This window comes from Arvicanthis niloticus, chromosome 22 (genome assembly GCF_011762505.2).
Source record: "Arvicanthis niloticus isolate mArvNil1 chromosome 22, mArvNil1.pat.X, whole genome shotgun sequence".
Lineage (NCBI taxonomy): Eukaryota > Metazoa > Chordata > Mammalia > Rodentia > Muridae > Arvicanthis > Arvicanthis niloticus.
The window spans coordinates 5,306,294-5,370,813 of record NC_133429.1 but is presented as its reverse complement, the minus strand read 5'-3'; the positions used below and the strand labels follow the sequence as shown (position 1 = coordinate 5,370,813).

At 44.2% G+C, this 64,520-nt stretch overlaps 4 protein-coding genes across 15 annotated transcripts in view; 1 reads left to right on the top strand and 3 right to left on the bottom strand.

Annotated features, from left to right (window-relative positions):
- Positions 1-6,598: 6,598 nt before the first annotated feature.
- On the top strand, positions 6,599-29,985 carry Hnrnpm (heterogeneous nuclear ribonucleoprotein M). 4 transcript variants are annotated; one of them, XM_076919750.1, is made up of 13 exons: positions 6,600-6,712; positions 8,902-8,940; positions 9,058-9,093; positions 9,916-10,069; positions 10,750-10,799; positions 12,059-12,119; positions 14,977-15,078; positions 16,181-16,225; positions 16,638-16,715; positions 23,711-23,764; positions 25,818-26,620; positions 27,342-27,393; positions 29,564-29,985. In XM_076919750.1, the coding sequence occupies exons 1-13, from the start codon at positions 6,635-6,637 to the stop codon at positions 29,725-29,727; spliced, it is 1,716 nt and encodes a 571-aa protein (XP_076775865.1). In that variant the 5' UTR covers positions 6,600-6,634; the 3' UTR covers positions 29,728-29,985. The 4 variants fall into 4 exon arrangements, with proteins under 4 accessions (XP_076775863.1, XP_076775866.1, XP_076775864.1 ...); XM_076919748.1 differs by having other exon boundaries at positions 6,599-6,712; positions 8,902-9,093; XM_076919751.1 differs by having other exon boundaries at positions 6,599-6,712; positions 8,902-9,093; positions 29,478-29,985.
- A 636-nt stretch (positions 29,986-30,621) lies between these two features.
- On the bottom strand, positions 30,622-38,407 carry Pram1 (PML-RARA regulated adaptor molecule 1). 6 transcript variants are annotated; one of them, XM_076919745.1, is made up of 10 exons: positions 38,300-38,407; positions 34,447-35,944; positions 34,295-34,361; positions 34,146-34,222; positions 31,553-31,610; positions 31,348-31,453; positions 31,071-31,233; positions 30,956-30,989; positions 30,842-30,876; positions 30,622-30,759 (listed from the first exon to the last, which is right to left on the bottom strand). In XM_076919745.1, exons 1-10 carry the CDS (start codon positions 38,300-38,302, stop codon positions 30,728-30,730), a joined length of 2,073 nt encoding a protein of 690 aa, XP_076775860.1. In that variant the 5' UTR covers positions 38,303-38,407; the 3' UTR covers positions 30,622-30,727. The 6 variants fall into 6 exon arrangements, 4 of the variants coding, with proteins under 4 accessions (XP_076775860.1, XP_076775858.1, XP_076775859.1 ...); XM_076919743.1 differs by having other exon boundaries at positions 31,348-31,610; XR_013106243.1 differs by having other exon boundaries at positions 30,645-30,759; positions 30,842-30,989; positions 31,348-31,610.
- A 6,596-nt stretch (positions 38,408-45,003) lies between these two features.
- Znf414 (zinc finger protein 414) lies at positions 45,004-47,531 on the bottom strand. Of its 4 annotated transcripts, none has more exons than XM_076919741.1 (6): positions 47,404-47,531; positions 46,547-46,829; positions 46,168-46,275; positions 45,951-46,056; positions 45,234-45,598; positions 45,004-45,155 (listed from the first exon to the last, which is right to left on the bottom strand). In XM_076919741.1, exons 1-6 carry the CDS (start codon positions 47,404-47,406, stop codon positions 45,091-45,093), a joined length of 930 nt encoding a protein of 309 aa, XP_076775856.1. In that variant the 5' UTR covers positions 47,407-47,531; the 3' UTR covers positions 45,004-45,090. The 4 variants fall into 4 exon arrangements, with proteins under 4 accessions (XP_076775856.1, XP_076775857.1, XP_076775854.1 ...); XM_076919742.1 differs by having other exon boundaries at positions 45,234-45,568; XM_076919739.1 differs by having other exon boundaries at positions 45,004-45,598.
- Positions 47,532-53,622: 6,091 nt separating this feature from the next.
- Myo1f (myosin IF) overlaps positions 53,623-64,520 on the bottom strand; it is a 52,184-nt gene continuing 41,286 nt past the window's right edge. Inside the window, exons 20-28 of the mRNA XM_076919737.1 lie at positions 63,547-63,661; positions 63,290-63,459; positions 60,426-60,571; positions 59,819-59,965; positions 59,292-59,440; positions 58,800-58,883; positions 57,755-57,950; positions 57,485-57,654; positions 53,623-55,255 (exon numbers count right to left, since the gene is read on the bottom strand). Of these exons, the coding sequence (XP_076775852.1) occupies positions 55,179-55,255; positions 57,485-57,654; positions 57,755-57,950; positions 58,800-58,883; positions 59,292-59,440; positions 59,819-59,965; positions 60,426-60,571; positions 63,290-63,459; positions 63,547-63,661 (1,254 nt within the window). The 3' untranslated portion in view covers positions 53,623-55,178. The remainder of the gene's footprint in view (positions 55,256-57,484; positions 57,655-57,754; positions 57,951-58,799; positions 58,884-59,291; positions 59,441-59,818; positions 59,966-60,425; positions 60,572-63,289; positions 63,460-63,546; positions 63,662-64,520) is intronic.

Sequence of the window (64,520 nt, the reverse complement as noted above, 5' to 3'; positions counted from 1 at the left end):
TTTGTCCTGTATTAAGTGTGGAGCCAGCCTGGTGATTTATTCAGATCCTTCCAAACTGGTTCTCATATTCCCCTGGCATACTGCCATGGATGTGGGTGCTTCTCCCTCTCAGTGTACTTTTTTTGGTGGTGTAACTCAGAATTACAGGTGTGCAGTAAATCTTATTTTTATTGAACATTAAAATGTTCTTGTTTACAGCTCCCCAGTACAATCTGATTATTCTGCTGTATAAAAAATTAGCAGTGTTATCTTGGGAATAAAATGATTCATGAGAGAAAGGTTAATTTTTCTACAGTAGTGTTTAGATTCAGTGAAGTTTAAAAAGACATTTACATTTCTATACTGTATGGCTTAAAATGTCCTTGTTTGATTTTTTTTTAAACGTGTCGTTTGTTTTTCCTGTCTCTCATTTCTCCCTCCCTCTCCCTCCTTCCTTCCCCCCCTCCTTCTAAGACAGGGTTTCTTGTTTCATTTTGTAGCTGGATGTTCTGGAGCTCATTATATGGACCAGGATAGCCGTAGAGATCCAGCTGAGTATGCCTCCAGATTAAAGGCATAATGTGTTGTCAGAAAGCCCTAAGTTTATGAAAAAGTTAAGTGGCAGATAGAGGTACTTAAGTCCTAAAAGGAATTGTTTCATAGTAACCACAACTAAACAGATCACAGAGATTAGACTGATGCAATCAAAGTAGTTTTCTCAATCTGCTGTCTGTCTTGATAAAACTATGTCCTCCTGGAAGAAGAGCTAGGATTCGTTAGTTGTCTTTACCTCCAGTCTCTACCATTGCAACAGTGTCTTTAGTTGCAGCCTCTTAGACAGACAAGACAGGAAGGGCAACAATGCTGGTAATAGCATCTCATGTACTCTTTTCTGACTTTTGATCTTCCCTTTCTTTGATATCAAGTGTATATTTTGTCTTTAATTTTAGCACTTTATTGGCATTTTAGGAAGTCTGTTAATGATCTGGTAAAAACCTGGTCACTTGCACTTTCTCATTGGATAATGATGCAAAATTTGTCTGGTGGTGTTGATGGTGAAATCAGAGTATTACCCATTTCTAAGACGAGATGTATGGAAAGCATTGATTTCCTCTGAGCCATGTTGCTTTTTTGTTCAACTCCTGTCAGCTGTCAGTGAAGGTTCTAGATTAAGGTACTGTTTGTGGACCTTACTGTTGGCTTGAATACCTGCTCCTTGCTCCAAGGTGTCCCAGAGGAACAAAGTAAAGGTGGTTTTGTTCTTTAATTGTTTATTTAGTTTTTTTACACTCCAGATTTTATTCCACCATCCCCCAAGGTTTTTGTTGTTTATTTTATTTATTTATTTATTTATTTATTTATTTATTTATTTTGGAGGCAGGGTCTCATCTCAGGTTTCTTTCAGACTCTTGATCTCTCCTGCCTTAGTCTAGGGTAACAGATGACTTTCACAACTTAAGCATCTTTTTAATGGAGGCAATGGTTGTGCTAGAGAGTTCCTGGATCAAAGAACAAAAAATGGGAACCACTTTTACATGCATTTAAGTTAGAGGTTCCAGAACTATGTTTGGAAGTAACTTTCATTATCCACAGCTACTCAGATGAATTACAATAGACTATGGGATACTGTCTTAAAAGTGTTTGACTGTGGGGCTTGGGTACCAAAAGTGAAGATTTCTTTTAAAATTTGTGTGTGGGGGGTTGTTTTTGTTTTGTTTTGTTTTGGGCATCTTAATGTGTTACATTAGTTACAGACCTTAAAATTCTCAGAATGAAGAAAGTTGGGTTCTGAGCTTCTTATTTCTTGGTCTACCTAGGGAGTTAGCAGTGAGGAGGTGGGGCAGCTGCCACTCAGGCAGGACTTAGCTGCACTGGTGAATAAACACTATGCCCAGTTTGAGGAAGAAAGAAAAGTCAGTGATACAGTTTACTCTCAAATCCTAGTTTAGCTGCAGTCAGTTTAATTTGTATGAACAAAGATTTCTTTAAGCCTTTAATCCTTCCATTCTTATTTAATGACCATCACTTAGAGTAAATTTCAGACTGCTACTGACAGAAAACTGAGGCCCAGAGGGCAGGTGTAGTTCAGTAGAAAACCTTTCCTGTTTCTCTGCAATAATTCGCATTGTGGGTTGAATGAGACAAAACTGCTTTCAATTTAAATGAAGTTCCTGCCCAGTCTATTCTTCATATTTTCCTGTTGGTAACTGAGCTGTTACTTTGCCAGGCCTGCTATACAAAAAAGCACTCAGCTGTTTTAAGTACTGCTGTTGAGTGCCAGCAGTACAACCTGTGAAGCTTTCTTCTGTGGTCTTTGCTGTAGTTAGTAGAAAGTTTTCTTGTCCTCTGTAAGCCTGAATTTGGCTTTTTAGTCAGTTTCTTTCTGATCTGTCCATAAGTCAGCTCATTGTTGTGTAGAGTAGTTTGCCATATTTGAAGTTGTCTTTTTTTTCTCCCCCCCCCCCCCCCTTTTTTTTTTCTTTTGAGACAGGGCTTCACTATGTTAGACCATAGAGGCCTTGGGATCCTCCTCCCTCCAAGGGGCTCCCAACTGAAGTTGTTTTTATAGAGAAACTTATTGTACTAGGCCTTTAATCTATGCAATTTTCCCTTAGATTGGCTGAGTATTGACCACTATGATAACAAAAAAGTATATTCAACAATGTGTCCTGCTTTCTTTCATGTACATATTCCCCTTTAAAAAAAAAAAAAAAAAAAAGGATCCAGGTATGGTAGCATACCCCTGCAATCTCCAGCACTTGAGAGGTGAATGCAGAAGGATTGGGTATTTAGAGGCAAGTCTGAGCTACATGAGACCTTGTCTTAAAAACACGTATTGTAGGAAAAAGTGTTTGTACATGCATAAAGACTTTAGCTTGAATTCCCCACAACAGTACAATAATCTTACTGGTCCTACAAGGAAATTGTGGCAGAATCCTTAGAGGCTCACAAACCAGCTACACTGGTGTATGCAGAGGCAAAAATAAGAGTGCCTTAATCAGTGTGGGGGGCAAGGATCTAAGGTTGTCCTCTGACCTTCACAGTGATGCCATGGAACACACACCGAATCTCACACAAGTGTGTACATGTATATACAAACACAAAGATTCCAAAAAAGATGAAAGAAAGATCCTAGGTCCAATCCCTAGCACACAAGCACACATCTCTATTCTCTTCAGAAAAGCTTTAGTTTCTTTATTCTTTTATTTCTTTTTCAGTCTCTTATTTAGATACTTTGACATTTAAAGGTACAGTGGACTTGTCTTAGAATTCTAAAGTCTACTCTGGGGATTCTGTGGATTCTATCCAGGTTGTTTGTTGATCAAGGAGCTGTAGCATGTGTCTAACTTTGAGTTCTACTTGTGTGGCTGCTGTGTCACTTAACTTCTAACTATGTACTAGTACAAAAAATGAAGCAGTCTTTTTAAAGCTTTCATGATTATCTTCCTCTTTAGATAGGAATTACAGTTAACAGATTATCCCTAAGAGTAACTAGATGACGTCTTTCAGCGTGTCGAGATTGGAATGTTCCAAACTTGTGAGGAGCATGATTATGTTGATTGTACCTCAGTATAGAAATACCTATTTCTGAGCCACAGAAAATACTTCTAACAGGGATAACATTTTTAATCAAATTTTTAGTGCACAGATGTTTGTCACTACTAGAATGTCAAATGGGAAAAGCTGTAATTTTCTTAACTTGGTATTTTGTTAAATGGTTATAACTGTGGAAAATGTTTGTTTTGGACTTTGTTGTTTTCTAGTTGCAATAACCTCTTTTTGGGTAAAGTGTCTTTGGACACAAACTAGAAATTTCAAATGCAACAGTTCTTGGATTCTGACAAACTTGAAAGTTGTCTTGAGGTTGATATAGTGGTTCTTTTAAGGTCATTGGGTAGTTGTCACAGCTGATAGGAAATAAACTTGGAATGTCTTCACTGGTTTGACACTAGGCATTTTTATCAGTGGAGATAAGAACTGTTGGTCATTGAATGGCTGCTGCTGTGGAAATAAATGGCTTTTTAAAATGGCTTTAGAAGTGGTCATGGAGTTTTGGAACTGTTAACTTTTGAAAGAGTTACATAAAGCCAACCTGTACAACTGTTACTTGGCTATGATCAGTTGTTGTTGGTTTTTTTGTTTGTTTGTTTGTTTGCCTGCATTTGTACTCAAAGTCAAATGTAATGGCCTCTCCCATTTCCTCCCCCCACCCCCTTTGCACTTTTCTCTTTGTTTTGTGCAAAGTACCAGTTTTATAACATTTCAGGAAAGGATGAGAAAGATGAGGCTATAAAGTTTAAACTTTGAATACTTGGTCTTCAACCACTGTGCAACTCCATTAATAAATACACCCTTAAAATATTCATTGTGTTTGTGAAATAATTAGATTTTGGTTTTTATTTGAATCTTACTGTATTTGAAAAATTCTAATGTCCTTTGAACAAAGGAGTTGTAAGTAGGGAGGACCAATCAAGGCCATTAATGGGTCATGTTTACCTGGACACTGCTAAACCTAAGTGAGTTGAAGACTTTCATCATCCTAAGGAAAGAGTGGTTGATTCCTAAGAAATTCTCCCTATCTTTCTTTTTTAAACTTTGGAAATTGGATTTAGATGTTGTTTTCTATACGTTAATGCTTTGAGCTATCTTCAAGTTCAGCAGCCATTTTGGTGGTTGTCTAGATGGATTCTAACATCTGGTTCTGGTGGTCATGAATTGGCAATCCAAACCTTGAGGAAAATCTGCAGAAATTTAAAAAATATGCTAATTTTTTCATTGCATATAGCTTAGACTCATTGTACTATTTAACTGTCTTGTTGCCAACTGAACCCCAAACTTGAATTTTTACCCTCTTACAGGGATTTTTAAAAATGGAAAGAAGATAGCCTGGTGCTATTCTGATTTGACAATTGTATAGCCAATATTCTTCCAAACCATGGTGTCTTGGACTGTAAACAGAATCTAGCTATAGAATTTGAGGAGCCCAGTACAAAATGGGCGGCTGCTTGTTAACATTAGAAATTTCAAGATGGTTGAAGCTAAAAATCTGAGCTGTTACACAGTTTGTACACACAAAACTGGCCCTGAAGTTGTGTCTATATGCCTTTTGGTTTATGTATAGGCACATTCTTGTATTTGTGGCATGTGAGCTCAGTTCAGTGGCATTGTGATGTGTGTGCTGTTTATCTTGACTTCACCAGTAAGAGTATACCTGCAAAAACTTCTTTTCCTTTCCTCAAAAGTGAATCTTGCAGAATTCTTTCCTGTAGATTTGGATTGCCTCTAGTCATGAGTGAGCATTACAGACAGGGAAATTGATAATGGAAATCTGTGGAAGTAGTGTGCTTGTGGTGGGAGGAAAATCAAGGACATATTGTTAATGAGTTTTCACCTATTTTACTGCACACCTGTAATGCCTAGTTTGGTGGTTTAGAGAATATGGAGTGTTTCTGGGCTTTCTTATAAGGCAGAGGCTCCATACAAGGTTGCTGATGATTGTTCTAAATTCCCATTGTTTTCTTGGCTTTTCTCCCTTGGTTTATGTGTCGTCTGGAAACTGATTTGTAGTTGGTGAGGTAACATACGTGGAGCTCTTAATGGACGCTGAAGGAAAGTCAAGGGTAAGTGTCTGAGAGAATTTCTTCTGTGGATTTACTACATGACAAATGTAACTGTATGGTGGCGTGGACTCGAATGAAATCAGGAAGGCAGTGAGTGCTCATGTTACTGTAGCCATGTTTGATTTTGCCAACATTCCAGTAGGGTGGGAGGGGGCTTGAAATCAGGAGTCCCGCTTTTCCAAATGGCTGGCCAAAGAGCTTTCTGGTATTCTGTTTGGATGCCCAATTTGGATAACTGGGGACCAATAGCAGCATTGTCTCTTTGTTTAACAGGAATCGGCTGTGTGTGAATTATGCATGGAATTTTAGTGGTGGTATAATTAATGTAAAAGTGTGTTCTTGTCTAGAAAATGTTACTCTTGGTTGTTTGCTGATTTGAAAGTTGTGTGAACCAAAGATTCTGAAAAGTAGCCTTTGTGCCAGTAAATGTAAACCACACATTACAAACCTGAATATTCAAAATTGGCCTAGTTTAATGAGAACATAAACTATTTTTCTGTCGTGTAATAGAATGGCTTAGAATAATCAAAAGGATGAGTTTAGTTTATGGAAAGGATGGATTTATTTAGTAGGAGTATGGTAAAGATTGATTGAGTACAGACGGAAGCAGATCAAAAGTTTGTGTGATTTCTTGGAGAACCTGATTTAGGTCTGCTCATTATAACTTAGTAGCTTTAGTGCAGTGCTGGTAATGTGTAGGAAAAGGAGATTAAGGAGCCCAGCTTTTTACAAGGAAGGCTAGGTCGTGCACTTCTGTCAGCTTCCCCTTAGAAGGATTAATTTAAAAAATCTTGACTTTTATTACATACATCATATCTTTAATTTGTTTGTAACCATCATTGATATTTACTGTTTTTGTTTTTTGTTTTTTTCTTTTTCCCCTTTGCTCATCTGACTGGTCTGTGGCTTCTTTCAAAGGGATGTGCGTAAGTATTACTTACTTATACTTACTAGCATTTGGATTTTCCAAGTTGTAGAACTGGTTTTCATTTGTTTTTTGACTTTTTTTTTTAAACAGTGTTGTTGAATTCAAGATGGAGGAGAGCATGAAAAAAGCTGCTGAAGTTCTAAACAAGCATAGTCTGAGTGGAAGGCCACTGAAAGTCAAAGAAGTGAGCTCTTTTTGTTTCCCTCTTCCCTGACTGAACCCAAGGCCTTGTATCTACTAGGAAAACAGTATACTACTGAATTATATTCCCACTTCAAAAAGTAAGGTATAACTGTTTGATTAGGGTAAGAATGGTCTTTGACTACAATGTACTGAGTAGACAAATCTATTGTTTTTGGTTTATTTGGTTCTTTGTTCTTTTAAGACAGGCCCTGTAGTCAAGACTGGCCTTGAACTCATGATCTTTCTGTGTCTCTTAATTGATCTGCACTTAGTCTATTTTAATAGAAGATAGTGACTTTGTAATGGCAGATCTTGAACCTAAGCTGACCACTCTTTAATCCTTGCTGTCTCAGAAATATAAAACCTGAGCCTCTACATTTTAGAATGGGAATTGTGTTCGGAAGTCTGAACACTATTCTTGGCCCATCTGTTTTTGTTTTGTTTTTTGTTTTTTTGTTTTTTGAGACAGACTCTTGCTAGTGGTTTCAGCCTCCAAAGTGTTAATGATTGCAGTGATGTGTCACAGTAAACCTGCCTCTTTATTTTTGTGTATGTGGTATGTACCTGTGTGTATATACATGTGTACAGGTGTATCATGCTAGTAGTGAATGTTTTTCTTCCTCAGTCACTCCACCTTTGAGATAGGTGCTCTTACTGAACCTGGGCTCACTGTTGAAGCTATAGACTGGCAGGCCAGTGAACTCCAGGGATCTTTGTTTTCCCATTCCTGTCAGCACTGGGATTATAAGCGTGGCTCACAACCTCAGCTTTTACATGGGTGGCTGAGGATCTGAGCTCAGGTATTAATGCTTGTTTGTTTACCCACTGAGCCATCTTCCTATCCCTCTTTGAATTTTATAAAATGAATGTATTCATCTTTATTAAATCCAACCCATGGGGTTTTTGTTTGTTTTGTTTTTGTGGTGATGGCAAAGATTGAACCTAGGGCTTTGTGCCTGTAAGATTGCCGCTATACTTTTTTTTTCTGTAGAAGGATGTTTTATTAACTGCCAAATATTATTTGCTTACTTGACTGTGTGTGTATCTGGGGAGCAGTGTTAAGATGTCCTAGATATAAGTCAAGTCATGTTAATGGTAAATTGAAGAGGCAGGCTTCAGGAATTGGGTGGCACCGAAAAGATGGCTCAGTGGTTGGGAATGCTTGTTGCTTTTCCCGAGAGGATCTGCATTTGATTTCCAGCACTCAGGTGGGAAATATCCAGGTCACAATGATCTGTGTAACTCCAGCTCCAAGGCATGTCCACTTGCTGTACACCCCATATAGACACAAGTAAGAATAAGATAGATAAATAATCATGCCAGCATCAGATTTCCATAATCCTGTTCAGGTGCTGATACATTGACTGTACTTGAGTGCCAGCACTGGTGCCCTTGAGGGCTTTGGGGAATTTGGGATTATAGAATGGTGATATCAGACTTTATGAAAAATCTTGGATGAGTTTTACAGAAATTACACTAATTAGTAAGAGTCAACTATTTCAGACCCATGAAGATCTTGTTTCAGTCTGGAATTTTTAACTCAGGTCACCCATTCCTTTTATCTCTTACTATTCATTTTAGTTAAAATTGAAGATTGTTTTTAGATTTTTAGTTTCATGCTTTTTGTTTCTGAACTGTAGAACTCTTCTGATTGCTGTGGTTCATTTTGTTATATTTTGTGGTTCATCTTGTTAATAATTTGAGAAATACCTTTCAGACTGTCTGTTGGTCTTTGTTTTTCTTTGGTGTTGGAAATGGGAGTGGCTGGTGCCTACTGTGCCATTTGATAAGATCTGCCACTACTAAGTTGTATCCAAAGACAGACTTCGAGAGTACACAGCAAGGGCTGTCAGACTGGACTGTAACAGACTGAAGCTTTTTACTTATTTTGAGACAAGGCTTCACTTAGCTTCATAGGCTGGCTTTGAAAAGTTCAAGCAGGCCTTGAACTGCTTTAGCAATCCTGAGACTTAAGGTTACAGACCTTTACCACCACTTTTTTTCCATGCTTTACTGAGAGCCATTTTATTTTATTTGTTTAATGATTGGTGCTGGAATACTAGGCAGAAACTTTGTCACTGAGCTGCACCTCAGCAGCAACCTCTGTAGTGGTTAAGGTAGTAGTTCCACTAGTTTCTGCAAGCCTACGTCTGACCTACTTCTAGCTGTAACGCTTTGTGCTTCTTTCAGGATCCTGATGGTGAACATGCAAGGAGAGCAATGCAAAAGGTGATGGCTACGACTGGTGGGATGGGTATGGGACCCGGTGGCCCAGGAATGATTAATATCCCACCCAGTATCCTAAATAATCCTAACATCCCAAATGAGATTATCCATGCATTACAGGCTGGAAGACTTGGAAGCACAGTATTTGTAGCAAATGTGAGTAAACGGGAACGTTCTCTAAAATAGAACAATAGGGAGGAGGGATGGAAATAATGTGAAAATAGAATACATTTAATTTTAAATTAAATCAAAACAAATTAGAAAAATGTACAGAACGCTTTAGATTGTTTGTATGACTGTTCACGGTAGATAGCTTGTTTTTATTTTAAAGTAGGCCTTCTACTTTGTTCTCTTGTAACCACTGCATTTGTGGCTCCAGGATTGACCTCAGCCCTATTGGGTCTTGTTTACCGAGGTTTTCAGATGTTTACAAAGACAGTAGCTGAGTATGCATCCTTATTAGGGTTTATTTAGGTATATGAAAGAATGAACAGGCAGTCAATATATTCACATTTTTTTGTATCTAGAGTAAATGGTGATATTTTTATTCTCTGCAAGGACAAATACTTCTAGAACAAAGTGGGTTCAGGAGTATTGAAAAGACTTAAAGGGGGAGTGACTTTTTGGGTTTTTCAAAACAGTTTCTCAATGGTGTAGCCTTGGTTGGCCTTGAACTCAAGATCTGCCTGCCTTTGCCTTCTGAGTGTTGAAATTAAAGGCAGGTGCCACCACCATCCTATCCTGCTTTTTAAGTATGAGGGGGAAAGTTTGTTAAATTTGAGGAGACTTAAGCTGTTCCGCTTAAGAAGAGAGACAATAAATAGCAGAGTTAAGGCCAGGTTCTGCAATCCTATTTGAACAATTCCACTTAAGTTAATTTTCTTATAAAGTCAGTCAAGCAAGTCTTAATATAGTAAAAGTGTGTCTTTTTCCCCAAAGAAGTTTACCTTGAGGTCTTTACCCCCTTCTTTCACCTAGCTGGATTATAAAGTTGGCTGGAAGAAACTGAAGGAAGTATTTAGTATGGCTGGTGTGGTGGTCCGAGCAGACATTCTGGAAGATAAAGATGGGAAAAGTCGTGGAATAGGCACTGTGACTTTTGAACAGTCCATTGAAGCTGTGCAAGCTATATGTATCCTTTTGTGGGAGTTGAGCTCATGGTAAATGGTGTCCACAGCACTGTCAGGCATTAGTATTCTTAAGTGTATTATAATAACAAGGTATAATAACTATCTTCTCTGTGACTAGAGTGAATAAATTACTATGGAATCTGAACATTTTCTGGAGTAGAATACAGATTGATAAAAGATGTGCTTGTATCATAAACATATGCTATGAATGGTCTTTTCTGGTGTTTTCTTTTCAGAAGACTTTAGGAAATAAATTATTTATGAGAACTGGGGCTTTTATTTGTTTATAATATCTTTATGGATTGTTGTAGAGTAGACATGTTTGAAGAGATACCTGTCCTTGCCGTAGGCTTGCCCTTGGTTTACATCTCTTTTAATTACAATGGAGTATGTCACACATGGCTACAGCAATTAAACTCAGGAGACTATTATGGGTTGCTTTACCCAGAAAACATGATATTTCGGAAACAGTAAGACTCTTGTCTTATTGAACACATAGAAAATTGCTTTAACTAATTACCAGAAACATTTTGTATTATAAAGTCATTACTAAAACTTTATACCTATAGAATTGAAATTGCTTATGAACTCACAGAGAGGTACTGGTAGCTATGGTGTTGTTTTAACATTTTATATGGTGTGGTTTAACAGTTTTTAGAAATAGCCTTAATTGTAATAACAGCTATGTTTAATGGCCAGTTGCTGTTTGATAGACCGATGCACGTCAAGATGGTAAGTTACTAGGATCACTTTCTTTGTAATATGTTCGAATAAGTTAGGAAAAATGTAGAATTACTAAAACTATATCTAGCCCTTAAACTAAACCTGTTGATTAGTAGGCTACAGAGTGATGAGTGCCTTTGCTCATGGAAGTTTTTTCTGTAGATTCCTGTCTGGTTAACTATTATTGTTAACCCCTATGTTCAGGAAGTCCATTGAGTATTCTACTTGAGCAGATAATCAGCCACAAAGAATCCTTAGCATAGAGCTCCAGTTTTCAAAGTATAACATACAGTGTTTGGTTAGTATTACATTTGTAATGAACAAATATTTGATTCAGACAGCTTTAAAGGTCTATTGGGAGTTCAGTCTTAATAAACAATAACCCTCCTATAGTGTTGCCAAAGTTCATAATTTATAGAAACAGTACTGGAAGATATTGAGGCCAGTCTGGCTAGGATCCAGATTCAGGAATAAAAGGAGCTTTACATTTTGTTATTTGAAGGAGTTTAAGTCTTTGAATAGCTAATGGATTCATAAGACTCAAAAAACATGAAAGGAGGGGCTAGAGAGTTGGCTCAGCAGTTAAGAGCATTAGCTATTGTTCCAGAAGACCCCTGTTCAATTCCTAGTACCCACATGACAGCTTACCACTGTCTGTAACACCAGCTCCAATAGTTCAACACCTTCTCACAGATATACCAATGGAAATAAGAGAAGCATAAATGATAGTGTGAGCCTCACTAGTACTTACTGCTCAGGTCCTGCCCTACCCACCCAATAATACAAATGCATTTTTATCTTTCCTGTTGGCACAGAAGATAAAAGCATGCTCCCTTATACCTCTTTATGTCTGATACAGTTATTCTGCTATGCCATGGCTATGTCATAGTTTATATTTAACTGGGTTTTGGTTTGTTTAGTTTAAATTTTTGCTTTTTCCCCTGTGCTAGAGATTAGACACAGGGCCTTGTACATGATAGACATTTTATCTATGGGCTACATCTCAAAACCTGTGTTTGTTATTATTGTTTGTTTGTCTTTTGTGACAGTTTTGTGTAATGTAAGCTCTCCTAGAACTTGCTATGTATCTCAAAGCTGCCCTTGAATTCTTGATCCTTTTGCATAAATCTCTCAAGTATTGGGATTACAGGTGTGCAGCACACAGTACCTAGCTCATCTGGTTCTTTGTTGTGATCATTGTTTCCCACCTTTTGCTTTTGGTGCTCCAGTAGAGATTAAGCTTTTTTTTTCTTTCTCTTTTTTTCCAGGATGAGAGGGCTTTACCAAAGGGAGATTTTTTTCCTCCTGAACGCCCACAGCAACTTCCCCGTGAGTATATGAGTTATACTAGATAGAAACTGTTACAGTTATATTTATTCTTGCAGTTGTCAAAAGGATACCCTAGGGATTCTCCTGATTTGTTTGTCCTGTCACCACCCCACCCTACACAGGTTGTACTATGTAGCTTTGGCTAGCCTGGAACTCACAGAGATCTGCTTACCTCTACTTCTTAAGTGCTGGGATCAGTGATGTACACTGTACCATACATGTCTTGATTAATTATTTTCTATAGATTTTTTACTATAAGAAATGAGTAAAGAAATTTACAACTTAAGAGTTTTGATAGTGGCACTGGCTCAGAGGGTAAAGGCATCTGATGCAAAACCTGATGACTTGAGTTTAACCCCCAACACTCACATGTTCAAGGAAGAGAATAATTTCTTTAAGTTGTCCTGTGACCTCCACTCATGTACGCATATACATACTTTTCTGTGTGTGGTGGTCTGAGTGATAATGGCCCTCATTGGCTCATTTCTTTGAATGTTTGGTTTCTACTTAATGGTACTATTTTGAAGGATTAGGTGCTGGAGATGATAAGTCACTGGGGCAGGCTTCAAGGTCTCATAGGCCCACAGTATCCCCAGTTAACTCTCTGCTTCATCTTTGTAGAGATGCTAGCTTTTAATTACTTTTCTAGCACAATATCTGCCTTCTGTTGCCATGCTCCCTGCCATGATGATCAAGGGAGTCTTAACTCCTGGAACCATGAGTCCCATATTCAACTTTTTTTTAATGTGTTGCTTTGTTCCTGGTATCTTACCACAGCATGAGGAAAGTAACACATTATGTTTCCCTGTTGCAGACACTTTTTTTTTTTTTTTTTAAGAAGGGATCTTGGATTACACCGTGACAAGGCAGGCTGCCCAGATATATAGAGGGCAGAATTCTGCAGTTTAAATGTGTCTTGGAGGAGGTGGGTGGTCAAACAAATCATAAGTGGAATAAATGACAAGTTGAGCTGGATTTTGCCATAGAGTCTATCAGTATCCCTTTCCGGTATATTCTAAGGGCTAAGACTGTATGTCTATGTGAAGAAAGGACACGAATACTTACAGCAGTATGATTTGGTAGTCAGAAAATCACATCAGACTTGTTGGTACACACTTGTTATCACAGGACTCAGAGTCTGAAGCAGGCAAATACAAATTCAAAGCTGGCCTGAGTACACAGGTTACAGAATTATTATTATTATTATTAAAATTATTATGTTGTTACAAAAGGGAAGGGAGGATATTGGAAATGATCCATTTAGTTTATATATAGATAACTAAAATCTGGCAAAATCAGTTAATCAGTCAAAAAAGGGAGGGGAGGGAATGGAGGCACAATTCAGTATAGAAAAGCCTTGTTTCTAAGCCGGGCAGTGGTGGCGCACGCCTTTAATCCCAGCACTTGGGAGGCAGAGGCAGGTGGATTTCTGAGTTCCAGACCAGCCCAGTCTACAGAGTGAGTTCCAGGACAGCCAGGACTACACAGAGAAACCCTGTCTCAAAAAACCAAAAAAAGAAAAGAAAAAAGGAAAACCTTGTTTCCAACTATGGGCAGTGCCTAGAACAGATGGATCTAAAAGGCAGCAAGTAGTATCGTGGTTACTGAGGAGTGACTGCTACTAAGGATAAAGTTTTTAGAGTGAAGAAAAAGTTAATGAAATTGTGATCATTGCTAGCCTGAAAGAGCCTGTGGCTTTAAGAATAGATCAGAAATGCAGATACAGAGATACACTTTTACCCAGTGCCAAAAAAGGGATCAGGGAGACAGGAGATGGCTTGTCTGTTGAATGGACCATATTTTCTTATTACCTGTCTGCAAGCAGGTAGTCACTTACCATGCTTGTTGTGGTTCTTGTTGCTGCTTGTGCTAGAGGTAAAGGAGCACTGTGCTCCAGGGAGCCCATTATCCCTGTGTCTTGGTCTCTTGGTATGGCTCAAAGGGTTGACCTCAGAGCTTTGAGTACATTGGAGTAATAATAACCCTTGGTGAATTCTTGGAGCCGTTTCCATGCAATTAAAATCCTACTTGATAGATTAAGTACCTAGGGCCTGTCACAGTTTTTTGTTGTTCATTATCTTGGTTTAAGTGTCAGTCCTCTGGCTCTTTCCAGATACCAGTCTGCATCCTTGTTTGTGTTTGTGGAGTGTAGCAGTGAGGATGTGCTGGATATCAATTTAATAATTCTTAAGATGGTGGCACACATTGGCAATACCAGTAGAGGGTAGAAGCAAGATGATCTCAAGTTGGAGGCCAGCCAGCCTTGGGCTGCATAGTAAGACCTTGATTTTAGAAGAATGGGGCAAAGAGGGGGAGGGGAGAGAGAAAGGTTAGATTTCTTTAGGAAAAAAAATGGGGTGGGACTCGGGCATTATACATAACTTTAATCCCAATACTCAGGCAGGGGCATGTGGATCTTTGTAAGTTTGAGGCCAGAGAGAGCTAGATAGTGGTACTATATTATTTGTTTCTGTGGTGCATTTGTGTGTGTGTGTGTGTGTGTGTGTGTGTGTGTGTGTGTGTGTGTGTGTATTAAAGGTTTTGGAGGTAGAACAGGCTTGGGAGTAAGGGCCTTAACCCTTGAGTCATCTTGCTAGCCTACGAACTGACTTTTTAGCTGCCCGTGTTGTGTAGGTACACATTACATACTCTGACTGTATGTAAACAGCTGTATCTTCATAAAAAGGGACACTCACAGGTATGTAGGTGTATAGGTGTTGAAGTCAGATCAGGCCCTGGGCTAGGTTGGTGTAGGGACAAAGCATGGCAGCTAGAATATACTAGTTGTCTTGCCTCTGAGGGTCACCATGTTTTCAGAAAAGGAAGCCACATTCTTGACTTTCTCTGCTTCTTTCAGATGGACTTGGTGGTATTGGCATGGGGTTAGGACCTGGAGGGCAGCCTATTGATGCCAACCACCTGAACAAAGGCATTGGAATGGGAAACCTAGGGCCTGCAGGTGAGAATTGTAGTGGGGATAACTGGGGAAAATAGAATTTATTTAAAGCCACTATTAGGGCAGTTGTATCTGGAGATTTTCAAGTATGATTAATGCAGTTGGGACAAAATCCCCTCTTTATCTCAGCCTCATGTGCACAAAAGCAATATTGTTTTTATTGAGTTGAAACATTGTTAAGCTACTGTGCGTCTTCATCTTAGTCATGATGACTTTTGAGCAGACATAGGTCATTCAGTAAAAGGAAGCAAGGTAGAAAATTGGTCTCACCCAAGGTCACACTGAGTAGCAGTGCAGCCCCACTGTTGCAGGACCACTCTACCACGGGTGCTTTAAGCCTGTCAAGAAGTCCATTTCACACCTGACATTGACATACCTTTTTCCATAAGTATGAGCATTGATAAAATAAAAGGAATTTGAAAAGCTTTTATGAATGTCAAAACTCATGGGTCTCAAGGAAAAATGGATAGTGTCTTTGTTCAGGAAGACAAAGAAAACAAAGAGTAAAAGCTTAGCTGTGTGTTTTTTTCTATGTACTATATTTCCTTGTCATTAAGGCATATTTCGTTCATTTGGATCTAGACTTGGACTTTTCATAGACTCATTTGAAATGGTGATGTGAATGCTTTGCCTCACCACTGCCACCCTTGCGTATCCCTGATATCAGGGCTCTACCCACCTCCGCTCACTTTATTTGCTTAGGAATGGTTGAGGGAGCATTTTTGGCTTAGAAACTGCTTTATTATTATTTAAATTTTTTGCTTTTAATAGGGGTTTTATTAAACATCTATTTCTGTTCTACAACATTTTAAAAAGTGACTTTACGTAGTTTGTGTCTGATTGTTATATTTTATATTTAATGTTGTCTGGATTGGTCATTTAATAAAATTACATGGGCTCCAATTTTAATCTACATTTAAACTTACTCTGTTAAAAGCTTTTGCTTGAATTGCAATCTTGACAGTTGAAATAGTGGCTACCCCACCTTTGAAATATAATAACATCAAAGATGGTTTTTTATTTATTGGTTTGGAATTTTGTGCTTTTAAAGTTAAGCATTACTATTTGATATAAAGTTTGTTTGCATTGACTTTCTGTTTTAAAGGAATGGGGATGGAAGGCATAGGATTTGGAATAAATAAAATTGGAGGTAAGAAATTTAAAATAAAGTACATATGTAATCAAAGTGTTTTCCTTTCATTTTTCTTGTCTTCGAAACCCTGCATCTGCATGTGCATTCTTCCTGTGGTTTCCAGAAGTCTGAGTCTAAGAATGACTTGATTTTATTTGTCTGTCATTCCAGTGGGTGTCTGTCGCCTCAATTCTGGCTTTCTCACTTACTAGCTCTGTGACCTTGGGCAAATTGCTTTCTCTCTCTCTATTTTTGCTTGTGTTGAATCAAGCCAGGTTTTTAAAAAGGGAAGTCAACCTTTTTTCTCACCCAAAAGCTCTAAAACTGTACATTTATAACATAATGCCAAAAGTGAAATATAAAAATAGTTTTCCTTGCCAGGTGAATGTGAGCAGGCTTGTGGGGATGACATTCCATGCTTTTCTTACAGGCATGGAAGGACCCTTTGGTGGGGGTATGGAAAACATGGGGCGGTTTGGATCCGGGATGAACATGGGCCGGATAAATGGTAAGAATGGCGTTCCCTCCTGTCTGTGTCTCGTCTACCCTTTGATAGCTGAGGGCTTCTTGTTGTCTTTTAATACTGTAATCTTACTGTGCATGATGTCCTACCTGTTTTTCCACTTAATAACATACTTTTGAAACTGCTAAAAATGGTAGACTTATCTAAATCTGGTTCTCTTAAGACTTTGAAGGTAGCCAGTGTATCAGACCCCCTCAGTACCTCAGTACTTGAGTAGTAAAAAATTTAAATTTACCTACTGCCTACAGCAGTCAAACACATAGATATCTGTGGTTATGCTTTATATATTCAAAAACGTTTTCCAGGGACTAGAGAGATTTCAGCCTTTAAGAGTATACACAGCCATGCAGTAGACTCGGGTTCAGTTTACCATTTACCAGCAGCACGTGATGACTCACAGCTGTCTGTAGTTCCAGTTCCAGGAACCTGACACCGCTGTTGATCTCTGCAGGTTCTGAGTATCCTTTCTCCCCTGCCCCCTCTCCCTTCCTCACACAAATAGTAATGATAGTTTTTTTTTTTTTTTTAAGAATGCTTTCCAAAATGCTCTTGGCACAGAATGCTGGATTGGTACATTTTCTTTTTTTTATTTTTTACCATACTTATTTTTTTACATACTTACCAAAGTATGGAAAAGTCATTTATAAAATCCAGTTATGTAACAAATTATAATATCCATTTCAACCTCATAAGGGAAGATAGTGTTTATTACAATAGTAACAGTACATTGATGTCAGCTTGCTAGCCTTGCTTTGGTTTACTTGGCCTTGTGTAGACACAAATTGAACAGGTGGACCTCCCCCAGGTTCATTCAATCAGAGGGCTACAGTATTTTCTAGACCTGGGCCTGAGATCAGAAAAGCAGAAGACAGAAAAGAAGTGGCTAAATATATGCCTGACTTGGCCCATGGTAAACTGTTCATCCTGTAGCTGCTAATGTGGTCTTACAGTTTCTCTGGACATGACTTCTCTCAGTCTGTATGCCCAAGGAATCACACTTGACTGTTAGAAAGAATTAAATCTCCTAATAACACTAGTTACAAGGGGGTAACACCTAGCTTCACTGCATTGGAGATGTCATCCATCCTGAGACAAAGCTTTAACAACCTGCTCTTTGGGTTTTTTTGCCTTGTTGATAAGGCTATCCGTTTGCAAGTACAGAAGAGGTTCTGAAGCCTCACATAACTTCAGAGCACCAAGCCTGTAATGCTGACCACATCAACTTGTTAGCCTTATTTTGGTTTTACTTGGCCTTATATAGACAGTGTTGACCTGTTGCTGAATTATAATGCAGGACTGGACGATCTTTTATAGAAATCATTGGTACTTTCTCTTAATCTGTGGGGTTTTGAGTCACCCAAGAGTCAGATTAGTTGTGACAAGACTTGAGATGCTATCTGCTATATATTTGACTTGAACAGCTTAGGGATGGATTGATCTTTGCCTCTGCTTGCATTAGTTAATGAGATCTCATTATTTGAGAAGGCAAAAGTTTGTCCAGAATGTATTTGGTTACCTACATATCAGATGATAAGATAAATCTCACCACAGGTGTTTGCAAATCTTGCAACAGTTGCATATATCTTCTGCACCCCCCCCCTTTCCTCTTTCTCCTCCTTCATTGCCTGTTGTTGTTACTGTCTTTTGAGACAGGGTTTCTTTGTATAACAGCCCTGGCTTTCCTAGCACTCTCTGGGTAGACTAGGCTGGCCTTGAACTCAAGAGATCCACTTGCCTCTGCCTTCCAAGTGCTGGAATTAAAGGCATGGGCTACCATGCATGGCTATGATTTATTCTTATATGCTCAGAAAGAAAATCACCTGACTTTATTGGTAAGAAAACCATAACAGCCGGGCAGTGGTGGCACAGGCATTTAATCCCAGCACTTGGGAGGCAGAGGCAGGCGGATTTCTGAGTTCCAGGACAGCCTGGTCTACAGAGTGAGATCCAGGACAGCCAGGGCTACACAGAGAAACCCTGTCTCGGAAAAAAAAAAAAAAAAAAGAAAAAGAAAAAAAAGAAAATCATAACATGTTTGATTTAGATTTCTTTAGCACATAAATTAGGATTGGATATATTAAAAGGTCTTGGTGACAGTGTGATGGTCCAAAAATGAAACAATATCCTCTTCACACTTAAGTGTTAACCAACACATATATTTTAAAAACAGAACAACCAATATAACTAAATTCAGTCCTTCTAAGAGTCACGTGAGTAGGTATTGTTACCCTCATTTTGTCAGAAACTGGGGCACAAAGAGTAATTTGCCTAAGGTCATAGTAATTAGCAGTGATTTCAGCCTTTCTTTAGAACTTGCCTCTTCATCATGCTTCCATCCTGTCTTTTAGAATTGCCTCTGGCATGGTGCTGAGAAACTGCATGTCTTTGCTTTTGAAAATCTCTTTTATGCCAAAAGAAGTTTGATTTTTTTTTTCCTTTGCTGAAAAGCTATTTCCCAAATCATTGAGATTAACTCATATGAGTCATTAAGGATTTGTGCTTTTTTGTTTTGTTTCTGGTTTTCGTTGGTTGTTTTGTTTTTGTTCTTTAGTAATGTGTCCGAGTAGTATGTGGCAAGCTAGCACCTTGTAAGGTGTTGAGGTCTGCACCATCCAGTCTCCAGAGCTATCTGTAGGTTTTGTTACCTTTTCTCTGGTTCCTAATATAGATCGATGGTGTTGAGGAGATGTAGGAAAGCTACATTGTCAGTCATGCAGAGACAGGTTTACGTTTCCAATTGAGTCCACATGGTTGAAGAGGAAAACTTGAATTCTGCAAGTTGTCCTATGGTCACTTGGCACATGCACTCACAGGCAGCACGTCTAGCCCAGCCTGCTTCCATATCTCTTAATTGTTTACTTCCTTGAAAGGATAAGTCTGTGAGCTACATGCAAGCAGACTTAACAGTTATACACTAAAGGTATATACTTACTACACAGTACCAGGTTGCCTGAGATTCCCAAGGAGTGAAATAATACTGTTTTTATTCTCCCTCAGGCTGAACTTAGAACCCAGTAGCTCATACATGCCAGGCAAACATATCATGGATTTATACTCCCCAGTCTATCTAATACTAGATTTTCCTATGACTTCTGAGTAGAGGAGGAAAGCAAGGTGATATGCATTTGAAACTTGCATGAGAAAAATGGACGTATATGTATAGGAATAAAGTAGATAGTAGTAAATAAAGTTTATTTTATGAGTGAGGGTCTGTGTATGTTTGTGCATCATAAGCATGCCTATTGCCTTTGAGGTCAGAAGAGGCCCAGAACTGGAACAGACAATTGTGAGCCTATGTGGGTGCTAGGAACCAAACCCAGCTTGTCTGTTCTTAACCACTGAGCCGTCTCTCCAGCTCCACGAAAGACCATCTTAGGCAGGTATTAAATGTGATTGGCCTTTCCCTCACAGAACTTCAATAGTTTTAAGACATTGCAAAAGTAGGATGATAAATAGCTCTCAACAGTATTACAGTGGTATAAAGAACAAATGGATAGAAGTTTATACCCAGGTATATCTCTTCAGTTTGGGCAGCCTTGACCTTGTGACCTTGACCAAGTTACTAAAGGGGTTTAGCCTCTATGAAAAGGCAGTGGTGGTTGTGAGTATTCAGTGACATAACAGCTTTTGGTAATGGATAAAACATGTTCCATGGGCTTCATGTTGGCAGGGTCCACTTTAGGGTATAACAATACCAGGTGTAGTCTGCCAGTTTTTTTGTTTCCAGTTGATAGTAGTGGCTATGTTCTCTAAATGTTTTAGGCCAAGAAGATTGTCTCCATCGTTCAGCTAAGCATCCCAACTCTACAGTTGTTGTTTTTGTTTTCTCTTTGTTTGTTTGTGGTTTTTGTTTTGTTTTGGTTTTTCAAGACAGGGTTTCTCTGTGTAGCCCTGGCTGTCCTGTAGACCAGGCTGGCCTAGAACTCAGAAATCCGCCTGCCTCTGCCCAAGTGCTGGGATTAAAGGCGTGTACTTTTACAGTTATACAGTTATACACTTATACAGTTGGGGGTTTTTTGGCTTGTAGACAGTGTCTTTTTCTGAGATTTAGGAACTACTGAAACTGGTTCCCAGTATTTGGTGGCTGTCTTGGCGGAAACTTTTCATCACAGCATGGTTAGGAAGCAAAGGGGTTTCTTTTTAAATTTAGTTTTATATGTTTAAGTGTTTGCCTGTCTGTATGTCTGCGTAATGCTTTCATTCCTGCTGCCCAAGGAGGCCAGAAAGGGTGTCAGATCTCATGGAACTGGAGTTATAGTGTCTGAGCTGCCATGTGGGTGCTGGGAATTGAACACACAATCTTCTGGAAAAACAGCTATTGCTGTTAACTATTGAGCCACCTTTTCATCCCATAAATGGTTTTCTTAAATCTAACCTAACTTGGGTGCTAGTGAAGATGCACTACCTTTAACTTTATATATGTACATCTAAATGAGCATGAGGGAACTAGAGAGTAGAAATAGAACAAAGAGACTTTAAAGGAGAGTAGAGAGAGTAATAATAGTACATGATATATGAAAGTGAAAGGGTTCCGGCATCCTGGGGAGGGCTGAGGGAGGAGCAAGCAGAACCTAGGAAGTACAAAAATAGCATGAAGAAGTCTCTTCTAGGTTTCTTAATAAAGAAAGGATAAAACTAGGTCAGTAATAATAAAGATATCAAAGTCTGAAAGGGGGGAAATGTTAGTTTTTCCTGCTTTGCTTTGACTATCTGACTAGTTTTGATTCTTCAACTTTTAAAATTTGTAAGCGTTCATACCTGTATCTGACTAGGATGATTGAATATGCTATTGCTACAACTAATTTGTTTTTGTATCTAAAATAGTACTTCATAAATGATGTATTTTAACATCATGTCTGTGCCAAAAAGACAATGACATGCTGTTGTGCTGTGAGCCTTCCATTCTTCTCATTCTGTTATCCCTGTCACCTGTGTGACAAGGGTTCCTGTCCTGGACTGTCTGTGAAGTTACAGGACAACAGGAACAGGCCCTGTTCTGACCTGGATGGAAACATTACCTGTAGGCCTTGCTACTGTGGTACTTGCTTTCTAATTAATACTCTTTACTCATTGAATTCCCTGCTACTACTTGGGATCAAACACAAAGGAGTAGAACAGTTTGTACCAAATAAAACAGTGAAGTTGGATGTTTTGGGGGTTAGGTTGTTGCGGAGGGATTGTTTTCCTTTTCAAAGGTGTCCTTTTATTATATAACACACAAGGTAAAACTTACCTTGAAAAGTACAAGAAAGATAATAAAATGGATATTTTCTCATTAAATATTTCATATATGCTTTATCAAATGTCAAAATGATTGTTTTGCAAAATAATAAGAAATAGTGGCAAGCAAATTGTTTTTTGTTTGTTTTGCTTTATAAATAGTTATCCTTTTGGTTATATTTTAGTGTTTTCTAGACAGGGTTTCTCTGTCTGGCCCTGGCTATTCTGGAACTTACTCAGTAGACCAGACTAGCCGTGAACTACAGAGATCCCCCTGCCTCTGCCTCCTCCTTCATAGGGTTGTGATTAAAGATGTGTGCCACCACTGCCCAGTTTCTAAGTCTACAAATCTCTCTCTTTAAAAAAACAAAATCTGTCTTTAAAACTTTAGTTTCCAGGAAGTTTCATCATTTCTTTTGAAAACCCTCTTCCTTCTAATTAATTCTGTTTTCCTAGATTTTTTTTTTTATGACCTGATGACCACATTAGAAGGACAGTGAGCAAAACTTAGTGTGTTTTTATTTTTTTGTCTCCAAAAGCAGTAACAGGAATGTCTTCTGTCTGCCAGGCCCTGTGGAACCTGGGTCCTTGGCTCATACCCCTCCAAGCTTGCTGGGTCTGTGCTTAAGTTGGGAGCCAAGTAGCCATTCATTCTCCCCTTTATTTTCCTACATGCCCAGGATGATTAGTATTCTACTTCTCCATCAGCAATCAGGGTGCATTTAAGAATCTTCTCTCAGTGTCTTGCAAATACTGTCCATTGTGTTACGCATTCCTGCAAAGATGATGACCAGGATGACTTGCTTAACCTCTACTTCCTTATAAACACCACACAGTAGTGGGTGTTTCCCAACTAAAAGGAGATGTTAGAGTCTGTAAGAACAGCTCTATGGACCTCGGAAGGGCAAAGGTTACGTGTGTGGCATTCTTTCTGGACCATCAGGTGCCTGCCATTGGCAAGTATGCTCTAAGATTGCTGTGGCTACATGGCAGCATAGAGCATAGCATAGGCATGTGGTCCTAAAAGATGGCCACAGAAAGTGCATCTGCTTGTGTGTGTCATTCCATAAAGATTTCCCGTGGTCTCTTTTGCAAACCACTTGACTGCTGGGAATTCCAGCTAGCAAATTTGATGTATTTTAAGGACTCGTTTTCTGCTCATGATAGAAGCTAGAGCTTTGGGTTTCTAAGGAGGATGTTGATAGTAGCAGTAGTAAACTTAAGGAGACTTGGAGGAGCCATTGGCCAGCAAGCAGCAATGTTCTCTTGATGGGACAGTGGGGCAGGGAGATAATTCTCCTGTGTCTTTGTTACCATCACATACTGCCTACTCATTGGGTGCTGATGATCCTCACCTCCTGCTCTGTACAGGTACTTTGAATTTGTGATGTGGAGAAGAGACTATGCTGGCTCCAGGACACCTGGAGAACCCTTGGTTTCTAGCCCACTGAAGAAGCCTCAGCACTAAGTGTGTCCAGACCACTTTTAGAAAACTGATACTGAGCAAGGGTTGAGGGCCCTCCTCTTTGTTCTCTTCTCTGGACAAATTTGCAGGCGCCCCTATAAACTGGGCCTCACTCTAAAGCTACAAGGAGTCCTAGCATTGTTACTTTCTTCGTTTTGCAAAATGATGTTGTTGTATGTATGTTTCTCAAACCTGTTCTCCTTTTCTTAAAATATATATACTTTTAGAACATGATGAGCAGGTTTCTGTTATAGAAGAATTTGGCTAATTATTTTTTTCTTTCTGATTTTCTTAGAAATCCTAAGTAATGCACTGAAGAGAGGAGAGATTATTGCAAAGCAAGGAGGAGGTAGGATTCACTTAGCTTCATGTTCTGTGTGTTATTGTTGTTAGAACAAGCATTTAATGTGAAGTCAACAGTAATGTGACAAACATGGTCTCTGACACAGGTGACCCGAGGTGGTATCAATCGCTGCCTTTTCCTAATTGTGGCTTGTGACAAGTGACAAAACTCACCTATAAAATGGGGAAAGGGGCCTAATAGGTACAACCTTTGAAGGCTATAAAAGAGCCGGTGCATGTAAAAAGACTTAAAACTGAAACATGCACCCACCGCCTTATGCATGACAAATATTTGTTGAAACCTGCATACATTGAGTATTGCAAACATTTTGGTATATGATCTTCCACGAGCACTTAGAATTAAATGTACTATGAAGATTTAAGAGAGAGAGAGAGAGAGAGTGTGTGTGTGGGTGTGTGTGTGTGGGGGGGTGTAGGTGTAGGTAGGTGTGTAGGTGCCAGTGGAGACCAGAGGCAGCAGATCTCTTGAGAGCTGGAGCTACAGGTTGATCATAAGTTGTGAGGTGTGAATCCTGGGAACTGAATGGATTCTGGTACTTTGCAAGAGTAGTAACTGCTCTTAACTGCAGAGCCACCTCCCCAGCCCTAACCTTAACCTTACCTTTTAAGGCTTACTCACCCCACCCTCCCTTTTTCCCTTCAGTCTTTGAATTTTGCCTTCCTTGGCAGCCCACTTGCCAGGCATTTCTATGGGATCCTTGCCAAGTTCTTTCCTGGTTCTGCTGCTGTGGGCATGCGGCTGCCAGCACCATTACTGTATTATGTGTCAAGCAGGCAACTTTTTTCCTCTTGCAAATGTGAAGAAGTTACTTTGTGAGCTACTTCTGTTCTGAAATGCTAACATTCTTGAAGTTGTGCTTGGGTTTTTCCAACCAGTGTGCTGCATTTCAGCCATAGGAGTGGGCACAGAAAGGTGAATTGATTTGTGCCAGGTCACACAGCTTTGGCCAGTTATATACTGTTAGAAAAATTGCTGAGTGATCTCTTGTTGAATTTGTACCTTGTGTCAGTAGTAGGCTAGCTGTGGGCTACACTGCTGTGCTGAGAAGTGGGCACTATGAAACTTGAGTTTTGAGCTCTGCTTGGTGAAGTGGTGGAGTCATGGCCTTGGTGATGGAGTCAGACCTTCCATATCCAGGGTTGCAAGCATTATGGATAAGAATCATTGTGCACTGCTCTCTGACTCTTAGCCTCTTCCAGAATTGAACTTGCCATGCTGTCAGCATCTTTTTTCCAAAGCCAATGAAATAGCTATCAATTTCCCCTATAGAAGGAAAGGTTCCAGAAAATGACCAGTTTGTATGCTTGTGTATATTGAGGGTCATTTTTGTTTTCTCTTCGGCTTAGATGGCTGTGTAATCACTTTGTGCCCTGGAAGTGCTAAGGAATTGCAGCCAGAGTGGCTATCAGCAGGGCATTTTAAGAGGGACAAGTTGAGAGGATGAAGGTTGTTAGTGACTTTGAATTGTCTCCATGTAACTCCCTGTCAGTTACCCTGAGTATGAAGATTTCCATGCTTTTTTAAAGAGTATTCTTAATGTCTGTTGTTGGGGAAACGACAAAGTTTTTTAGAAATTGAAGTGTGACTACTCATAGCTTGTCACAGGTACCAGTATGGAGATGAAGTTTTATTCCTTCTAAATTTTATTATAAAATTTTTTTCTGTGTTATGTAGTGAAAAGGATGATTGTGTGGATTTCAATGCTAACATTTGAGAGGCTTTTTTGTTTTGTTTTGTTTTGTTTTTCAAGACAGGGTTTCTCTGTGTAGCCCTGGCTGTCCTGGATCTCACTCTGTAGACCAGGCTGGCCTCGAGCTCAGAAATCCACCTGCCTCTGCCTCCCAAGTGCTGGGATTAAAGGCATGCGCCACCACTGCCCAGCGAGAGGCTTTTTTTAATAGTAAATTACTTTGAGCATGACTTTTTGTTTTGTGGTTTAACTTAGGATCTGAAGTGTCCAGCCAGGCATACATACATTGGTATATGAACATCTACACAAGTCCCTGACTTCCACTTGTGCTTTTTATTCCTGTTTCAGGTGGAGCTGGAGGCAGTGTCCCTGGGATCGAGAGGATGGGCCCTGGCATTGACCGCATTAGCGGTGCTGGCATGGAGCGCATGGGCGCAGGCTTAGGCCATGGCATGGATCGAGTGGGCTCTGAGATTGAGCGTATGGGCCTGGTCATGGACCGCATGGGCTCCGTTGAGCGCATGGGCTCCGGCATCGAGCGCATGGGCCCACTAGGCCTTGACCACATGGCCTCCAGTATTGAGCGCATGGGCCAGACCATGGAGCGCATTGGTTCTGGTGTGGAGCGTATGGGTGCCGGCATGGGCTTCGGCCTGGAGCGCATGGCCGCACCCATTGACCGTGTAGGCCAAACCATTGAGCGCATGGGCTCTGGTGTAGAGCGCATGGGTCCTGCCATTGAGCGGATGGGCCTAAGCATGGATCGAATGGTGCCCACAGGCATGGGGGCCGGCCTGGAGCGCATGGGTCCTGTGATGGATCGTATGGCCACCGGCCTGGAGCGCATGGGCGCCAACAACCTGGAGCGCATGGGCCTTGAGCGCATGGGAGCCAACAGTCTTGAGCGCATGGGCCTGGAGCGAATGGGCGCCAACAGCCTGGAACGTATGGGCCCTGCCATGGGCCCAGCATTGGGCGCTGGCATTGAGCGAATGGGCCTGGCCATGGGTGGCGCCGGCGGTGCTAGCTTTGACCGAGCCATTGAGATGGAGCGAGGCAACTTTGGAGGAAGCTTCGCCGGTTCCTTTGGTGGAGCTGGAGGCCATGCACCTGGAGTAGCCAGGAAGGCCTGCCAGATATTTGTGAGAAATGTAAGTGGCTCTTTAGTGGAATTCCTGTGTTGTGAATGAAGTAGGGAGATCAGTGGACTGAGCGATGTAGGACGGAGAGGGAAGTCTGCTGAAGGGAGAACTGGACAGTATGGGTGGTATTAGCTTGCCTATCTCCAGAGTTGGGCTGGAGGTTGAGGGGTTACTGGAAGAGCAGTAGTCCCAGGGCCAGGCATGGTGGCCCACTCCTTTAATACCAGCACTCCTAGAGGCAGAAGTGAGGTGGTACTGTGTGAGAGCCAGTCTTAACAAGAGCTACCAAATGAGACACTTGTCTTCAAAATACAAAGAAACAAAAATACAATTGTCTGGCATTTGCCTATGATATACCACATGAGGAATAGACTGAGCTCTAAAGGTCTGTGGTTTCTGATCCCTTGGCACAGTGATTCTGAGAAAGGTGACTGCTTGAATTACATTTTGTCACTAAATTGTGAGTTGTGTCACTTAATAGTCTAATTCTCGAAAGACTTGTTCCCTGCCGAGTGTCTTAAAGAGGTCAGGAAGTGTGGATTTTTTTTTTTCTTGGAGGGATTACTGGGGATGAAACCTAGGGTTGTACACATCCTAGGCAAATCACCGTATACCCCGTAAGCTACACAACCAGCCTAAGTGCCTTCCAGTCATATTCTCATGTCTGTTGTAATGCTTGTACATTAAGACTTTGTTGTATCACAGATTAGTCTGCCTCTTTTTTCCTCAGCTCCCATTTGATTTTACATGGAAGATGCTAAAGGACAAATTCAATGAATGTGGTAAGTGTCTGTTTAAAATAGGCTCTGTGCTTTCCTGTGCTGTGGCTTGTTGGTGGTGCTGTTGAGTTGGAGCAGTGAAGCTTCTTTCCTAGTCTTAACAACCACTGTCCATGGGCTCCAGAGTCCATGGGCCTTGCCATTGTTCTGCCTCTGCAGGTATACAGGCAGGTGCCAGGTGTCCTGGGATGGGTCAATCTGTGTGCTCATTGCATCCTTGCAGTTCTTTTCTAGCTAGTTTTCTGAAGCAGACTCTCACTTTATAACTTAGGCTGAACTCCAGTGCATGATTCTCTTCTTGCTTCTGCCTTGCATTTGCTGGAACTATAGGTAAATGCACCTCTCCTGCGTTTTCAGTTTCTGAGAGGAGGCAGCATTGTCACCTTTTTACATAAGAGTCGGCACAGCAGTATTCCTAAGGTCACACTTGGAAGAGGCAAAAAGTAAATTCAAGAAAAATTGCTTTCCTCCTTTAAGCTCGTAGCTGGTTTGGTTGCTCAGAGAACTCATGATCAGCAGTTGTAGATCTGAGCACACGGTGTGGGGTGAGAGTCTCTGGTTGTGGATTCTTAACACATGAGACAACCTTTCTGGAAAGCTTTGGTAACTGCGATGCAGCCTTCCCCTGTTCTCATTGCACCTTCTCAGCTAAACCACCAAGGTGTGGGTGGGTGGCTGCTGGGTCAACACACCTGTTTCTTGTTTCCTCACGCAGAAATGGCTCACATTCCAATGTACTTGGTGCTTTCCCTGATTCTTTGGGATAAGCTATAGATTCAAAACCAACCTTCTTGCCTGGTTCTGTGGTTCTCTTAATTGCAGTTTTCATGACCGTCAATATTGTAACTAGATATTCCAGAAATGGAATGAAATGTGCCACTCTCCCCACTTCTGAGAAAATGCATTTTCAAATGATTCTGGAAACTTGGTTCCGCTTCTCTCCTGCCCTTGAACATGAGTTATATGTTCTGCTGATATTCTCTGCTTTCCTACCAGAAAATTCTCTCTGCCCCTTTACTCTTTTCCTCTTTTTGAGATAGTCTCCAAAGTCCTTAGGTAGCCAACAATGACCTTAAACTCTTGGGGGGGGGGGGTGCTGTAGATTGGGTCTCTTGAAATTAAGGTGGGCCCTCACTATATAGTTGAAAATAACCTTGAACTTGTAGACTACTTAACTTCTATGTCCTGAATGCTGGGATTACAGAGGTGTGCCACCCTGCCTGGTTTGTACAAATGTTGGGTCTCAAACCAGGGGTTTTAGGTATGCATGCTAGGCAAAGCACTGTGCCCACTGAGCTGCATCCTTAGTGACCTTGAATTCTTGATTCTTCTACTTTCAACTCCCAAGGGCTGGGATTACAGGTGAGACACCATTCCATTTTTCTTTCTGTCTTCCCTCTTTTTCTTCTGTTTTGTCAACCTCTTTGAGCCTGGGCCTTGCCAGGTAGCTCCAGACTGGCCTAGAACTCAAAATCTTGCTTTAGCCTCCCAAGTACTGGGATTGCAAGTGGGTACCATTGTGTCCTACTCTGGCAGGAATGTTTATTCTGATGAATTTCTACTTAATATCTTTCAGAACTTTATCATGAGAAGCCACTGGATTGTCATCTCTCCCCAAGCCATTAGTAGCACTAGAATTATGGGCTCTAACAACACGAGTGTGTCTTTGACTTTTACTTTATTATAAACCCATTTCTTTTGTGCGTGACACATACCTGGGTATATAATAATCATATAGGTCTGTAAGCTGCTCACTAGGTATACTTCCCTTATATTGGGGCAGTATAGAACCATTGTAATGGTAATGGCGTTGTAACAAGATAGTTGTATTCAACAATCAACTCTCTGAACAATCTAAAGTTGGCTCCATAGTTCCCTTTCTCTGTAACTTGGTGGAGCATAAGGGCAAACATTTGAACCCATTTGGCAGGTTCTTCACAGCAGGTTAGGCTGTTGTCATGCTTGGAGAACAATGGCAATGTAGTGGAGGGGGCTGTAGTTGCTGGCGCCGCCATACGTGGTGTTCTGAGCATTCACTTCATACGCAAGGGTCTCTCCTTTTTGACTCTGTCACCGAAATCCAACAGGTGATCTGGACTGAGTGGAGCCCAGACTGAGGCTGAGCTCTGGGTTTGCCTGATGCGTGTGGTCTCTTCTTCCCTCCCTGTGCCAGGCCACGTGCTGTACGCCGACATCAAGATGGAGAACGGAAAGTCCAAGGGGTGCGGTGTGGTTAAGTTTGAGTCTCCAGAGGTGGCTGAGAGAGCCTGCCGGATGATGAATGGCATGAAGCTGAGTGGCCGAGAGATTGATGTTCGAATTGATAGAAATGCTTAAGCAGTTGCCTTTTTTAAACATCAGTACCAGACCTCTGAATTTGTATTTTTTCTTGTTAACCATTTAATTTGTTGGCTGGATGTATAAAGATGTTTAAAAAATTCAGTTGCTTTTTGGGGTAATTTGAATTAATTTTTTAATGATTGGGGTTCCATTTGACTGTTTGCATTGAGATTGCAATGTGCGCAATTTTTTTTGTAGTTGTGGCATCTTGTTGACATCGAATATGACTTTGATAATAAATACCAGTTCCTGAAAGTGGCTTGCCTTTTTTGTTTTTGTGTGTTTTGTAGAGGTGGCTATGTGAGGTCTGCAGAGTGGGGCAGCTTGCACTTCCTTCTTCCTCAAAGCTGTCAACACCAGGGATCTCACCCTCATTGTTGCCTGTCTGTGGGCCCCAGGGTTTGAAGAGAGGACCTGGTTATACTAGGGACACTATTAGTAAAGATTCTAGAAGGTCGTCATTTTCCTAGGTGTGATAATAGCAATCCTGAAATATCTTACAGCAATCCTAAAAGTCATCCTGTGGCTTTATTCTGTGAGTCCCAGCTCCCTTAACTTTGGCTTTTCTTTGTTCAAGCCCACTGAGAATGTCACTGTTTGGGACATACTTCATAATGATGTCTTGTTAGGTAGGAGCCCTACCAGTGATGGCTCGTCGCTGTGATTCCCTCACTTGGCAACACAAATGCTTGTAGCCTACAAGGGGTTTTCAGGTGCAGCCACTAGTCATCCATGTTGTGTGTGGATGTGTCCTCTCATCAGCTTTTTTTAATTAGGAGGGTAACTGATTTTTTTTTTTTTCTCCAACTTTGGTGCCTGTGTTCTACTGTGTGTGCCAGCAAGGAAGGAGAGAAAAGACAAGAAACAAAGATATTTTAAAGAGGAGTTTTATATAAGCACATGCCTTTGGGTATCTTGTTGCCAGGCTGGGATCCAGGGCTCCTGAGTAAGCAGTGGCTGGACTGTTGGTCCTGGAACCCACTCATCTGCCATGCTGTCACTGAGGAAATGGTTGCATGTCCAGAGGCTCTGCAGAGAAGGATGAATTTCAAGTGACCCTGTGCCACAGAGGCATGATACAAAGCATCCCTATGAGAATCACTGTACATACCCCCGAAGCTGACGTCATCATATACTTCAGTTTCCCTGGGAGAGAGAGCATAGTATAGTCAGCAGAGGACAACCCTGGTATTCACCACTCCACCCAGGCATGACCAACACTTACAAGGGCAACAGTGCAGTTCTGGGCACATAGCCATCTGCAGGAGAGAACGGTAGAGTGGATTCTCAGCCCTAGCACCCTCCACTCCTTTCTCTGGATATAGGTCAAGCACACTTACACTTGCCCTTGGGATCCCGGCAAAGCATCTCATCCTTGCTAGTGAACTCAATCACCTCTAGGATCTCTCCACGCCGAATGCCCAGGTGCTTGCCACCCCCACGACGGGTCTTGGCATTGGGGTCAATCATCATCTTTGTATGAATCACAATTTCACCTTCAAACTTGAAGAACATCACATTAAGACTTCTGTTAGCTTGGTTTCTTCTTCGGGATAGGAAGTCCTGGGCCCTGGGTACCAATTTTCCCAGGACTCATTCTTTGCTCCATGTTCTCACCTTGAACTTCTTTCTAAACTCTCTTTCAGCTTTTTCTGCCTTCCTGATCTGTTTCAGCAGCTTGGGGTCTGTGGCTGGTAGCTGCTGTGGCTGAGTGGCCTTCTTCCTGAAAGACCCAGGTATTGGGTATCTATGAGCAAGCAGTACTCCCATCAGAGTACCAGAGCTCAGCCCAACACCATAATACCCCATTTGCCTTGTGTACCTGAGCTCTGGCTCCTGTTGAGACCATCTGGTGGCTTGCTGGGTAGACTGCATTTCATCTAAGAGCATTGGACAGAGTCAGGACAAATCCCCCCCTTCCCCCTCCCCGCCCCCCCCCCCCATGCCTCTACCCTATTGATTTGTGAGATTATCCTGCCTGCACTGAGTTCTCAGTGATTCCCTGAATCTCGACCACTTTTTTCTACCTTTCTCTCAGCTCACCAGTTCTGGGTAAGGTTCACTTTGGTGAGGAAAATAAAGGCTGAGAAGTTTGTCTAAGGCTACCCAGCTAGTAAAATTGTAGAGGTAGGATGGATTTGTAGGCCTTTTTTGTTATGTAGACCAGGCTACCCTGGAATTTAGATCTATCTACCTCTGCCTTCTTGAGTGCTGGGATTAAAGGTGTGGCCACCATGACTAGCCTACAAGTTGTAGGCTTTGGGAACCATTTTGCTTCTGCCTCCCAGAATATGGTGGAAGTTATAAGATGTTGGATTCAGAGCTATAGCAGGCATCCACTGCTTGCCTCTGAGGAGGGAGGAGCAGCCAGGGTGGGGTTTTTAGCCTGAACCTTCTGCCGCTGAGGCTGATTGGCCAGTTTCCCAGGGGGCTAACTTGTACTACTTTACAGCAGTAAGCCAGGCTTCCAGAGTGAGTCCAGCTGTTGGCAGAGAGTTTGCATGCAACCTCTTGAAGCCTGGGTGAGGGCCTAAATTAAAAGCCTCATTTTTGCTAATGACCCAAATGGCACTGGACATTTCAGACTGACTTTTCTGATGAACAGCCCACAGAGGGGGTGTCTGTGTGCACCTCTTGATCTCCACTCTCCTGCAAATATCTGGTTCCTACCTAGAACCTGTACTGCACCTGCTTCTCTCATCTGCCTCAGCCTTGTGTGGTCTCACAAACTTGATAGAAGCAAACTTGACTGATACTTCTGGGTTGTGTGATTCTGGGTTACCCTACAGCTTGTTCTGAGCAGGCCACTGGCAGTCTGCCTTTTCTGTTGGTCTGTACATATTGTGGAAAATCTGCCTATCCCCCAGATTAGTCCCCAGCTGAAAAAAGAGGGGGGACCCAAGTGTAGGAGGGAAAAGCTAATGGTTTGGGGCCACTCTAAAAAGATCAAAATGCTCAAAGCAGCCTTAAGAGGCTATGTTCCCAGAGGAAGGCTCACACCACATTCCACTGGAAGAAAATCAGAAGTCTAGTATTTGATCATTATCTTGAAGAAAAGTGAATAAAGACTGGGAGGATGTTACTATAATTGGGGGATAAGGGTGTGGTCTATTTAGAAAAGGGAGGTCCTTCTTAATCCTGGAAACAGTAGCCAGGGCTCTCACCAGCTTTTCTGCAAAACTGCACCCTATCAAAAAAAAAAAAAAAAAAAAAAAAAAAAAAAAAAAAAAAACAACCAACTCCCCCACCACCACCACTCCCAAAAAACCCCATAGAGTATCTTCTCAATGGAAGCATGAGGTAAGAAACTACCACCAGCACTTAAGAGGTAGTCAGATATCTGAGTTCAAGGACAGCTTGGTCTGTAGAGTGAGCTCCAGGACATCCAAGGCTGTTACACAGAAACTCTATCTCTAAAAACCAAGAAAGAAAGAAAAAGAGTACTAAAGGAGGTATTGCAAATATTGTCATGGTTATATCACGGTAAGCAAACAAAACGGACCCAGGAAGGAGCAAGGCCAGGAGAATTTGAAGGCACCTGGCTTTGTATGTAGACCTCCAGCTGGGATGGGGAGAGCAGGTGCATCTTAAAGCTTAGAGTCCCTTCCTAGGAGGCCCAGTAAGGCAGTGAGGGGAAGAGAAGCTCAGCTGGGATCCCAACAGCTGGATCAATTGGTTGACCTAATCTTAGATACTTGAACTCATTGGTGACTAACTTGGTTGTAGCTGCAGAATCAGCAGTTTTCTCATAGAAGTTCATGTTGCCATGGAGGTACCAATCTTGGAGTCCCTTGGATTGACTTAAAAGAAACTTCTGCCACACTTCCTCCAGCCTAAACTGATTTCAGGGATACATCTTGCTGGGGGCATCCTTCTAGGATGGACTGCAAGGAACCTGGTGGGTAGGATTTGATTTGGTTTTGTTTGCAAGGTTTCATCTAATCCAGGTTGGTCTTGATTGCTAAGTAGCAAAGGTTGATCACCCTGCCCCCTTTATAAAGGGAACATGCCATATCATGATCTCACTCATTCCCTGCCTACTATACTGCCTTCCTCCTGTCACCTCACTGGACCTTGCCTCTACCTACAGCAAAACCTGGCTGCTTGGGTACTCTGGGCTTCCCCTTCCTCACCATCTAGCCCACCAGCATCCATTCTGGTCTGGATTTTTTTTTTTTTTTTTTTTCCAGACAGGGTTTCTCTGTGTAGCCCTGGCTGACCTGGAACTCACTCTGTAGACCAGGCTGGCCTTGAACTCAGAAATCCGCCTGTCTCTGCCTCCCAAGTGCTGGGATTAAAGGCGTGCACCACCACCGCCTGGCCACTTTCTGGTCTTAAACCTGGGGCATGAGAGAATGCCTTTGCAATTAATGTTTCATGGGTGCCCAGGCCAACCACCAAGTCTACCTACAAACCTCTGCCTCCGGGGTTGAGACTAGAGTCATCTGTGGCCTCCACAGCATCATACAGTTCATAGATCTCATCCGGGTTCCTGAAAGGATACTTGAAATGAGGGCTTTGTTTAGCCTCACACCCATCCTGACCCCTCTCTCCATACACTCACTGTGCATTATGTTGAGGTTGTTGGGCTTGGAAGTGGCTCCCAGTAGAAGAGCGTGTCTTCAGTACAGCTGTGGAGGAAAGAGCAAGGAAGGGAAGTGGCTTTGCTCAGGTACTTAGCTCCCTCCTCTGCCTGAGCCACCTACCCTAACTCACCTGTGGCTGTTGCTGGGGCTCTCCTGAAGCTTTGGATATTGATGGGGACAGGTGGTAGTGGGGGCTTGGCTGGGGGGAGTCCCAGGCTACTGGCTGAGGGCAGGGGCCGCCGTCGGGGTGGGTGCTGGACGTGGAAGTCTTCTGATCTCCAGCGGGGTTTCCCAGGGACTCTAAGCCCAGGGCTGAGAGGGAACTGGGGGCTGGAGCCCGCAATAGCAGAGGGCAGGGAGCATTCAGACACAGAACCAGGAAGCTTGGGCTTTCTAGGCAGACCCTTGGGGAACTCAGGCTGGAAGAACTTGCCGTGTTGAGGCTGCAGAAACTTCCTTGGGAGCGAGCTGAACTCAGGCTCTGAGGATGTTCTAGGGAGGAGACCCAATTCTGACTGTGAGGGCTTCTTAGAAAGCACATTGGGGTCTGGCTGCTGGGTTTTCTTGGGAACTTTGCAGACTTCAGGCTCCGAGGATGTCCTGGTAAGGTCACTTGGTTGGAGCTGTGGATGCTTCTTGGGGAATGCATTGAAGTCTGGCAGCGGGGAGTGAGACTGGGGGTTACATGACTCAGACTTCCAGGGGGGTGTCTGGGGAACCTCATAGAACATGGGCTGCTTTGGGGACTTGGGGCAACCAGTGGCTTGAGGATATGGAGACTTCCTAAAGTTCTCATTGAACTCAGACTTCACAGTGTTCTTAGGAAAGATACTGATGTCAGGCTGTGGGGAGTGGGAGCAAAACTCATTGGACCCACGCTTAGAGGGTGATGTCTGAGGAACTTCAATGGACTCTGACTGTGTCAGGGACTTTCTAGAGAAACCAACAGCCTCAGGCTGCTGTGGCTTCTTGGGAAAGGTACTGAACTCAGATGGCAAGGGCCTCAGAGGGGCCTCATTGGACTCAAGCTGCCAAAACTTCTTGGGTTTGAGCTCTCCTAGAGGCCTGGCAGGATTGTTGAGCTCAGGCTTCGGGGGCTTCTGGACAGGTACACTGGGCTCCTGGGGTGTCTCAAGCTGTGGAGATCTCTTGGAGAGCTCTCCAAACTCAGGTTTGGGGAGCTTCTTGGGGAGATTAGGGAATTCAGGCTGTGGGGGCTTGGGGAGGCTGGCAAACTGGGGCTGTGGTGGCTTCTTGAGGTCTGCAAACTCAGCCTGGGAAGGCTTTTTGAGACCCGTGAACTCTGGATGCAGAGGCTTCCTTGGGAGTTCAGCCTGTACAGGCTTCTTGGCTAGATCAGTGAACTCAGGCTGTGGCAACTTCTTAAGAATTTCAGGTTGTGGGGGCTTCTTGGGAAGGTCTACAGACTGCAGCTGCAGTGGTTTCAAGGACACTGCACTGAGCTCAGACTGTGAGAACTTGTTGGGCTGCTCACTTAACTCAGTCTGTGGAAACTTCTTCAGGAGTTTGTTGAACTCAGGCTTTGGGGTTTTTCTGAACGGTTCTCCAGGTTCTGGCTGAGAGGCCTGGAACTTAGCTTGGAGGTTTCGGAAGTCTTGATTGCTTCCCTAAAAAAGGACATGGGTCATTCAGGAAGGGTCTCATAACAAGAAGGCAGATGGAGAAACAGTTACAGTTGGTCATAGGCACACAAGCCCATCACCCTCCTCTTCCCTTAGGGTCCCATTCTAACATTGGCTCTTCCCCAACCTCAGCTAGCTTCTCTTTTTGGGTAAGAACTACTTCTGCCCCCAGGTTCCTGGAACCTACACCCTCCAGACTCCTCCTAAGCTGTGTCTAACCTCTAACAGGACCTTGCTACTCACGCCTCTCCACTAGCCCATGGCCCTCACATAGTACTTCCAATCAACAGTGCCTTCCTAGCATCTTCAACCTTTGTGCTACTGCTCCCCCTTGATTCTTTCTTTGACCCCTGCCTGACCACCAGGTTCTCCCCAGTCCTTTTTTTTCTGATTTCAAAATACATCCGGAATTGAACCACTTCTCACTGTCACCCCAGCTAGAGGAACTGTCTACCACAGTCCAGATCACTGTAATGGGGTCCTTCCTGGTCTGCTGCCCTAGAGGATGCCGGCTCAGTGTCTGCTCCCAATATCTTAGTGAGTTTTCATCTCTGGAGAAAGCAAACAGTCCCTCCCCATCTCATAGCCTCTGTCCTGTCTGTAATGCATACCACTCAACGCATGGGTCTCTCCTCTTCCTCCTCCATGTCTTTATGATAGTGCTCCTTAAGGGTGACCCCGGAGACAACCCCATTTTAAATCAGTTTTCTCCCCCCAGTTGCCCACATTCATCAGCATTTTCTATTTTCTTTGTCTCCCATTACCTATGAAGCTTTTTATATTCGTTCTGCTGTTTTTACAAGGTTGTTTTGAGGGTTTTTATTTTTGTGGCGTTCGGGATGGAACCTAGCACCCTAATAAACAGCTCTGTAGCAGTGAGCTATATATAACTCCTCAGTGACGAGGGGTTTGCCTTTTTTTTTTTGTATTTTTGTATTTTTTGAAGCAGGGTCTCATATATCCTGGGCTGGCCTCAAACTTGCTTTATAGTTGAGGTTAACTTGAACTCCTGATCCTTCTGCCTCCACCTCCCATGTGCTGAGATTACAGGTGTGTGCCACCATTAGCTTTATTTGTTTACTTGTTTGTTTTGAATCAGTTTCTCACTATGTAGTCCAGGCTGGCCTGGGATTTAACAGTTCTACTGCTTCAGCCATCTGAGTGCTGGGATTACAGGTGTATACCACCATACCCAATTTGACTATAAACTGTTAAAATTTTATTTGGGGGGCTAGATAGATTGCTCAGTAGGCAAAGTGCTTGTCATGCAGACCCGGGTTCTATCTTCAGTATTCATACATAAAGAAGTCAGGACAGCACTTGGGAGGCAGAGATAGGTGGATTTCTAAGTCCGAGGCCAGCCTGGTCTACAGAGTGAGTTCCAGGACAGCCAGGGCTACACAGAGAAACCCTGTCTCGAAAAACAAAAATAATAGTAAATAATAATAATAATATAAAAAAACAAAAAATAAAAATAAAATAAAGAAGTCAGGTGTACCTGTCATCCTAGCTCTGAAGAGGTCAGGAGAGGAGGCTCTTTAGGGCTTGCTGGCCAGCCAATCTAGCTAAGTTAATGGTCTCCACATGCATCTATCTAAGATGTGGATATAAGCTCTTAGAGTTCCTGACATGACTCATGAAACCCCTCATGAGGACCAGCAGGCAGGCTCCCCAAATGAGTACAAGCACCCTGTGACATGTTCAGAACATCTCCAGTGCTCTCAAGTCTGCCCGGCTCTTTGCCCTAGGTCACAGGTGCTGGTAGATATATAGGTAGATACTCCCAGCCTGTCTTCACCCAGGGTAAAGAAGATTGGAGAACAGAGAGGACAGAACCTTGTGAACCCATCTAGAGATGGGTTCAGAAGAATCTCTGGGAAGGAAGCAATTCTTGCCTGGGGTCAGATATGCCTTTGTTAAAGCCCCAGTCTAAGTGAGTTGAGGCAACAGCTCCAGATGACCACAGGGGTAGATAAGGAAGGGTTTAGCAGAACACAGCTTAGGTGACTGGCTGGAGATGGGGACTGGTGTAGCAGGTGCATGACCCCGTTAATCATCCCACAGGAATGCCTCTGCTTATATCCTGGGTTGAGATATATCCTTGCAGACCCAACTAGCACCACTGCCTTGTAGCCACGGATACAAAGCTGGTTCACAGGAACTCAAGCTATTATGCCTTGGCTGTTCCCTATCTTTTTCTGGTCCATTTCACCCCCCAAGACTGCTCTAGTTCTATTCTGCTAGGCTACCCATGGGGCATATCTACCAGTTCCCCAGTTTCCACTTGTGCCCCTTGTTACCTGGCCAGAATGAACTTCCAATGGGGGCTTGAGGACTCACCATGGCTTCAGGGGCTGATGAACCACAGGGTGAATGGGTTCTGAGCTTAGGCTTCTGCCTTGAGGAAGTAATTGTGGTTTCTGTTTCACGGGCTGACACACCAAGTGGGGGCTGTCAGGGTAGGGAGGGCAGAGAAGGAAGAAGGCGGAGATGGCCTTTCTGTCCCCTCCTCGGGTTCCTGCCTGTCCACTACTGTCCCCAGGTCATTAGACCTAAGCACACAGTTTGTAGCTGCTACTAGCCTCTTGATTCCCTATTGTCCCCCTTAGTCTTAACACTTTGAGGTCCTGACAAGCTTTGTTTCCAAAGAAGCAAGCTTAGGCCAAACTCAGGACAGTCATAGAAACAGAGCACCTCAGTAGGGATTTTATAGTTTTCTCTGGGTCTTAGGAAGTCTCTAAAGAAATTAGACCTAGGATACGGCTGGTGCAATGGTGAGGACATATCTGTCCTCTTGTATTGCTTCATCTACCTTGTTTCACCACTTGTACTCTCAGCAGGACTTCCCTGTTAAGGTGACAAATGCCCCATCAGCCAGGGCTGTGACCCAAAGCATAATCAACTGGGTAGCAGATTTATGGGTAGGTAGTATTAAAAGATTTGTAAGTCCTGGGCTGAGGGGATATCACTGTTCCTGTGAAGGTAGGGGGTTTTAGGACTTTCAAGTTTCTAGTGGTTAAAGGAAGCAGAGAGAGGAGAAACCAGAAAACTGGATTGCAGGAAAATGGAAACAGCCCTTGAGAGCCCAAAGTGGGACAAAAGTAGATACAGGAAAAGGAGAGCCCTGAGCACAGGATTCAGTCCACAGGAACAAAAAACCACTCAGCAGGGTGTAGAGCTATGATTCTCAGTTTGGGAACAGAATAGAATTGCTTGACCTGCTAAAAAGATCTTCCAGAGATTCTGATGTCACTAGTCTGGGATGTGGTCCAAGCAGGAGGACTATTTAGACCCTAGCAGTGTGGTTCCAGTGCAGAAGATGAGTGTACATGTGTTGGTATCCCTGGAGTCACAAAGTGCATGCTCTAAGCACCTGGCATAGTGATTCATACTTGTAATCCCGGCAGAAGTAGGAAGTTCATTACATTTCCAAGACCAGCTTAATCTACATAGTGAATTTCAGGCCAGCCAGTGCTACATGAGACCCAAATTCAGAAACGTAACCAAAAAGTGCATGTTCTGCCTAGGTACAATGGTACACATGTATGATCTCAGCATTTGGGAGACTAGGGGCAAGAGGAGATTAAATGCATGGCCATCCTCGGGCTAGAAAGTTGAGACCCTGTTTAAAGGACATACTGACTTTATCTCAGCACTTGGGAGGCAGAGGCAGGTGGGTCTCTTGAGTTCTAGGCCAGCCTGGTCTACATAGCAAGTTCCAGGACAGCCAGGGCTACATAGTGAGAACCTGTCTTGGGGGGAAAAAAGTTGAGACCCTGTCAAAGGAAGATAACATAAAATAATAAACTAAATCCACCGTTTGTAGCTGTTGGTAGTGACTTATATAGCATGCACAAAGCCTTAAATCTGATTTCCAGAACCTCATAAAACAATACTTGGGAGGTAAAAACAGGAGGATTGGAAGGTCTGGTAGTTTAAGGCCACAGTTCCAGTGCAGCAAGGAACACACACAATGAAACACAATCTTAGAAACAAAATAAACGCATGTTTTGACTTAGGTGATGAGTCTGCCGGGTATTACGATAACAGCGTAGCAAGAACCTGTATAGCTCTTGGGAACGAGCCAGGTGAGGTTTCATGAGCTTATTTAAATGGAAAGAAAGCAGCTTAGGCTAGAAGACATGCCTCCCTTACTTTAGCACACAGCATCAAGATTCTGATGCTTCTGTTTTCCTGTCTTGGGTCACAGCTCCTAGAAATGAGTCTGCTTTTACATGAGTCTCCAGTGGATAGGGATGGCTTAATCTGCGGTTTAAGTTTCCAGAATCTTGATGAATGGAGTCAGAGGTAGGAATATGAAAGAAACCATGCCTATAATCCTAGCTACTGGTTGAGAGTGTGGCTGATGGATCACACATTCAATTCAAGTTTGGTAATTGAGTGGAGACCCAATCTCAAAACCGAAAACAGTGAGATGGGGCTAGGGGTTGTTGTGGTTATGGTTGAAATATTTGCTAGACAAACTGAATGACCTTCCTGGAACCCAGGGAAGTGGGAGGGAAAAACCAATCCCACAGCTGTCCTTTGATCTTTATGCTGGCCTGGAAGCACACAGTAGGCCATCAAGGCCAGCACAAGCTAAAAGGCTGAATGGCAGGTGACCCAGCAGGAGAGTGTGCAGGGTGGTCGGTAAGCTCCCAGCATGGCTGCCAGACGCCTCCCAACTTTGTATTTTGCTCGCATGAGCATGACAACTATGAAACTAGAAGCCTAAGATGCTCAAGGGCCAAATAAATTATTGTGGTGTGTCTGGAAGATTTGGTAGTTCTTTTGAAGGAGGAAGTGAGAGGGGGCTGGGGCTCGTCCAGACGCACGTGCGAGCTGGTTGCTGTTCTCTACCTCTCTTAGCCAGGGTAATATAAGCAATTTGGCATCCCTCAGGTGACCGAACTGTTAGTGCATAATTGCCAAGGTAGCTTGAAACTTGACCCCCGAAGACAAGTCTCTAGGAATTGTCCCATCTCTTAAGTCAACCTCATTTTCAGAGCAGCTGCACCAGCAGACACTTTTCCCACACTGACACTCTAGGGTGTTGTTCTCTACTGGAAAGCTGGGGCACTAGGAAGACTTCGTTGTGTATGTGGGAGTTGGGGGTAGAGCACTATGGTGTTCCAGTTTAAAGAGAAGGGGGTCAGGGATTAATGGGAGTTCAGGAGCCGGGTGTGGGGTGATGCACGCGTGGGTGGGGATGGGGATCCACAGGCTTCACAGAAGAGCAAAGATCGGGCATGTGTAAAGCAACAGGTACTTTGGGCAGCAAACAGGGTACAGTGGAAGTTCTTTATATCCCTGATATCTGACCCCCAAAACTATGTTTCTGGGACAGGAACCACTGAGAAGACATTTTCCCAAATCCCCTAGTCTCCCCATGAAACCCCTTTCACCCAGAAGATCCCAAAGTGTGAACATTATGACATCTGTCTACCTTATTTTGTGTGGGTGCATGAATCTGCCTATGTTTGCAGAGGTAAAGGTTGTCATCGGTGTCTTCAACTTATTTTTTGAGACAAGTTCTCAGAACTTGAAGGTCACTTTTTGCTAGACCAGCTGGCCAAGGAGTCGTAGGTAGCTATTTCTTTCTTCCCTTCTCTTCCCCACTAATAACTTGCTATTCTTTTACTTTGGCTTAATAAACTGATTCAAAACCAAGTATGGCTGCTGTAAATCATTCTGTGGATCTTACAAACAGGTTAAAGAGAAGATAGGACGGCTGTGACAGGGATGTAGGGCCTGGAGGTCCTAGCTTAGAAGGTGACTAATGTCACCTTTTGGCTATGGATACCAGGACAAAGAGGTGATAGAGGGTAATTCTGATTTAAAGTTAGGATACAAGGAAGTGGTAAGACAAACTGGGGTGGTACCAAGGAGGTCTTGGTTTTTCTTTTCCAGATTCTTACATTTCCCAGAAGAAGCAGGTATGAAGAATATGGGGAGGTTTGAGAATGAGCTTTGAGCTACTAGAACAGGATCTGTGTGTGTGTGTGTGTTGTGCATGTGGGGTACAGGCAGCCATGTTAGCACAAGTGGTGACCAGACAGAAGTTAATATTAGCATGCCTTCCTCAGTCACCTCACTGAGACAAGGTCTTTCAATGGAACCTTTAACTCTGTTTTGGCTAGACTGGCTGGCCATCAAGCCCTGAGGATGTTCTCTTTACCCGCCTTCCCCCAGTATTGAGTTACAAACATGTTATCATTTTAAAATGGCTGCTGGGAATCTGAACTCAGATCCTGTTTGTACCTACTATGCCATTTCTCCAGGTCAAGGAGTCTTATCCAGAGAGCTATAGGGAGCACTGATGAGCACTGGAAGACTGTTTCCACAGGTGCTCTGACTGGGATAAGAGGGGATGCCCTAGCTAGACAAAGAGGTTAAGACCAACCTCTAGGTAATGGCTAAACAATACACTGGACTCCTATTTCCAAGAGGCATGCCCAGCCTGGCTCTGGACTGGAACAGAAGCAAGGCACCATTATTTTCTTTGTGGATATATATGAGAGAGGGGGGAGATGGGAGGGGGGAGGGAGATAAGTGTTTTACATATTCCGTATCTAGCCAGGATGACCTTGAATTCCTCCAGAGTCCACTCTCCCATCCCCTCCTAGTTGTGGAAATGTATGCCCTTATTAGCCTGCCTGGCTTGTGTGATGCTAGGGATAGAAAGAACCCGAGGCTTTGTGCATGCTAGGCAAGTACTGTACTGAGCTACACCTCCATCCTTAGTACATTTTCAAATGGACCCCAGACTCTCCAGAATGAAGACTGGGGCAGAAGCCAGCAACAGCAGGTTTGCTGGCTGCAAGGATGCGGATTAAGTTCAGTTCTCCATCTTGTCTCACCCAACTCCTCAACTCCAGCCACCCACGTCCTCTGTAAACCCACTGGCCTCAGGAGGGTGGGGAGAGCACATCTCTAATCCAGGAGAGCTCAGAGTTTACTCAGTCCTAGATTTCCACATTGCCTTCCTAATTCTTGATACTTAATAACAAAATTTCTTGAGACAGTGTTGCTATGTAGCCCAGGTTGATGTGAACCTGAAAAGAGTGATCTTTTCCCTGATTTCCAAGAGCTTGGATGTGCCACTGTACCTTGGGACTTCCCCCTACTCCCGTCCTTTTTTTTTGAGACAATGTTCACTATGTATCCTGGCTGGACCTTGTCACTTAGATCAGGCCTTGAATTTACAGAGATCTGCCTGACTCTGCCTGCCAAGTACTGAGATTAAAGGTGTGTGCCACAATGCTTTAAGCTCAGGGTTTAACATATGAAAGGACAACTTTGGATACTTGATTTTCTTTTCGCATTCCACTCACACAGTCCATCAGGGTTGCATGGGTAAGCACTTGAACATGGTAAGCCATGAAATTTTGTTTGGTTTTTGTTACTTTTCAAGACAGGGTTTCTCTCTATAGCCCTGGCTGTCCTAGAACTAGCTCTATAGAACAGGCTGGCCATGAGCTCAGAGATCCACTTAATCTCTGCCTCTCAAGTGCTAGGATTAAAGGCATGTGGCACTATGCCTGGGTTTTTTTTTGTTTTGGTTTTTTTTTTTTTTGTTTTTGTTGTTGTTGTTTTTTCCCAATAAACGAAAACTGCCTGGAAAAAAAAAACAAAACAAAAACCCACACCCCTGTTCTTTCTGGCTTCTGGAGTGGTGAGCAGAACAGTGGGCACTGACTGCCCCTATCTACATTTGGCTAGGGTAGGCTCTGAGCTGTAGGCCTGATTACACAGCTGAGGTGCCAGGAAAACAGGAGTACTGATGAGGGTAAGATTCTGTGAAGCCAGTCCTAACTCCCCCTCCCATGATGTGTGAGCACCCTCGTCCCATAGGTAGCAGCAGCCTAGTGCTTATTTGGGGGCTTTCAGGAGAAGGCTCTCAAATAAATTAGTGGGAAAAAAAAATAACTCACACACACACACACAAAACAAAAACAAAACAAAGTTCAGTCTCATACTGCTCTTACAGAAGACCCACATTTGGTTCCCAGCACCCACACTGGCGGCTCACAAGTGCTTGGGAATCCCATAACCTCTTTCGGCTTCCATGAGCGTTATACTTGAATACACACATACACTCTGGTGCGCTCTCTCTCTTAAAAAATGGAAACTTAAAAAAAATCTTATCTGGGGGGCAAGGGACCCAAGACACAGCACACACTGGCTCAATGTGCCTCTTTTATTGTCCCCTCCCTCCTCAAGTTACAAAAATCTCTATCCCCTCCTACTCAGCCCAACAAAGCTGTGATAAAGTCGGGTGGTGGTGGTACAAGCCTTTAATCCCAGCACTTGGGAGGCAGAGGCAGGCGGATTTCTGAGTTCGAGGCCAGCCTGGTCTACAGAGTGAGTTCCAGGACAGCCAGGGCTACACAGAGAAACCCTGTCTCGAAAAACCAAAAAAAAAAAAAAAAAAAAAATCTGTGATAAAACTGGATTCTCCCCCTCTGACAGTTGTGACAGACACCACAGGAGCAAACAGGGTTGGGTCTGTGTAGAGTTGAGGAGGGCCAGCTGAGCCTGGGTCTCATCCCTTGCCTCTAGCTCCATGCCTGAACATTCCTCAGCCTGACCCGCCTGACCCAACTGGGTGTCGGCACCAAGGAACCCAGATGTCAGGGCTGTGGGGTCACTAGGGTCCTGGATGTGTAGTGTCATGGCAGAACAAGAAGCCATGAAGAAGTCACACTGCATACACGAATAATGGCCATGCATGTGTTGCCACATGATGTGGCTGGGAGCCACGTACCCTGCAGGCACGCAGGCAGACCTCAGTGAGTCCTGGGTCTCCTGCCAGAGAGCCTTTCAACCATGGATGGTAGATATTGTCCAGAAGAGATTAGACTTTCCCCTGGGTCCATCCCCCTCAGCTCCCAAGGTCCAGGCAAGCTGGATTTTTTTCCCCTGGGTACCACATTTGCCTCCCATCCCTGAACCCACTGTAGGAGAAGACCACTCAGAGATTGGACAAGACACAAATGTTTACACAGGAACGCCAGCACAGAAGAAAGCACAGGTACCAGTCATTTAAAGGTAAAAATCATGTATTTTTAGGGACAGGCAGGGCCTGCACAGAGCACAGGAATGAAGGCCCCTCCACCCTGCCCTGGTGGTCACCTGCACGCGCCTGAGGGCGCATCGGAGCCGCCCTGAGGTCTTCTGGGACTACTGGTAGCACCTGTAGGAAAGAAGCAGTTCAAGTTCAGAATAAGGGTAGGCTCAACCAGCTTTGCAGGCAACCTGCTCCCATACTCACCTTGACTCTTCTTCCAGATGGCAGTGCTGGACGATGGTGGCCCTGGAGTGGCAGCCAGGAATGGGCGCAGTCGAGGGGGACTCAGGCCAAAGGGTGTAGGGTTTAAGTACGGAAGGAAGGGCCCAGTGGGGGCAGAGGTGAAAGGCTCAAGTAGTGGGAATGGCAGGCCCAGGGAGGACGAAGGGTCGGACTCTGGGGGACGCTCGGGTACAGGTGGCTCTTTGTCCAGGGCAGGGGGTGGTGGCGGGGCTGGGCTCTGACCATGGTCTATACAAACATGCAGATGCTTGAAGAGCGAGCGGTGAGTGCGGAAGCGCAGGAGGCAATTCTCACACCTGAGGGCAGGCACAGGACTGGACTGTCTCCTGGGCAACAGGAAGGGCCTATCCATTGCTACCCAGGGACCAGGATGTGAGAAGAGTATCTACATCAGAATCTGTAGGTCTGCACCCGAAGTGAAAGAGCCTGGCCTTCTGGACCTTTCTAGCTCAGAAGCTAGTTTTCCACATAAGACATGAGGTGGAACTGGACGGAGCCACAGGGTGTATATCCTGTATCTCCAGGCTGAGCCTGTAGCCAGAATGACTTACTCCCAATTCACATCTGTTGTCTATGCATGGTTGGCGGTGGTTTCCCAGGACAACCCACCCTTCCTCCATGCACATCAGGAAGCACTCAAGATTTGGGAATCGACAGAGGGGATGGCCAGAGTCTCACTTGAAATAGCGATTGGGCTTGTAATGCAGCTTGCCGTGGGCTACCAGCTCTTGCATGCTGGGGAAACTCTCAGTGCAGCTCAGGGCTGAGCATCGGAAGAGTTTGCCTGGTGGGGACAAAGTGCAGATGTGGAGTGGGGTGGTAAAGACGAATCCTGGGGGGGGGGGGCTCTGTCTTTCACCCTAATCTGCTTCACTGTCAGCAGCCCTCATCTTACCTTCCAGTGACTGCGTGGGTGGGCAGTGGGTACGGAGATGCTGTGCTAGATCACGAACGCTGGGGAAACTGAGGCAGCAGCCAGGGCTAGAGCAGGGTATTTGTTTCCCTGCAGGATAAATGGGTGTCATTACTCTTTTCCTTACTGACCTCCCCCCATTTCCAAAGCCTTGAACACTCCCCACCCAGCTACCGTTAGAATAAACTGCCTGGGAGGGCTGGACTGGTTTAGTTCATCCCTGGAGCCACACCTGACATACTGACAAGATGCTCAGTAAATGGTGAAGACCACCCCCAACGGGATATAAGGTGATTCTTTATCCTGTACCATCTGAGTCCTACAAAGGCATGCGACTCCCCCAGAAAGCTCCAAAGATAACCTGGTGGTGGACGTCGTCTGGGCAACCGAAGCTCTTCAGTGGTCCCCACGCCTGTGTTGGTTGAGCCAGTCTGGCAGCTGTCTGGGGCTGGACAGGCAACTTGCTGCTGAGGTCCTCCACGGTCCCACACTGGTGGCGTGGCTGTTGGGTTAGGACCAGGCTCCTCCACGGACGAAAAAGTGGCTGTAGCTGCCACATCTGGTGATGCCACCTCCTTGTCAGGCTCACTGGAGCTGGATTCTACAGTGGCCAGCGTGTCCGAGCTGGGCGTAGATGGTTCCTCCTGGTGCAAGAAGTGGCTAGAATCAGGCTGAGATCCCTAAGACAGAGGGAAGCCCTTCTACTACAAAGGTCCACAAGACTCTAGGTTTCTATCTCCCTCCACTCTCACCATCAAGATAAAGGAGGTAAGGGCAGACTGAGCTACTGTCTCCTAATTCCAATTGCAGAAGGAGTTATCAGGGATTATGCATAAAAGAACATTATCAACACCCCCTTACTTTTCAACTCTGGCAGGAGTGGCACCATGGGGCGGAGGCGTGGCCTAGAGGAGCAACTAGGAAAGGCTGGAGAGCCTAGAATGGAGTGTGAGATGATGGGGAATACTGAGCTAGAGCTGAGCAGACAACTTCAGAGAAGCTCAGGGCCAGGACGCGTTAAATTTAGGGGCTGAACTCCAGGAGAGTGGGCGTGGCCCAAGCGAACCCAGGCCTAACTGAATGGGCTGGATGCTAAGTGACAGGCGGGCGAGGACCCGGATGTGGGGGCGGGGCCGGATGGAGGGGGTGCGCGCGGCAGGACCGTTCCCTGTCAGTCCCGGTGCTCTTCCGCGCCCGCATGCGGGGTGCTGCGCTCACCATCCTCTACTCAGTTAGACCTCTGGTTCCCGTGCCTTCGGCGGCTCTGGCTCCAGCAGGGAGGACTTCCTCGGCGACACGGGCTCACGCTCACGTCGGCGCCATTTTTCTGCTTCTCAGCTCTCGCGAGAAACGGGGTGTGGCCTAATTCTGGGCGCTTCTCTAGAAGGAGGGGCCTGAGGCTAGACTCGAAGGCAGGTGAATACTTGTCAGCCTCACTGCAGAATCTGAGGGCAAAGTTCCAACATGAGAAATCTTTTCAGGCTTTAGTGTCCTCGTCTGCAAAATGAGCACCTCCATCCCTGCTCTGCAACCAACTCTAGAAAGGAAATGAACAGCAATTTTCTTCTTTTTTACCAGGTCAGGTTAACCTGCAACTCGCAATCTTCCCACCTTAGCCTGCAGCGTACATGTGTGCTTTTGATTGGACTTAACATCTTAGAGAAAACTGACAGCAGCTCTCCCCTCCCCGCTTTTTAGCCTAGGCTGGCCTACACAGAAGTTGACCTCGAACTTAGATGCCAATACACCAGGTTTTAGGCCGTACTAGGTATCAAGCCCAGAGTTTTCATACATGCTAGGCAAACACTCTACAAAGCAAGCTACATCCTTAGCTATATACACATACATATACAAGTGAGAATGTATATGCACAGATGTGAGCAAGTACGTGTGGAGGTCCAGAGTAGATACTGTCTTCCTCTAACGTTCTCCACTTTATTTTTTTGAGGCAACATCTCTCACTGAAGTTGGACCTCACCAGTTCCCACCTATCTATGTAGCTTACTTGTCAGAAGATTCCTATGGCCACCTACGAAAGTACCCCGATTACAGGTAGCTACTGTGCCTCACAGGGAGTGCTGGGATCCAAACTTCCTCACTTGCATAAGTTTTTACACTCAATTACATGTGGGCCTGAGCCCTGGTCCCTTGTGTCTGCACAGAGCCATCTTTCTAGCAAGCACCATGTATTTCAGCACATCCAGTCTGCAGTTAAGAACAAATCTGCTGTAATAGCCCAATGTGGGAAACATGCTAACTGTGGATTTTCAGGTTAGGTGAACAGGCAAATTCCACAGGTGTGAGGTGTGAACATGAATCCCAAGTGCATTGGTACAGAGAGGTTCCTTGCCCACCCGACTTTCCTTAAGTGTATCCTATATGCCAGGAAGGAACTTATTACTGCTATTGGAAGACTTGAGTCAACCACTGAACAGAGAGACAATAAATCAACAACAGAAGAAAAATAATCTATGACCTATCCTAGGAGATAAGAAAACAAACAAAATTGATGTGAAATGAGGAGTCAGGGCAGCCTGTTTGAGGGGGTGTCTTGAGCTATGCCATGATGCCTGGGGAAGCAGAGCACTCTGGGAAGCTGGCACAGATATCCTGAGCTGGCAAGGAGCAAGGTCCCCTTTGGTGAGCAGCAGTGAGACCTCTGCACTATTGAAACAGAATAAAGATGTGGTATGGAGGTCGGAGAGAGAGAACTTGGGTGAGTCCTGTAGGCCTTGCAAGAGGTGGAAGAGAAAGAAACCATGGTTTCTGATGTAGTCGTTGATGAATGTTTGTTTTCCCATTTTCGTGTATGTGGTTGCATGTATGTGTGCATACATGTTTGTGGGTGCATATTCACATGTGTGGGTACATGTGCACTTTGTTGCTTGTGCATGTGGAGGCTGGTGGTTGCAGTGGGGAATAATCCTCCATGCCTCTTCCTCATTATTCAATGAGACAGGACCTCAAAATCAAGTCCAGAGCTCACCAATATGGTGATTCTTGCTCTGGGGATCCCCTGTCTCCACCTCCTGAGGCTGAAACTACAGGCGGGCCATAGAGCCCACCTGACATTTACCTGGTGGCTAGGAATTTGAACTCAGGTCCTCATGTTCTTTGGTAGGAGCAGTTATATAACAAGACTTTCCCCAGGGAAACACAAACACTTCCACTTACCTTAGATAAAGATGCCATGACAAAGCAAGGTATGAATAACACTGAAGTCCACCATGGTGAACCAAGGGTTTTCTTGAGTTACTTATAGGAATATGGTCATGGGTTACTTACAGAGGGAGAAATGACTCAAAGACATTTGAGTAGTCTGCATTACCAAATTCCACTGCTTAATGAGTGATATCTCACAAAAGCTGGGAACCTGGAACATACTCCATAGCAGCTCAACAGGTTGGAGAATGTTCTTTCTAAGTGACTCAGTTGATCTAAACCTCTTCCAAGTAGCTGGCCAGGTCTCAGAGTCTTATTTGCAGCTTGGTTTTTCTGAGAGTGACTCTCAGCAACCTGTATGGTTTATTATGATGGGGAGGTGCCTAGTGAACCTTGTCATTTTCGGGGACTTCCTGAAGCTATTTTAAATGTTTACCTTTTGGCTTAAGAAGCTTCCCTACTGATGGAACAGCTACATAACCTCTGAGCCATCTCCCCAACCACACAGATGTCTTTGGTGGAAGATCCAACATCTCTTTCTGGTGATCATTTGAGTTAGGGGGTAAAGTAGAACTTAGATCTCAGATTTCTATACATTCAACCATTCAAGAGATGTTTATTGAGTCATAAGCAACTATAGACTTTATATGTAACATATGTTTAGATAAATATATGTTTAATCTGTATGTGCCACTATAGGCAAAGGAGATGGTTAGAGGACATTTAAAAACTAAGAAAATGGGGGCTAGAAAGATGACCCAGTGGTTGAGCTCTTGTAGAGAACCCAAGTTCAGTGCCCAGCACCCACATGGTAGCTAACAACTGTCTGTTCCTGGGAATTGGATGTCATCTTATAGCCTCTGTTGGCACTTATACTCATACAGATACACACATAAGCATAAATAAATAATAATATGAATCTCTTTTTTTGAAATATTTAATTCTTTTATTTATGAGTACACCATTGTTCTCTTCAGACACACCAGAAGAGGGCATCAGATCTCATTGGAGATGGTTGTGAGTCACCATGTGGTTGCTGGGAATTGAACTCAGGACCTCAGGAAGAGCAGTCAGTGCTCTTAACCACTGAGCCATCTCTCCAGCCCTAATATAAATCTCTTAAAAAGTAAAATTAAAACTGAAAAAAGAAAAAACCATAGAATGCTCGGCTCTAATGAGACCTATATATCACACCTTTCCCTCCAGGGATCTTCTTCTCAGAAGAAATATGAGAAAGAACACAAGAATCAGAGGAGGTGAATGACATCAAGGACACAATGACCCCTGGCAGGTTGACCGTACGCCAAGGCAAGCCCCCTTTCCAAGAATAAAGGGGCAACACAAACTAGATCCAATGGGGAAATTTTAAAAAAGAAAGAAATTGTAAGGTCCATTTGGAATGGATGGGATGATGGAGAGAGGGTGGGGATGCCACTCAGTTAGTAGACTGTGGTAGAGCACTTGTCATCCCAGCACTGGCAAGTTGGAGGCAGGAGAGTCAGGAGTTCAAAGTCATCTTCAGTTATATATAGAATTCAATACCAGCCTGCACCACATGAGACCCTGTCTCAAAAAGCTAAAACAAGCCAGGAATGTTAGCACATACCTTTAATCCCAGTATTTGGTAGGCAGAAGCAGTCTGATCAGTATGACTGGCCTGATCTACATAAAAGTTCTAGGCTAGCCAGGGCTACATAGTGAAACTCTATCTCACAAACAAACAAACAAACAACTAACCACCAGACATCCCCCACAAACAATGATACCAATAATAAATTAAAGAGGGGGTCCAAGAAGGTAGCTCAATGTTGGGATTAAAAGTGTATTGCCACACCCAGGCTTCTTTTGTACTGGAATCACAGGTGTGTTACCATGTGTGGCTAGTAAGATCTTTTTCAAGAGAAGAGTGGGGCCTGGAGAGGTGGCTCAACATGCAAGCAAAACACTCATACACCTAAAATAAAATACATTTAAATGTTATTATACCTAATTTTGGGGAGGGAAAAAAACACACTCAGGATCTTCCTAGTTGGTCAACATTCATGCAAAGAATAAGAGACTGTTGAATACTCAACTCTAAATGAGATCATACCCAGAGATTGTCTTCTTAGAAGAAATGTCAGAAAGAATGTAAGAATCAAAGATGGTCAATAACATCAAGAAAACAATGGCCCCTGACAGGTTGACCACACACCAAGGCAGGCCAAAACTAGATCCAATGGGGAAATTTTAAAACAGAAAGAAAGAAATCTTCAGGTTCATTTGGAATGGACAGGAGGGTGGAAGGAGGGAGGTTATGGGAGAATCTGGGGGTGGTGGTGAATATGTTCAAACTGTGTTGTATAAAATTCTCAAATATGTAGCCAAAAAACGCTGATTTTTTTCATCTTCCCAGCCTCCACACACCAGAGTGATTGGATTATAGGTATATGCCACAACACCTGCTGTATGCCATATTAGTGACCCAATTCAGGGTTTTGTGTGTTTAGGAAAGCACTTGACCAGCTGGGCCTCTTTTTTTTGTTGCAAGGTAGAGAGGTGCTTTTGTGCTGGGGAAGGAAGAATAGGGTGAGGCTGAGGAAAGAACAGGGCCACAAGGAAGGGAGAGGAGGGGCCGGATGTAAGAAATTTTGTGAAAGAGCCCACAGGATGTGGGGCTGAGGCCTGGCTAGAATGTAGGTGATGTCAGTTCACAGTGTGGAGCTGTCCCTAACCTAATTATTCAAAACCGTGTGTTAGAATATACCAAGCCCCCATTTCTTCTCCCCAATCCTTCCCAATATGTAAGCATCCACCCTGCTCATAGCCTTACTTTCTGTAAATGAAGTATCCTCTATGCCAGTGGAGTGAGGGGACTGTACCCTCACTCCACCTCACCAAGGAGGGGAAAGCAATTTACATAGTGAGTTTGAGGGGAAAAAGATGGAAACCCTTCTGCTCTTTCTTCCTGCCCCTTCTTTTCCTCCTCCTCTCTCCTTTTGTGTAGCCCAGGCTGGCCTCCTTGCTTTGTACCCAGGATGAGTGCACTCCTGGGTCTTCTGCTTTCACCTCTTGTATGCTGGGATGATGGGATGTGTATTACCAATACCTGGTTTATGGGGTGCTAGAGATGGAAGCAAGGACGTTCTTCATGCTAGGAAAGCACTCTATCTCTTGAGCTACATCTCCAACTGACCTTGTTTTTCTTCTTCTCTTTTGTTCCCTTTCCTTTCCTCTTTAACCTCCCTCCTCCTTCCGTTTTGGTACTGGCTTGGAACACAGAGCTTCATGCATGATAAGCAAACACTACCAACTAAGCCATCTCCCTGGCCCTTTATTATTATTATTTTTGTAATGGAAGTTTATTTATTTAAAATTACAATTATTTTCATTTTTTTTGCTATGTGTATGTAGGCACACATGTGCTAGACTGTGTGTGTTGAGGTCACAGGGCACCCAGCAGAATTGGTTCTCTTCTTCCATCACGTGGGGCCTAGGCATGGAACCACGATGTGGGGCCTAGGCTGTGGGGCCTAGGCGTGGAACCACGCTATCAGACTTGATAGGAAGTATCTCGACCTGCTGAGTCACCCCGCTGGCTCTAAACAATTTATATACTATCATTATTTTAAACATTTATCTGTTTATTTTATGTATATAAGTGCTTTGTCTACATGTGTGTATATGTACTGTGTGTGTGCCTGGGCCCAGGGAGGACAGAATAAGGTGTTAGAGACCCTGGACTGGAGTTATAGATGATTGTGAGCTATCTGGTGGGTACTGGGAATCAAACCCTGGTCCTCTAGGAGAGCAGTCAGTGCTCTTAACTGCTGAACCATCTCTCTAGCCCCAATATGTTATTAGTGGGAGAGAACACATGAAAGAGGAAAACTTTGCATAGTTGGTTCTATCTTTCCACCTTTATGTGGGTTCTGGGGACGAAATTCAGGTTCCCGAGAGGGAACAACAGGCACCTTTGCCTGCTGAGTCTCTCACCCTTTCATAAAAGTCATGAACTCATATGAGGCCTGAACACTAGAAAAGAACTATAGGCAACTAAGGAATGTTGAGAAAGAGAGAAATAGTGTTCCCCAGAGAAGAACATGCCAATTGGTTATCCAATATCAAATGGTCAGCCCTGAAAATACATACAAACAAATGATATTGTACAGACTGAGCAAGTATATTTATATATTTAGGAAGGGAGAGATGATTATTTTATAATCTCAAAAATAATTATTTTATAATCTCAAAAAAGAAAATAATATTTAAAACAAATAAATCTTGGTTTTTAACACTGGTTTGTGAAACCAGGCAGAGGACACATGTCTTTAACTTTAGCACTTACAAGGCAAAGGAAGACAGATCTGTAGGAGTTCAAGGTTAATCTGCTCTATAAGATAAGTTTCTGTCTGTCTCTGTGTCTCTCTGGTTTTTCAGAGCTGGCTAAACAAGTATTCTTGATCTTGAACTAAAATGTAAAAGAATTCAGAGATCATGTGGTCCGGCCACACTCAAGGACTGTTACAACTTTTGCACAATGATTGGCTAACAAGAGGCCTGATGAGGCCCAGCTGCTTTCTTGTGCTTGTTTTCCAGCCAAGGTTGGTTTCTTGAGGCAAATGCAGAGGGGAAAGGAAAAAGGACCAGATGGGCTTTTCTGGGCAGCCTTCCCCCCACCTCCTCAAAGGACCTTACTGTAGCCCAGGATATCCTCAAAGTCAGCTATGTAGGGGCTGGTGAGGTGGTTTAATGGGTTAAGGCCCTTACCACTAAACCTGATGACCTGAGTTTGATTCAATTCCTGGAATCTGCCTGGGGGAAGTAGAGAATTAGGTTCACAAGGTTGTCCTCTGACCTACACACACACACACACACACACACACACACACACACACACACACACACACACACACACACTCACACACACACACTCACACACACACTCTCTCATACACACATACACATATACACACTCACACACACACACTCACACACACACACTCACACACACACACACACACTCTCATACACACATACACATATACACACACATGCACACACATATACACATATACACACACACACTCACACACACACACTCTCTCATACACACATACACATATATATATACACACACGCACACATGCACACACATATACACATATACACACTCACACACACACACTCACACACACACACTCTCTCTCATACACACATACACATATACACACTCACACACATACACACTCACACACACACACTTTTTAAAAAAATCAGCTGTATAGCCAAGGATGACATTGACCTCTTGCTCTTCCTGTTTCTACCTGGTAAGAATTGAGATCACAGTCATGGGCCACCAAGCCCAGTTTTATGCAGTCCTGATGAAACTGTGGGGATTATGCTTGAGAGGAAAGCAACTAAGTAACATCCCCAGCCCCAGAACTCAGTAATTTACTTTTTGCTTTTACCTGACACATGTTTATTGCCTCAGTGACAGAGAAAGTGGAAAGGTCTAATTGTCAGAGTCTCTTAACTCTGGGCAGTGCACGGCACTTTGCTCACAGGGCAGGACATGATTCATTTCATACACACAAGGCAGCTGGGAGGTAGGTTCTGCAGCAGATACTATTGGACACATGACCAAATGGAGACTTAGATAGCAATTCAACCCATGGGAAGGCAGTCCCAGACATGGGATGCTACAGTGGTGATCCTCCATACACAGCGCCCCCACTGGGCTGGAGGCTACAAGCCTGAGCATTCTGGTCAGTGCAGACAGGATAATCAAGACTTCCACTGGCAGGGTTTGGCTCCCAGGCAGGCAAGCAGGCAGGCTGGTGGACAGACGATCAGATCTTCTCCACATAGTTTCCTGGAAAGAGACCTTCCTGGCCATGAAGCCGACCCTTCCACCAGCCAGAAGAATCTGTGGGAGAAAAGAGCTTCAAGTGCCCAGTGCACACTGGAGAAAGCCCACATGTCTGTTCTGTGTCTATCTTAGATTTTTATTTTAATTAGTTAATTAGTTAATTAATTATGCTTTTGAGATATGGTGTCATGTGGCTCTGGCTGTTTTCAAACACACTCTGTGTAGGTCTGGAGAGATGGCTTAGTGAAGAAAGTACATATTGTACATGTGTGAGGACCTGAGTTTGGTTCTTTAGAACCATTGAAAGCCAGATGCAGTGGTATATACACATCTGTTATTCTAGCTCAATGGTGAAACAGGAGAATCCCCATAAACTCTTGGGTGAGCTAGCCTGGCATATATGATAGCAAGCAACAAGAGACACTGCCTCAAACAAGGTAAAGGTAAGGACTGACTCTAGATTGCCCTCTGACCTCTGTGTGTGCACCATGATACCTGTGCACCTTCAGTGAAACATAGGAATGCATATGTGTATGCACATACATACAGACACACACACAGACAGATAAGTCCACAGATACGCATGCCTGTGTACACATCCTCACAGACACATACACACAAAGATGTGTGCACTGTGTGCTTGGTGGCTAAGGTTGTCCTTGGGTTCCTAAGCCCCCTTTGTCTGACCCCTGAGGACTGTGATTATGGGCATGAACAGTCACACTCAGTTTTGTTTTGATTAGAGACTGGGTCTGTCTCCATGACTGGCCCATCTTGGCTTTATACTCTGCAACCTCCTTCCTCAATCTCTGAAGTTCTAGGACTATATGTATGTACCATCATGCATGACTATCAGCAGTTGGGTCTGAAGTTGATTGGGATCAAGTCCAGGGCCTTGTACCTGCTAGGCATGTGTTCTACTGCTGAGTAGTTTACCGGCTAAGCCTGAACCCAGACTTCCATCGCTTTCCCACCCTTCCATTCCCTCATCCCTCTTTTACATCGAGAAGGATGGAATCCAGAACCTCATGCCTGTGAAGCAAGTGCTCTACCGCTGATCTGCATTCACAGTCTCTGTCATTCTCTAGATGAGTTACTTGTGCTCTTTTATCAAACCACCTTCCTCCATAGACCCCGTCCTTCAATTCTCAGGTTTAGTCAGGAATAACCAGGTCCCCTTGACATCCAGGAAGCCTTGCCGTCCACTTATGGAGTCTGTGAAGAACCTGTCTGTGGTTACTCCGGAGGATGGAGGGAAGAACTGGGTAGGGCCATCCAGACTCAGCTTCCTTCCTACTGTCAAGGATCTGTAAAGTCAGCTGTTACTGACAAAAATAAAAGTTTCAGCCTGGCAATGTGGTAGTCTGCTGTCATGCTGGGGACCAGGAGGTCGGAGGAGCAAGGATAAGGAATTCAAAACCATCCTAGGCATGTCCTTCTCTCTAAGTGAGATGAAATGACAAAGATGCTTAGGCACTAGATGTGATGAGGCCACAGGCCCTGTGCTTTAGGATCAGTGTCAGAGACAAGGGTATCAAGGCTCTGCAGCCTGGTGAGGCTGGGAGCTGAACACGGCTATCCATTCATTTATCCTCCTTTTTAAATGAGTGTGCACTGCTGCATTCAGCTTTAATTTTTTATTACCCTTTCTTTTTCAACAATGTGCGTGCATGACATGCACCTTTATGTTACATGTGTTGCATGCTTTTGCATGCGTGTAGGAGCCCATGTATGTGGGTACATGTGTGTATGGAGACCCTATGTTGTCATCTTCTTCTGCTCATCTACCTTATTCACTGAGGCAGAATCTTTCAGTCAGAATCACAGCTCAGCGATGTGGCTAGGCCTACTATCCAGCTTGCTCTGAGGGTCCCGTGTCTGTCTTCTGAGTCTGGAATTACAGATACACTGCCATGCCTACCCAGCATTTACTGGTATCTGGGAATCAGAACTCTGGTCCTCATATTTTCAAAGCAAGAGCTTTAACCATGGAGCCATCTCCCCAGCCCAGCCTCGGGGTGTGTGTGTGTGTGTGTGTGTGTGTGTGTGTGTATCTTTAGGTCAAAGTCCAATCTTTCCTTCCATCATGTGATTGTGTGGGTCCTGCAGATTAAACTGAGAGCAACAGATATGGTGGTAACGACTTTTATCCATTGGGCCATCATCTCATTAACTCTAGCTCTTGTTCTTGCATGGATGGAAAGGCTGTGCAGTAACGTGTGACTGTCTCACCGTGTCAGGGTTCTGAAGACTCCCCACTCTCCACCCCTGCCCCAGAATACAAACCTTCCATGAGGATCTCAATTACTTCATTCACGTTAAAGCTCAGCTCATCCACGTCTTGGCCTATGTATTGGTACAGTGCCCGGCACCTCGGGCCATGTGTCCGCGGTTGGGGCTTAGGTCGGCCCACTCCTGGCACAGGTCTCTGCCCTACGCTTCTCTTCCTTTGCATACTGTGGGGGAGAGGGGGACAGCGTGGGTCTCATCACAGTCCTAGATACTCCGATATCCCACTGCCTCCTGGGGCTGCACCCTCTCTCTTTCCCTACCTACCCTGCCACACCCTGGTCAGGCACATTCAGGAATTCTGTGTTGTGCTCTGAAGGTGGCCGTGCTCGAGGACGTCTGCTGGCTCCTAGGGTTGAGGATGGAGGGCCCCGTGGAGGCCTCTGGGAACTCCTGCCAGATGTGATCTCCAGGGGTAGGGACCTTACCTGGGAAGAGGGCGGTACCCCATTTCGATTCAGGCCTATGGTGGAAGCAAAGATAGAGTTATCTGTCATGAGTGGCTGCTAACATTTGAGGAGTCAGCTCTACGCCCTAAGCCTCACAGAAGACGCAGCCACTCTCAACCTGAGGTTTGAGTCCAACTCTATGGAGTCGGTTCCCTCTTTCCACATTCTTTTGTGTTCTGAGGGCCAAATTCAGGCCCCCAAGCTATATGCACCATGAGCCTTTACTTGAAGAGGAATTTATGGGCTTCTTTTTTCTTCCTCTTCCTCTTCTTTTTCCTTTCCCTCTTCCTTCTTCTCTCCCTCCTTCTCTCTCCCCACCCCCTTCTATCTCTCATTCCACTTTTGATTCAGGGTTTCACTACGTAGGCCTGGCTGGCCTGGGACTGGCTATGTAGACCAATCTGGCCTTAAACTTTCAGAGATCAACCTGCCTCTGCCTCCTGTGTTCTGAAATTAGGTGTTCACTACACCCGGCTCAGATGTGTGTGTGTTTATTTTTGAGACAGGGTGTCATGTGGCCTGGCTGCATCATGCTTCCTGTGCAGTTGACACACTAAATTTATATGGCTTTCTTCGTGCTAAACAAGCACTCTATGACTGGGATAAAAGTGGTGTGGGAATGTAGATAGCAAATCCAAGCAGAGGTCTGGAGGCAAGAATAAATTTGATGAGTTAGCTAAATAAAATGTAGTTTCTTTTGGCTAGGGAGAAGTCAGTGACTATCTAGGGTAGGATCTTAAAGGTATTTCCAATTATGCTTATCCTGCCTCCATCTTGTAGTATACAGAAGAGCTATGGTGAGGTGAGATAATGCTCTTGTTAGCTTCTTAAGTCCACAGCAGACGAAGGAAGTGTCTCCTTACCTCTGGGGGGCCCAGGGGCTGCTCGAGTGGGAGCCTGCGCGGACCTTCGAGGTCTTCCCTGGGCTAATCCCTTCCGTGTAGGCTCTGAGAGAAGAAGAAATCGGAGATAGGTTTGTGGCCTGGCCAGACTAGGCCCTTGCCCAGGTCCAACACTGCTCCACACTGGTTCAGCTTGAGACCACGCCCTTGAGAACTCATTGGTTCTTTTATGTTAGTTGCAGGTGGGGATTTCATACTTATTTTTTGAGCTCTCCCACTCTGGGACACGCCCCACCATCTGTTGGCAGCTTAGTGTTGCTTCTATGACCATGCCTCTCCACGTTTCTCTCCTTCTTATTGGTCATTTCTCTAAGGCAAGATGTCTTCTTCTATACCTTGGCCCTAGAGGCCCTGACCTCTCTAGACTAGCCTAGTTAGTTGGTTTCGCCTCTTCAGTGACCACGCCCCAGGCCCCGCCCCCACGATGCCCAGTTCTGGTTTCCGCTGACTTACTGGTGCTCTTAGGCAATCCGTCCCCAATGCTGATAGTGAGAGCTCGACCCCCAGCCTTGAGCACAGCCAAGTCACCTGTCCCGCGAGAGAAGGTGACATTTCGGGTACTGCCTCCTCCCCAGCCTTCCTTCTTCACCCGGAACTGCAGCCTAGGGGAGAGAAAAGTGTTTGGGGGCGGTGGTGGCGCACGCCTTTAATCCTAGCACTTGGGAGGCAGAGGTAGGCGGATTTCTGAGTTCGAGGCCAGCCTGGTCTACAGAGTGAGTTCCAGGACAGCCAGGGCTACACAGAGAAACCCTGTCTCGAAAAAACAAAAACAAAAAACAAAAAACAAAAAAAAAAAAAAAAAAAAAGACTCGGCACACAGGACACAGTCCTCTATCATTCTGAAAAGTAGGAGAGAAAAGTGTTTGGGTATACCAGTTGGGGTCCCTTTTCCACACCCTACTTATGCCGAGGTCCCTGCAGTAGGTAGGGGGCACTGCGCATAGGTCGGGCAGAGGGTGGCTATGGATTGAGGGGCGTACATGTCGCTGAAGGTGAGGGGTAGGGGCCTGCGTGCTGCCTCTTCAAAGCGCTTGCTCAGAAGGCTGACAAATTCGGTCTTGAAGATACTTTCTAAGAAGCTGTCAGCAGCCTCTTCTTGAAGGATGAAGAAGTCATCCTGTCGGGTGCTGGGGAAAAGGCAAGAGAGCATTAAGGGGTGCAGGAAGACATGATGTGTAGGGTCCGATCTATGAGGATCAATTGGGGGAAGGGAGAAGGAGGAGCCTGGGAAAGTGATAATTGAGAACGCTCAGAGGTCAGGTAGGAAGGAGGGACAGAAATTGTCTCCACACAAAGAAAATGAAAGTAGGGCGGGACCTGAGTTGCATTCTCTGGGACCCACGTGGTGGAATGCCTTTATATAGACCTCCACTCACGTACTGTGATGTGTGCCCCTCCCCCCAAATAAAAATGTAATTAAATAGTTTGTTCAAGATCGTGAGAGTAGAGGCAAGTGAATGTGGCAGGTAGTAACAAGACTGCTAAAGGTATAATAGCACCTACAGTTACTATGGTAACAAGCAAGGAGGCAGCAGAGGAACACCTGACAGGTGGGTTACTACAGGACAGATGGCCACTTGTCCTTACCTGAGGGACACCCCTCGGAGGGCCTGGATCTCTAATTTCTTCTTCAGGACTTCACGCACCAAACCCTTCTCTGGTCCCCTTTTCACCTTCTCTCTCCCAATCACATACACACACTTTGGGGTCAGGATCAAGTCCCGTCTGATGGGCTGAAGGAAGGAAATGCCAGAGGCTGAGGGGTGGTCCCCAGGGGATGGGCAGCCTGGCACCAGAGGATCAACTCTAGACAAGGGTGGAGCTTTCAGGGCAGGTGACTGGGAAATCTCTGTGTGTGAGTTGCCAAATCATGTAACAAATAGAATAAAGGTGAGGTTATATTGTTTAGAAAATGTATGTCAGGGCTAGTCGATAGGTACAAGATAAAAGAAACATCTGATGGATATGGTCTGCCACTGTAGTCGTGTGTGTGTGTGTGTGTGTGTGTGTGTGTGTGTGTGTGTGTGTGTGTTGTGAAATTCTGTCTTCTGGGTATGACATGGCTGTTGTCCTCTGCAGCCAAATTTACTTTTAAGAGATGTGCACAAGATTGGGCCTACTAACTTTTGATTTCGGATGAGGAATTCATGTGGCCCTGTCCCTCCTTGAAGATCTATATAGACAGTTAATGGTTTGTGAGGGAGAATTAGAGATATAGTTTCTCCAATGGTCTAGCCAATTTTAAGTTGCCAGTGCTTCTGTAAGTAACCAATCTCTCATCCATGTTTCTGGAAACAACAAACTAAACTTGTGTCACCGAGCTATTCTTTAATGGAATCATCTCTTTGGTCTGTCATTAGTGTCCTATTAGGAGTAATGAGACATTTGTTAGTCTCTCTAGGAAAAGTTCACAAAACTGTATGTATGTGTATACACCTGTGCTGGGAAAGGGATTCTTGCATGCTAAGCATGAGAGGCCAAACCTACTCAATCTTGGGACCGGCCTCCATTTAAAAAGAAAAAAAAAAAGCCTGAGAACTTGATCTGTAGTAGAACCCAAGCTGCACCCAAGTACCAGGGAGGCCGCCACAGCTTGTCTTTGGCCAGAGTTACTATCTGGCTACTTCCTAGCAACAGTTAAGATGCCACAGCTTGTCCTTGGCCAGAGTTACTATGTAGCTACTTCCTAGCAACAGTTAATCAAAGATTGTTTCAGATGTGTTGTTAGACCCTTTGTGATGGATACGGTCTTGCTTCAGAACCTGTGGCTTATAGACTGACTATTAGATGCTTGCCAGGCTAGACAGCCCCCACTTGTTCACATTTCCTATAAAACTTTCTTCTGCTGAGGGTTTAGGGCTGCACTGCCTTCCCGATGTGCTGTGTCAGGGTTGGGCTGGAGGAGAGCCCAAGCCCAAGTGTGTAATAAAGAGACCCTAATTCCATTGCACTGGAAATTTGGGGGTCCATGAATGCTTCCTGGCAGAACAAGCACACACTGGGCCACATGCCCTCAGCTCAGGTTTTGTAAAGGTATGGATTGAGGCCAGGTGGTGGTGGCCTACACTTTTAATCTCAGTACTTGGGAGGCAGAGGCAGGTAGATTCTGTGAGTTCTAGGCCAAGGAGGTCTACAGAGTGAGTTCCAGAATAGCTAGGCCTACACAGTGAACCCCTACCTTGGGGTAGGGGAGTATTGATTGCTTGAGCAAGTGAAGACACATCACAGAGGTAGATAAGGGTATATTGTGTAAAAAGTTTTTTTTTTTGTGGTGGGACACACATGTAATCTCCGGGCTTGGGAGGTTAGGGCAGGAAGATTGTATGTTTTAGGCCAGCCTTGGCTTAAATGAATGAAAAGAAAAAAAAAAAAAAAAAAAAAAAAAAGGAAAGTCATGGCCACAAGTAAGGGACATGTCTGTATATGAATCTATGAGTTGTATAGGAAGGTGGCTATGACGGTTAGTTATATTTTACTTCGGTAGCTTATTTTTTTGTGTGTATCTGTGTATGTGCAAGCATGTGCATGGCATGGCATGGAGGTCAGAGGACAACCTATGGGAGTCAGTTCTCTCCCTCTACCAACTGGGTTCTAGGGATTGAACTCAGGTCTTCAGGTTGTCAGCAGGTACCTTTACCTGCCATCCCGCCATCTGTGCCATATACACATTTAGACACCTGTGCATGTCTTCGAGGGATTCTCTAGATTATGTTAATTGGGTCATGATTTCTGGGACAGGCAGGCATGCACCTGTGAACAAGGCTCTCTTGACCCGGTGAGAGTGTTAATATAGACAGGGGCTTCAGAGTCAAGTGAAGGTGCAATGGGCATGCATGTCTAAGCCACGTGAGGGAAGTGGTCCTGTGAATAGGCTTCTGGATAAAGTGAATATGTCATCTTAGACAGATGTATCAGGGAAAATGAGGGTGTATCTGACGGATAGTGTGTCTGGGTTACACAAAGACAGGCTTAATAGACAGCTCTATTACTAGCTGTGGGAATGTGGATGGGTGTGACAGTGTGCCATGAGATGTCCCCCTCCCCCATCCCCTACCCAGGGTTTCTTCTAGCTCAGGCTGACCTGGAACTCACTATATAGTGGAGGATGACCATGAATCATGATCCCCCTAGCCTCCCCCAAGACCTGGGGTTGTAGGTATTAGCTACCCTGCCTGGTTTACGTAGTACTGGGGATGGAACACAGGGTGCATGCTAACCCAAGTTCTCTGCCAATTGTGCTACAGCCCCATGAGGTCATGTTTGATGGACAGCAGTATCTACCACAGTGGAAGTTTTATTTGTGGGAGGTGTGTCTGTGAGGAAAGATGTCTGGAGGCTAAGTGAACATACACTCATGGGCAGGTGCATCTGGATCCCATGCGTGGGATGCTTCTGGTGTGGGTGCTCAGCAGAGGCACAACCTCAGATGGGAACACCCACTCAGGTCTCACCTTGAAGCGGCGGTCATACTTGGTGACTGAGTCGGCAAAGTCCACTCGTTCTCTTTTGGCCAGGAACTGGCGTAGCTCAGGCCGCTCCTCCAGCCCCAGGTAGTCCCCGACGAAGTTCCGGTTGATGCTGTTTCGCCTTCGTTCCTTCTTGTTCAGTAGGATGTTGGAAGCTGAGAAGACATGTGTGTAGTTAAAAGTCATGGCCTCTCCTTAATCCTCTTGTCCCCAGACTGAGCCTCCTAGTGAAGGCCCCTCACCTTCTTCCCGCATCTCTTCATACTTTCGGACTGCTACATGGCGCCGCCAGGCTTTCTGGATAGTGCGGGCGAAGCCGTCAAACTTCCTCTCTCGCATCTCTTCCAGGAGGAAAAGCTGGACAGGAGGGAGGGGTAGTGGGTCCCAGCATCTCCCGAGTCCCTGACTTCCCATGGACCCTCCTGGATATCCTCACACATGCTATGCGGTTGAGGACAACTTGAACTCCTGAACCTCCTGCCTCTACCTCATGTTGGGGTGATAGGCAGGCACCATTAGTCTGGTTTATGGGCTGCTGAAAGGAACCAAGGGCTTTGTGGATCCCAGGCAAGTACTTTATCAAATGAGCCACACTCTCACCACCCAAAACTGTTTTCGTTTTCTTTTCTGGACTGCACCCAGAAGTCCTTCCTACTTAGGGGCCCAGGCCCCTCCCTCTACATTAAATTAGAACAGGGGTGGTGTGCGGGAGATACAGCTCAGCAGTTGAGTTCCTATGGCTCTTGTGGAAGACCTAAGTCCTGTTCCCAGTACTCATGTCAGGCAGCCCACAACCACCTGTAATTCCAGCTCCACGGGGTCCAACACTCTCATTTGGCCTCCGTGGGCACCCTCTCACCCATAGCAAACTCTCTCACACATACATATACATTAATAAGATTAAATTAGAACTCTGGGTTTGTCTTGTTAGCTTCAAATCCCAGTTCAACCACTGGTTTGCTCTGTGTGTGTGTGTGTGTGTGTGTGTGTGTGTGTGTGTGTGTGTGTGTTTCTGGGATGAACTTATGGCAGCTAGAAGACAACTTTCTGGAGTCAGTTCTCACTTTCCACTGTGTGGTTCCAGGGATCAAATTCAGTGTCAAGATTGATAAGAGACTTTATCCTCTGAGATGGCTCAACAGCCCCGACTTTTCTTTTAACCGTTTTCTCTACTTTTGTTTTTATCTTTTAAAGATTTATTTATTTTTAAATTTAA

Bases quoted from the DNA above. Each gene is read 5' to 3' on its own strand.
- Pram1 (XM_076919743.1), bottom strand. The intron at 34,362-34,446 runs GTGAGTTAGGGT...TTTCCTCCACAG, and splicing joins AGCCCCAGCAACAGCCACAG to CTGTACTGAAGACACGCTCT. The intron at 31,234-31,347 runs GTGAGAACATGG...ATGTTCTTCAAG, and splicing joins AGTTTAGAAAGAAGTTCAAG to TTTGAAGGTGAAATTGTGAT.
- Znf414 (XM_076919739.1), bottom strand. The intron at 46,057-46,167 runs GTAAGATGAGGG...TGTCCCCACCAG, and splicing joins ACCCACGCAGTCACTGGAAG to GCAAACTCTTCCGATGCTCA. The intron at 45,599-45,950 runs GTGAGACTCTGG...CCTGTTGCCCAG, and splicing joins AAGCCCAATCGCTATTTCAA to GAGACAGTCCAGTCCTGTGC.
- Hnrnpm (XM_076919748.1), top strand. From the start codon at position 6,635: ATGGAGGAGAGCATGAAAAAAGCTGCTGAAGTTCTAAACAAGCATAGT. The intron at 9,094-9,915 runs GTGAGTAAACGG...TCTTTCACCTAG, and splicing joins GCACAGTATTTGTAGCAAAT to CTGGATTATAAAGTTGGCTG. The intron at 10,070-10,749 runs GTATCCTTTTGT...TTGTAATAACAG, and splicing joins TGAAGCTGTGCAAGCTATAT to CTATGTTTAATGGCCAGTTG.